The 72089-nt window shown below is 38.6% G+C and overlaps 3 protein-coding genes and 1 non-coding gene across 5 annotated transcripts; 2 read left to right on the top strand and 2 right to left on the bottom strand.

Annotated features, from left to right (window-relative positions):
* Positions 1-22360: 22360 nt before the first annotated feature.
* On the top strand, positions 22361-26560 carry LOC104216810 (uncharacterized). Of its 2 annotated transcripts, none has more exons than XR_011405478.1 (3): positions 22361-22941; positions 23848-23973; positions 26265-26560. It is a non-coding gene; the product is annotated as an uncharacterized protein (transcript). The 2 variants fall into 2 exon arrangements; XR_708591.2 differs by lacking the exon at positions 26265-26560 and adding an exon at positions 24631-25510.
* Positions 26561-28606: 2046 nt separating this feature from the next.
* Positions 28607-34648, top strand: LOC104216811 (uncharacterized). The gene is made up of 5 exons (XM_009766943.2): positions 28607-29158; positions 33008-33044; positions 33162-33398; positions 33538-33585; positions 33990-34648. The coding sequence occupies exons 1-5, from the start codon at positions 28857-28859 to the stop codon at positions 34476-34478; spliced, it is 1113 nt and encodes a 370-aa protein (XP_009765245.1). The 5' UTR covers positions 28607-28856; the 3' UTR covers positions 34479-34648.
* A 173-nt stretch (positions 34649-34821) lies between these two features.
* On the bottom strand, positions 34822-37986 carry LOC104216812 (glycerol-3-phosphate dehydrogenase [NAD(+)]). Its single transcript, XM_009766944.2, has 11 exons — positions 37526-37986; positions 37329-37405; positions 37166-37238; positions 36463-36680; positions 36276-36383; positions 36096-36159; positions 35940-35977; positions 35721-35841; positions 35577-35631; positions 35449-35497; positions 34822-35239 (listed from the first exon to the last, which is right to left on the bottom strand). The coding sequence occupies exons 1-11, from the start codon at positions 37740-37742 to the stop codon at positions 35057-35059; spliced, it is 1203 nt and encodes a 400-aa protein (XP_009765246.1). The 5' UTR covers positions 37743-37986; the 3' UTR covers positions 34822-35056.
* Positions 37987-62541: 24555 nt separating this feature from the next.
* Positions 62542-63186, bottom strand: LOC138885515 (secreted RxLR effector protein 161-like). Its single transcript, XM_070166470.1, has one exon. It carries the CDS (start codon positions 63184-63186, stop codon positions 62542-62544), a length of 645 nt encoding a protein of 214 aa, XP_070022571.1.
* Between the last annotated feature and the right edge of the window lie 8903 nt (positions 63187-72089).

The following is a 72089-nucleotide window of genomic DNA, read 5'->3' as shown; positions in this document are numbered from 1 at the left end:
TATGAGGCCCGGTATTCTCTGTTGGAACGCACCTGTTATGCTCTGACTTGGGTAGCCCAGAAGTTGAGGCACTATTTATATGCCTACACTACATACCTCATATCCAAAATAGATCCGTTGAAGTACATCTTTCAAAAGCCCATGCCCACTGGAAAGCTGGCCAAGTGGCAGATTCTGTTAAGTGAATTTGACATTGTCTATGTGACTCAGAAAGCAGTCAAGGGACAGGCATTGGTGGATCATCTTGTTGAAAATCCCATGGACAGAGAATACGAACCCCTAGAAACGTATTTCCTGACAAGGAGGTATCTTTTATAGGAGAAGACATTGTAGAATCCTATGATGGTTGGAGAATGTTTTTCGGCGGAGCAGCAAATTTTAAAGGAGTTGGAATAGGAGCAGTTCTAGTATCAGAAACCGGCCAGCATTATCCGGTGTCCACCAAACTCAGATTCCTGTGCACCAACAACATGGCCGAGTACTAAGCCTGTATCTTAGGGCTCAAGATGGCCATTGATATGAACATTCAAGAATTGCTAGTGATCGGGGATTCAGACTTGCGTATACATCAGGTCCGAGAAGAATGGGCAACCAAGAATTTCAAGATACTCCTGTATTTGCATCATGTACATGAGTTGAGGAAGAGGTTCACAAAGGCAGAGTTCCGGCATGTTCCCAGAGTTCCGGCATGTTCCCAGAGTCCAGAATGAGTTTGTCGATGCATTGGCTACCATATCATCTATGATTCAACATCTAGATAAAAACTTCATAGATCCTATTCTGGTGAAGATTCACGATCAGCTAGCTTACTATGCTCATGTCGAGGAAGAAACGGATGGAAAACCTTGGTTTCATAATATCAAGGAATACTTGGCAAAAGGAGAATACCTAGAGATCGCAAATCCCACTCAGAAGCGCACACTTCGGAGGTTATCTAACAATTTCTTTCACAGCGGAGGAATCCTGTATAGGAGGACTCCTGATTTGGGATTATTAAGGTGTGTTGGTGTAAGGGAAGCATCCAGGCTACTATAGGAAATCCCTGCTGGGACCTGCGGTCCACATATGAACGATTTTGCCTTAGACAAGAAGATACTCCGGGCTGGTTATTTTTTGGATGACTATGGAAACGGACTGTGTCCAGTATGTCCGAAAGTGCCATCGCTGTTAGATACATGCAGACATGATAAAGGTGCCCCCAAATAAGCTTAATGCAACAAGCTCGTCGTGGCCGTTCGCCGCTTGGGGAATGGATGTCATCGGACCTATCAAGCACACCACATCAAATGGGCACAAGTTCATTCTAGTGGCAATTGATTATTTTACCAAATGGGTTGAAGTAGCATCATACAAAACAGTGACTAAGAAAGTTGTGGCAGACTTTGTCCGCGACCGCATCATGTGTCGATTAAGAAATCTAGAGTCAATCATTATTGATAATGGCTCTAACCTCAATAGTGATTTGATGAAATCCACGTGTGAAACCTTCAAAATCAAACACAAGAATTCTACAACTTACAGACCTCAGATGAACGGAGTCGTAGAGGCTGCCAACAAGAATATCAAGAAGATACTAAGGAAAATAATAGAGAAGCATAAGCAGTGGAATGAGAAGCTCTCATTTGCTTTATTAAGATACCGCACCACAGTCCGCACATCAACTAGGGCAACTCTCTACATGTTGGTATATGGTACAGAAGCAGTCGTACCCGCTGAGGTAGAAATTCCTTCCTTAAGGATCATACAGGAAGCAGAGCTCGACGACACAGAATGGGTGAAGAGTCGTTACGAGCAACTAGTTCTTATAGACGAGAAGAGAATGAATGCAGTTTGCCACGGTCAGCTTTATCAGAAAAGAATATCCAGAGCCTTCAACAAAAGAGTCAAGCCGAGACAATTCACACCGGGGCAGCTGGTGTTAAAGAAAATTTTTCTGCATCAAGAGGAAGCCAAAAGGAAATTATCTCCCAACTGGCAGGGTCCGTACATGGTTCACTGGGTTCTGACAGGAGGAGCCCTTATACTTGTAGAAATGGACGGAGAAGTTTGGCCAAAGTCGATCAATTCAGACGCAGTCAAGCGATACTCTGTGTAACCTTTATGCTTTCTTTTATGATGTAATTTGAACTACACCTGACCTGATTCCCGTTTAAGAGGGGATACGTAGGCAACCCTATGGGTTCGGTCACAATTCAATAAAATTTCCATTTCCTCCTATTGGAAACTAGGGCAGAATTTTGAGGAGGACTCTCAAAATTCCGAAGTCGATTCCAGCTATTTATCATTAACAGTTGTCAGGAGCAGCAGCCCAGTAAACTGGGGTAGAATATTGAGGATGACCCTCAAAATTTCGGAGCAAGCGAAGTTGCAATGTCTTGAACCACGTCGCAGTCGTCGATTCATTTAAAAAAAATTATTCTTAATTATACACTTATATTATGCTTTTACTAAATCATTACTAAAATTGCCTTGTTTAGCAACGCTACCCCAATGATACGTATAGTATTACCAGATCAAAGCCGAGCAGGTCAAGAAAATCCAGCGGGGATACGAACTAACTTTTCCCCCTCTACAAACTCACGATTTTTCTTTGGATGCAGGCACTTGAGTTGCAAAATCATCAAATGTACTGTACGCTCACTCACAAAGTTCAGGAATACAACTTTCCGAACCGTTGCACTTGCTCGCAACTGCTATCCGCACAACAGTGTCCCCAGTAGGCACAATATCCCCAGCAATCACGATACTGCAATCCACTATCAGCTAAGAAAAATCTATTGCCATTTGCCATTTTTACTTCCTGCATAAGGCTACCATTCTGCCTTCTGAGGTTAGGCTCTACCTCCATCTGCATTCTTTACATTGCATAAGGCTACCATTCTGCCTTCCGAGACTAAGCTCTGTCACCATCTGCATTCTCTGCATTGCATAAGGCTACCATTCTGCCTTCCGAGGTTAAGCTCTACCTTCATCTGCATTTCGCTGCCTTGCATAAGGCTACCATTATGTCTTCCGTGACTAAGCTCTGTCTCCATCTGCATTCTTTGCATTGCATAAGGCTACCATTCTGCCTTCCGAGGTTAAGCTCTACCTCTATCTGCATTTCGTTGCATTGCATAAGGCTACCATTCTGCCTTCTGAGACTAAGCTCTATCTCCATCTGCATTTCTTACATTGCATAAGGCTACCATTCTGCCTTCCGAGACTAAGCTCTGTCTCCATGTGCATTTCTTGCATTGCATAAGGCTACCACTCTGCCTTTCGAGACTAAGTCATGTCTCCACCTGCATGGCTGAAATATCGATGCTTTATTTGTGCCTCGTGTGGCTGAAATATCGCCACTTTATTTATGTCTCGCATGGCTGAAAGATCGCCACCTTCATCTACATCTTGCATCGGCTGAAATATCGCCACTTTTATTTTTCTTGCATGGCTGAAATATCTCCACTTTCTATTTACATCTTGCATCAACTGAAATACCGCCACCTCATTTACATTTTTGCATTGGCTGAAAGATCGCCTCCTTCTACATCTCATTGGCTGAAAGATCGCCAAATTATCCAAAGGCATCATTGTTCTGAGGCACCATTTTCATAGCTCGAGAATGCCATGCCATGGCCTGAGGACCCCATTTTATCTTTTGCATATCATTATTCAAAGGCATCATAGCTCGGAGGAATCATCCTCAAAGCCCGAGAGCATCATTTTATGGCCTGCGAATCCTTTATTATATGCTTCATGGCTCAGGACGTCATGGTCTGAGGACGTCATCTTAACCGTCCAAAGACATCATTCATGGTCCAACGGGAATTTGCATCACGTTAAAAATTATGCACAATATATGTTCGTAATGCTCATTTGCAGGTAAACTGGCTAGTAACGGTCGTCTCAGCAGGAGCGATCCCGCTCCAATTCCCACAGCCCTACTAGACTACAACCATCCGTACTTGAAAAAATCTCCGTCAGCATATTCCGCCAATGGATCCTGAACTACATATGGCCTGATTTCTGTAAGACCGGGGAAATGTAGGCATCTCAGGAACCAGAGCATGGTCAAATTCTTCAAGTCGTTTCGTTCAATCAAAATTGGCCATCATATCTTTACCCAACAACTCTTTCATCCTTCCCGGATAAAGAGGGGCAGCTGTTGATACCCAATTTTTCCTGTATATTTTTCATATATACAAAATACTTTCAAAATAACATATGTATGCTATATAAGCATGCCCGAGTGTTTTAGTATTTCTCCCCATTTTTAATAGATTTTGAAACCAATTTATTGTCCATTTTAGCAGTACAAAATTAATAATTACTCCCAAAATCATCAATTTTGGTGAATAATTTATTTTATTTCCATATTTATACCAAAATATAGTTAAGGTAATTTTTATATATTTTTTACAAATTTATTTAGTATTTTTAAAGCTAAATTGCATATAATTGCAATGCAGCCTATTTTAAGATTTGATAGTATTTTATAATTATAAAATTAGGTCTGATATTTTTAAATTAATATTTATTTGTTATTAACTAATCCAGTGCTTTTAATTTGTTTTTGAAAATCATTTTTACTATTTTTTGTAAAATAAAAGGGAAAAACTGGCTATTTAATATATAATCCCAATTTGTTTCAATATAGCCACAATTGACCCTCCAATTGACCTAATCTTGACCCCCAATTGGACCTGTCCAATTTCAATTTTAACCCGACCCCCGACCCAACCAATTAACCCGCCCGGTCCTTCTTTCAATCCAGGTCGTTGATCATTTTGATCAACGGCCACGATCGTCCCTTGCCTTTTTAATTCCCCAACCCTAACCTAATCCCCTCATTTAAATCAGTTGGCCGCCTTTGAATACTCTCCCTCTCTCGAAGGTTCCTGGAACCCTAGCCTCTTTCATCCTCTCCGACCACAACCTCACCGGAATCCATGGCTTCTCATGCCATGGATGGCCTGTACTCACCTCCCTCCATTCTCAAAAGTTTGGGGTTCGAAGTTTTGAGGTCTGACCTCAATGGTGTCCATTGATTTTGAGACCTTTTCGGCTTTGCTCCGGCACATCCAGAGCCTGGTTCTAACCTCTTCGACTCAAGATCGGACTTTTCCAAGCCTTTCTCATTCTAGGGTTTCTCTGAAACCCCAACTACTCGAGGTTCTCTCTGATTATTTTTTAAAATCTATACTATGTCTGTGCTCTGCTTGAGTTCATAAATGTTTTCCCTAATTATCTTTCAAAAATTACTTCTCTTCGATTTAGGGTTTCTGAAAAAGTATGTTTCTTTGACTCTTCCTCTTCTTTTCTTTATGTGTATCTGTCTATGCTATGTTTGTATGTTTTCTTTTTCTACCTAGCATGTTCTTCTCCTGTATCTTTATGTTTGCCTTATTTTGCATGTTCTTCTATTGTGCTCCATTTTTCTTCTACTGGTTTGTATATTATGCTTTCACATGTTTATCTTATGTGTTCGTTTACCCCTATGTTCCTTTACTGTATTTTCTACTAAGCTTTTAGGTCTTTAGTTGCCTTCTTCTGGACTTTGTTTGAGTTCTTTGTTAAACATGTTTCCTCTACTGTTCTCTTAAGTGCTACATTATCTCGTTTCTCTTCTGAAACTTGTTTAAGTTCCAAGCTTTCTTAAAATGTGTTCTTTATGCTTCAAACAACTTTCTCACTTTGTTGTTTCAAACTTGCTATTACATCTTTTTTTCTCATAAGTCTCTAAAAAAGACCTCTGAGCATGTTTCCGTTATTTGTCTTCTTTTCTCTATATCTGACTCGAGTTGAAAACCCTAGGGTTTGGGGTTTTTGGCTAGTTTCGATCTTGTGTTTGAGACTACGGTTCTATTTTGGAACTCTAGGTTTCTCAGACTCGTTTTGAGTCTTTGTACTGAACTCGAACTTCTTTGACTCTGAACTTTTCTATGCTAGGCTTTTCTAATTAGCATGACAACTCTTTCTTGATTCACATATCTGTGCACTTTATATATGATGAATTCTTCCTTCAAAAAAGGTTTTGCCAATTTGTGATTGATTCAGAATTCATTTTAATAAGGATCGATTGATTGTTACTGATTTTTCTTTAATTAAACCTTTCTTTACCTTTTCTGGTTGGATTCATTTATACCAAAACTCAATTTCTGATTTTTTTTACTGGTTGTGGATTGATTGCCTTTCCTTATTTGCACAAACCGTGTTGCTATCAAACTCTAGCCTTAAATAACTTCTGTGTATTTACCCTTCTTGTGCTACTTTGGAAAAGATCTTGATCAAACTCTTTCCTTAATTATCCTTTACCCGTTTAAAATCAGAATTCCTTAATTGAAGGGGAACTTGTGTAATTGATTTCTGAATTATTCTCTTACCTATTTCTACTTGCTTTCTGCACTATAAAGGGCACGACCCTTCCGCACTTTTGATGACTTCCAATTCAATACTCTTTAAGACCTTGAGTTCAACACTTACACAACACTTATTGAACACTTTCAATTTCAATACTCATATATTCTCAATTCAACACTCTACTCTCTTCTGAAATCTTTTGGCTGTGTGTTTGCAATTTGGCTTTACTCCTACTTTTCTCTTCTTATTTCTCTGAAACTGGTATGTTCTAATTTAACTTTCGGCTTCATCCCTATGTGTTTGCTTTACAGTTTCAACAATCTTGTCTACTTTGTTGTTTATGTTCTGTATTGAATATGTTGTTCTCTTTGCATCTGTTGCTGTGTGAATTCCCCATACCCTTATTCCCTTCTATGTGTTTGAGTTAAGGTTCAGGCATGGCAATATCCAAATTGCTGGTCATGTCTGGACCTGATCCTTTAATGGATCCTAACTCCCAAACAATGTGGCTAACAGGATGGTTAGGGGTGTGCCAGCACTCCTAATTGCTGGGTATGACCACCAGCCTGTCTTGGCCTTCCCCAAAATCCTCTTTATGCACTTGCACTCTCTCTTAGATTCTAAGTTCTGCCCCCTTTCTATGAGCCTTGCTTTGGTACCTTGAGCTCCATCTGAACTTGGACATTTGAGGGTCGACCCTTCCACACTGCACTATAATCCAATTCTGCAATATATTTGGGTGTAAGCACTGCCCGGAGTCCACTTGAGACTCTTAGGGAACTCTGACACATCCCAAATAGGAGAAAGGCTTTGGAATTTGATCTTTGGAGTTGGTTTACTTCATGCTTCAGACAGAAGTCTGAATCAGGCTCTCCTTGGTTGGGATTTTAGCTTTTTGATGTAATTTTTACTTTCTTTTCCTCATTCTGGGCTGTAATAATTTGTAATAACTCATGAGGGCTTATAGTGAATGGGGAGGGGTACTCATGTATGCATAAGGGTAGATATCATGCTCATTAGGTCTTTATTTCTGTAAATCATGGCAAGTTCTGCATTTCGGCTTCTTTGAAATCCTATTTTAGGTTCTGCACTTCTACATTTTCATATAGAAATCCTGTTTTAGGTTCTGCACTTCTACATTTTCATATAGAAATCATGTTTTTGGTTATGCACTTCTACATTTTCATATAGAAATCCTGTCTATAAACTTCTGCACTTTTGCATCTTAGAAATCCTGCCTATAAATTCTGCATATATATCATATCAATAGCTTTTGCATTTCTACATCTCATATAGAGAACATGACTCTAGGATTCTGCATTTTACCTATCATATAGAAAGCATGTCTATAGGGTCTCTGAATACTACATACGTATCCATCACTAGGCAAACGATATATAGGCTAAAATAATAAAAATCAACATTTTAGACGCCATGCCTATAGGATTTCTGCATTTTTGTAAAGGTTAAAATCAGTCACACTTAGAAAGCATGCCTATAGGAATAAGCAACTAATGTGAATCCCTCAACTTGCTTATAAGTTTAAAATCAGTAATAGCATTGCTTAAATGTTTGCAGAACTTATGTTCCTGCTGTTAATAAATCTGCTTCTGAAATCAGTATCTTTCTCTCGTATTTAGATATCATGCCTATAGGTTTCACTTAGGCAAGCCATAAGGTAAATTACCTATTTGAATCAAACTCTGTTAATTCCAACCAACAGGCAGGTCTAATTCCGGTTTCTTATCTGAAATGTATAATAGACCAGTCTGCCTCCTTAACGTTTAAGTTTAATTCAGATCATAACCAGTATCTGTAAGACATGCTAAACAATCTATCTTTAAGTGAGGAGGCATGTCTGAGCCTTTTAAATTGTTATGTGTTTCCCATATCTGCATTATGTGTTTTTGTTTGTCGCTTTAGAATTTTATCCTTTTAAACCATACAAAGCCCAAATCTCCCTTCCCTTTAGGACTAGTAGTCCCAAATTCCTTTGGGACTGATAGGATTGGGGCGGGTACTAGCATGCAATAAGTAAACGAAACCATTCCGTGTTTAATACCTCAATGGGGTGGGAAAGGGTAGATATGGATATGATGACCCGTGCGCTAATACCACGTGTAACCCCTCTTCTAAGGAGTGATTACCGGGTATTGCATTGATGTGATCCATATTATTTATAAACCTAGGACCCCCTTTCCTTTACTTGTTTATTCTATTACTTTCAAAATTTCAAAACTCCTTTTTCTCAAATTTCAGCTTCCTTGTTTCTTCAAACTTTAACTTATTTGCAATCACAATGTGACAACCCCTCATATTTGAAACCCTTATTTGCTTATTTATTGTTTGTACTTAAGTCACAATTGTGGCATGGTCGGGAACCACACTAGTGGATTTTGAGGGGTGCCTAACACCTTCCCTTCGAGATAATTTCTAGCCCTTACCCAAACTCTAGTTTTTCTAAACAAATTCTTCCTAGTGTCCTAATGCACTTAATCATCAGATGGCGACTCATCAAATCAAAAAACTCAATTCCCAAAAGGGAACGAGTTGTCCTCCCAAATGTCTAAACCCGATTTCGCAAGACAAAGGGGGCACGACAAAGATTATTCAGGATAGGCTTCGTACAGCTCAGTCCAGGCAAAAAAGTTATGTCGACCATAAGGTTCATGATTTGGCTTTCATGGTCAGTGAGTGGGTATATCTTCGGGTGTCGTCTATGAAGGGCGTGATGAGATTTGAAAAAAAAGGCAAGCTTAGCCCTAGGTTCATTGGCCCATTTGAGATTTTTGATCGAGTGGGAGAGGTGGCTTACAGACTTGCGTTGCCGCCGAGCATACCAGTCGTGCATCCAGTGTTTCATGTGTCCATACTTCAGAAGTATCACGGCAATCTTTCTCACGTGTTAGATTTCAGCACTGTCCAGTTGGACAAGGACTTGTCCTATGAGGAGGAGCAGGTAGCTATTCTAGACCGGTAGGTTTGTTAGTTGAGATCGAGGAATTTTCCTTCTGTTCGTGTTCAGTGGAGAGGTCATCTTGCTGAGGCATCGACCTGGGAGTCCGAGTCCGATATGTGGAGCCGTTACCCCCATCTTTTCCCCGACTCAGGTACTTCCTTCTTATGTCCATTCGAGGACGAACAGTTGTTTTAAAAGTGGAGAATGTGATGACCCAAAAGATCATCTCATTTGTTTTAGAAATAAATTTTGTGTTCCGAGGTCTTAAAAACCTCTTTCTGTCTCAACGCGATTTGCATGTGCAGTTCGGGCGAGTAACCAGAAAGTCATTATGTGAAAATATGTGAAAAATGATAAAAAGTGCCTTTAAAATGAATTTAGGTTGACTTCGGTCAACATTTTGGATAAACAGACCCGGACCAGTGATTTGAGGGCCCCGAAGGGTCCGTAGAAAAATATGAGACTTGGATGCCCAAAAATGAATTCCGAAGACCCAAGCCCGAGAAATGAATTTTTAAAGAAAATTGTTTTCTGGAATATATATGAGTTTGGAAATGAAAAATGTTTGGAAGTTAATGGTTTCGGGCCGGTATTTTGTTTTTGGAGCGCGATATAGGTTTTATATATAATTTAAGTCGAGCCTGTAAAATTTGGTAAGAAACAGACTTGAAATGGCGTGATTCAGACCCGTAGTTGAAAATTTTGAAACTTTGAAAGTTCATGAGATTTCCTTTGATTTTGGTGGTAAATTCATAGTTATTGATGTTATTTTGAGGATTTGATTGCATGAGCAAGTCTGTATGATGTTTTTAGGTTGGTGGGCATGTTTGGTTTGGAGCCCTGAGGGCTCGGGTGAGTTTTGGATAGGCCACAGGGAGGAATTTTAACTTAGGATGTTACAGGTTTTTAGCTGATATGTTGCAGGTCTGTAGGCTTCGCATTTGCGAAGCCTGGTTCACAAATATGAGCTCGCAAATGCAAAAAAAAATTACCGCAAATGCAAAAAGACCTAGTTTGCCTTGGGGTCTCAAATGCGAAAGGCCAATCGCAATTGCGAAGTGGCCTGGACTCCTTCAGTATCGCAAATGAGACAATTGCATCGCAAAAGCGAGTTCGCAAATGCGAACATCAATCACAAATGCGAGAGTAGCAGTCTGAGGGGTTCGCAGTTCCAAAACCTGATCGTAATTGCGACACTTGCAACTTGTAAATTCATAACTTAGACGCATTTCAACCATTTTTCAAACCCTTTCAAAACCAAAACACTCTTGGGAGATTTTTCAAAGACAAGTACTCTTCCAATCGATTGTAAGTCATTTCTAACTTGTTTTTATCAAACTTTAACATCTTTCATCATGATTTCTACTCAAAATCAAAGGTTTTCATGGGGGAAATCGGGTGTTTTGGGGAGAACCTAGGTTTTTCAAATTTTGGGGATTTGGACCTTGATTTGAGGTTCGATTTCAAAATAAATTATATATTTGGGTTCGTGGGGAAATGGGTAATCGGGTTTTGGTTCGAACCTCTAGTTTTGACCATGTGGACCTGGGGTCGATTTTTGACTTTTTGGGGAAAACATTGAAAAACTTATTTTCATGCATTAAAATTGATTTATTTAGCATTTATTGATATAGTTAAGTAACTTGTGGCTAGATACGAGTGAATTGGTAGTGGAATCAAGAGGTAAAGCAGTAGTTGAGTCTTGAATTGTGACCATGGCATCGAGGTAAGTGTTTGGTCTAACCTTAGCTTGAGGGATTAAGAGTTGTGTCCTATATGCTATGTATTATTTATTGAGTACGACGTATAGGCATGGTGATGAGTATCTATACGTTGGTGTCAAGCATGCCCGTGAGTCTTGAATTGAAGTCATTGTGTTCTTAATAAGTACTACAAATGCCTCAGTTGTTGATTCTCTGTGTAGGGCAAGAATTATGATTATTCTCGTGGAAATTACTTATGGTTGAGTATTGGTGCTAGTTGAGGTTTCTTTTGTGAAGTTAAATATTGGAACAAGTTTGGTTATAGATGATTCCCTTGTCGGGACGTATTTACTTTCTACTGTCGATTTCCTTGCTAGGATATTATTGTTCCCTTATTGTTCCCTTGCCGGGACTCTTTTGTGATTAGTGTTGAATTGTATATTGGGATCGGGTTGCATGCCGCAAAAATATTATATTGGATCGGGTTGCACACCGCAATAATATTATATTTGGATCGGGTTGCACGCTGCAACAATATTATATTTGGATCGGGTTGCACACCGCAACAATCTTATATTATATCGGGTTGCACGCTGCGATAATGTTTTATGATTGGGATCGGGTTGCGCGCCGCAACAACAAAAGGATGAAAGTGGATATTGATTTGTTACTGTTTCCTTATTCTTTTTGCTGCGAATTTTAGATTGTTCTTTATGCTTTTCCCCTGAGTTATTATTGGTAAATGATATTTCCCCACAGTATGTCCCCTTCCCATCTTTAACTGCTAGTTTCCTTTATCATTACTTGCTATATATATATATATATATATATATATATATATATATATGCTTTAACTGCACAGGTTTGTTTAGTAGTCTGGTCCTAGCCTCGTCACTACTTTGTCGAGGTTAGGCTAGGCACTTACCAACATATGGTGTTGGTTGTGCTGATACTACAATCTGCACTGTGTGCAGATCTCGGAGCAGCAGCTTTTGAACCGTAGTTTTGGGTGGCCGCCTTTAGTCTAGTCGGAGATTCCGAGGTAGCCTTGCAGGCGCCCATAGGCCTTGGCGTCTTCTCCTATCCCTTTTGTCTGTTTCTTTCACATATTTCAGAGACAGTGTTGTAAATCTTTCAGACTTTTATTTGTAGTATTCCTAGACAGTTTGTGGAATTGTGACACCAGTCTTGGGTAGTTTGTTTTTATGGATTGGTATTGGCATCTTTCTTAACTTATTACATTTTCGTCTTCCGCTTATTAGATTTTTTGATGTTTAGCAATTGTTGGTTATTAATTGTAAAAGGACTAAAATGGGAAAAACGTAAATATTTCAAATGGTTGGCTTGCCTAGCTTTCACTAGTAGGTGCCATCATGACTCCCGAGGGTGGGAAATCCTGGTCATGACAATCTATGTGTTGCGCATGTTGCGAGACAAGGTGGGAACGTTATTATGTGCATGTGGCTAGACAAGGCAGGCATTTACTTTATTATTGTGCCATGGCGAGACAAGGCGGGCTATGTCAGGGATTGATCTATGATGACTTGTGATGGCCTGGAGGCATTCTTGTTGTTGATATGTGTGTAGCAGCATACCTACTTGTGTGAGTTCTATCTTGTGAAAATTGTGGGGAACATTCTTACGTGTTGTTTATTTTCTCTACACTTACTAGTTGGCCTGAATTGTGTTAGAACACTTGCACAAACATACACATAGTAAATCGCTCCTATCGGTTTAAGAAGATGGTTCTTTATATTATTGAGTATTTATACACACCCTAGTCTACTTGCCTTCTATGTGAAAATGGTTCTATTTGCATGTGATTCGTCTGTGTAGTTACCAATTAAAATGAGGGCACAAGATGCCAAATGTTTAGGGTTCACAAAGTGGGACCCGTGACTTGTGAATATTTTAAGGTATGGTACCTCGTGGAGATTATTGGATAAAACCTGATGTGAAAGTAGTTATTCTCATCCAGTTTCTACCTGTCCTTCTTTTAATTGTGTTCACCAGATTTAGACTGTGTTCGGCTTACTCTACTGTGTTATTACTTGTTGTGTTCCGCTACTAATTGTTGTTTCTATTTCTTATTGCAAGTACTATATTATCGGTAGTTTTATAGAGATATCGCATTCTGTTAGTTCTACACTTATACTTGCTCAAGTTATTTAATCCAATAGGTGTCTTGACTGTTCCTCGTCACTACTCCACTGAGGTTACTCTTGATACTTATTGGGTATTGTTGTGGTGTACTCATACTACGCTTCTACGCAATTTTGTGCAGATCTAGGTATTTCGAAGTCAGTCGATCGTTAGCTAGCTGTACAGATTTTTGTTGTGGATACTTAAGGTAAACCTGTTGCTGCGTTCGCAGGCTTCGGAGTCACCTTCTGATGTTGTATTTACACTGTTTATCCTTATTTTGAAACTATTATATTTAGTGGTTTATCTAGCAAACTCAGTAGAGCTTATGACTTGTACTACCGGTTTTTGGATTGTAAATTTGTATAGAGATTTCTATTTCGAATTTTCAGATGTTAGTTAAATATTGTTGTTATTTCAGTTAATGTTAGGCTTACCTAGTCCTCAAGACTAGGTGCCATCACGACATCCAATGAAGGGAAATTAGGTCGTGACAAGTTGGTATCCGAGCTGTAGGTTCATAGGTGATATGAGTCATAAGCGAGTTTAGTAGAGTCTTGCGGATCGGTACAAAGACGTCTGTACTTATCTTCGAGAGGCTACGGAACTATTAGAACAGTTTCCCTTCTTTTATTCCAATCGTGCGAGTGTATTGATCTCGAAGTTTGAGCTTTTGTCATTCTATTCTCTCATAGATGGTGAGGACACGAGCTGCAATTACTGATGACGCTGCTCTAGGAGCAGGTGTTGCTAGAGGTAGAGGCAAAGGCCGATGAGGAGTACGTGCCGCAGTTAGAGCACCTACTAGAGTAGAGGAGCCGCTAGTAGCTCCGATTAGGGGACAGGTACCGGAGGCACCTGTTATTACCCCTGGACTTCAGGAGACTTTAGCATAGTTCCTGAGCATGTTTGGTACATTGGCTCAGGCGGGGTTGATTCCGGTTGCACCAGCTACTTCACAGACCGGGGGAGGAACTCAGACTCCCGCCGCTTTCACTCTAGAGCAGCGAGTTCATGTTGGTCAGGTTCTAGGTGTCATGGCAATACATCCTGTAGTTCTAGTTTAGCCTGTGGTTAGGGTAGCTGCATTTGAGGAAGAGCAGCTTAGAGAGGTTGCTTCGAGTGTGGAGATGCCACCCACAGGGTGAGAGATATTCCCAGACTCCGGACAAATGTGTCACAGTGGGGTATTCAAGGGGAGGCCTATCCCGATAATATGTTTCATATAGTAGGCCTGAGGCCGGTGAACCATATAATGTCATACATGCATGCTTTTGATTTGTTATAGAGGAGAATCATTCATATTTTATTTCGATCCTGCTCATCGGGATGAGTTCCCCTTTTTGTTGCTCCACCTATGGGTGAGTTCATGATTTAGCATTCTACTTATGTGTTTGCCCTTGTTGGGAGATTCTATAAGTGGTAGCCTATGTCTATCACTTTGTTTTTATTCATTATTGAGAGTTACGAGACCAAAATTGAATTCTTGTTGTTCATTATGGTAGGGTTTGATGTGATTATTAAGTAATTTGGTTACGATTTGTGATTTGGATGCTCTACCGGTGTGGGAGCCAATACGTATTGTAATTTTATTGGCGGAATTGAACTAGTGGAAGGTTTCGGTTGGTTTGATGTGTATTTTACTTGTGATTCAGAGTTGAGGGTGAGACTCTCACGATTTCATGTGATTTGATATGTTTGAACTGGGTTGCGTGGCCCGGTGGAAATTATATCAGGATGAGATCCTTGTGATTTGTTCATATACTTTGATTTTTTTCCTTGCAAATTGATTCGTAGGATGGTACTGATATGGAGTTGTGCCTGTTGGGCTTGTTTGATATTTCTCTTATGTGTTTCTCCTTACGTATTTAGTCATCTTCGTGTTGTGCTTATTTGAGTTTTAGCTTGCGTGGTATGTACCCAATGGCGTTAGAGGTGACTTGTTGATTCTGGTGAATAGTTATGAGGTCTTCATGTTTCTCTTATCATTGCCAGTGTTGTGGAGGGCTGAAATAGGGTTCTAACGGATATGAGACTAATTGTCGGTGCTGGTTTTGATTATAAGCAGCTATTATGATCAGAGATGTTATTATGGGCATATGTGTGATGTGTCACAACGTATGGTGTTACCTTGTGGGTGTAGGCATAAGTTGTTACAGCTAGTTGAGGCTGATATCGGGTGTGAATGTAGGAATCGGGTCTTTTGGAGATGAGTGGATGGTGAAAATTTTGACTCATAGGCTTATTGGTATTGGTGGAAGGGATATATTACAATTGAGATGGTGTGGTCAGGCTTATGTAGATTGGGGTGGCGTGGGGTCACCCGCAGGTGTATGTGGAATGGAAGCATTGAGTGATTTGATGGCTTCTGGGCGATTCTTGGCACGTTCGAGGACGAACGTTTGTTTAAGAGGGGGAGGATGTAACGATATGGCCGGTCATTTTGAGAATTAAAGTCCCATTCAGTGGCATAATGTCTCGAGCAACTTCGTATATCGTGTTATGGCTTGCGTGCTTGGCCGAATTCAGTTATCGGATGATATAGAGTCAATTTGGAAGAAGAATTTTTGGTATAGAAGCTTGAGCGGTAAGAATTGACCGGAATTTTTGACTTTGTGTAAATGACTCCGGAATGGGGTTTTGATGTTTCCAATAGCTTTTATGGTGATTTTGGACCTAGGTGTGTGTCCCGATTTGGATTTGAGGTCCGTAGGGTAAATTGAAGCATTTTGGCGAAAGTTGGAAAAGTTAAATTTTTGAAAGGTTGAAAGGTTTGACCAAGAGTTGACTTTGGTGATATCAGGGTCGAAATGCGATTTCGAGAGTGGAACAACTCTGTTATGTCATTTGGGATTTGCCTGCAAAATTTGACGTCATTTTGTGTTGATTTGATAGGTTTCGGCACGAGTTTTAGAAGTTGGAAGATTTGAAAGTTCATAAGTCGATGCATGGTATGATTCATAGTTCCAACATTATTTGATGTGATTTAAGACCTCGAGCGAGTCCGTGTTAGGTTATGGAACTTGTTGGTGTGTCTAGACGGGGTCCCGAGGGCCTCGGGTGTGTTTCGGATGGGCTAAAGACCATTTTTACATGATTTTGGATTGTTGTTCTGTTGGTTCCTGATTTACTTAATCGCGTTCGCGTTTGCGTCAATTCCTTCGCATTCGCTTAGTGCAATTTTAGAGGAAGGAATATTTGTTCTTCGCGTTCGCACATACCTGTCCGCGATCGCGTAAGTGTGCAATCCCCTTCTTCGTTTTTGCATACTGCTTCATGCGTTCGTATATTGCTTTATGCGTTCGCGTAGCTTAGCTGGTGATTCCCTTTTCTCTTTTGCGATCGTATGTGGCTTCACGCGATCGCGTAGCTCAGTCTTGGGCCATCAGAATTTCCCTCTTCGCGATCATACATCTCTGTTCGCAATCGCGTAACACATTTTGGGCAGTAGCCATTTTTCTTCTTTGCAATCGCATTAGCTCTTCTGCGATTGATATGTACAAACACCTGGACAGGATATAAAAGTACTCTATTCCGAAGGTTAGCCATTTTTAACATTTTTGAGTTCTAGAGTTCGATTTTGAGCGATTCTTTGTGGGGTTTTTTAAGCAAATCAATTGCGTAAGTATTCTTCACCTAGAATTTATTATATTCCGTGATTCTATCTTTATTTTTATCATTTAATTAGTGTTTGAAGAAAACTTTTAAAATGTAAAATGGTGATTTGAGGGACAAATTGGTATCGAAATTTGATAATTTTAGTATGGTTGAACTCGTATCGGAATGGATGTTTTATAAAATTTATTGGGTTCCGAGGTGCGGGCCCGGAGGTCGACTTTTGGGTTGATTTTTAGTTTGTGATAAAAATTGAAGCTTTATTATTTGGAATAGTGTCTTATGAGTTTTATCTATGCTTTGAAGTTATTTTGGCTAGATTTGAGCCGTCCTGAGGTTATTTTACTCGAGAGGTTCATTTTTGAGTATCAGTCTATCTTCTTTGAGGTAAGTATCTTGCCTAACTTCGTATGGGGGAACTACCCTTAGGATTTGAGTCATCTATGCTAATTGTATCATGTAAAGTCCGTGTATGTAAGGTGGCAAGTACGTGCTCGGGCTTATTTGTGGAAAGTTGACCTTTTAGGGTTCTTAGATTCTTATGTTCATTAAATATGAAGTTGTTTTGCTATGTTAAGTCCCCCATTTAATAATTTCACCCCTATGTGTCTTAATTGGAATTAATTACTTCATGTTCCACTCTTATTGCCTATTTGATTCTTTTGTGTTTTAATTGAAGTTGTTACCTCTTCTATTGCCATGCTAATTTTCCCAAATTATTTATCATTAATTGAAATTATTGACTCTCGTTATCTACCTTGATGTCGAATTGTATGTGTGAAATAATTTGTTATGTATTGTGTCTCCTTTGTTGAGCTATTCTTATTATGACAAGTAATCTCTATTATGTTTATCCCTTGTGAGCTCGTTCTGCCGTTTCTCTGTGTTGTAAAACTCTTGGGTTGATTTACTTGTCGTATTCTCATGTATTGTTGTGGCTGTTACTGTGCTACTCAGTTTGTTGAGTCGAGGGCTATGCACGGTTGTGGTATTGAGAAATTTTATGGAAATATTGTGAAATATGGGCACTTGTTGTGAAGGCCATTCTATTGTGTTGTTGTGTTGTTGGCATGTGATGTTGTTGGGATATTTCTTTCGGGTGTTTGCACGAGGTTTCTGCCGTGCTATTGTTACTGTTGATTATGCACATGCGACGTAACAAGGTGGGCTATATCTGTGTGTTGCGCATGTGATGAGATATGGTGGGAACGTTATTATGCGCGTGCAGAGAGACAAGGGGGCATTTACTTTATTATTGCGCACGTGGCGAGACAAGGTGGGCTATGTCAGGGATTGATCTGTGATGACTTGTGATGGACTGGGGGCATTCTTGTTGTTGATATTTGTGTAGCGGTGTACCTACTTGTGTGAGCTCTATTTTATGAAAAATTATGGGCAACGTTCTTATGTGTTGTTCATTTTCTCTACACTTACTAGTTGGCCTGAACTGTGTTAGAACACTTGCACAAACATACACGTAATTAATCACTCCTATCGATTTAAGAAGATGGTTCCTAGTATTATTGAGTACTTATACACACCCTCGTCTACTTGACTTCTATGTGAAAATGGTTCTATTAGCACGTGAGTCGTCCGTGCAGTTACCAGTTGAAATGAGGGCACAAGATGTCAAGTATTTAGGGTTCACAAAGTGGGGCCCATGACTTGTGAATATTTTGAGGTATGGTACCTCGTGGAGATTATTGGATAAAACCTGATGTGAAAGTGGTTATTCTCATCTAGTTGCTACTTGTCCTTCTTTTAATTGTGCTCACCATATTTAGACTGCGTTAAGCTTACTCTACTGTATTATTACTTGTTGTGTTCCGCTACTAATTGTTGTTTCTATTTGTTATTACAAGTATCATATTATCGTTATCATTATGCATAGTTTTATAGAGATATCGCATTCTGTTAGTGCTACACTTATACTTGCCCATGTTATTTAGTCACGTAGGTGTCTTGACTGTTCCTCGTCACTACTTCACTGAGGTTAGTCTTGATACTTGCTAGGTATCGCTGTGGTGTATTCATACTACTCTTCAGCAAAATTTTTATGCAGATCCAGGTATTTCGAAGTTAATCGATCGTTAGCTAGTTGTACAGATTTTTACTGTGGAGACTCAAGGTAAACCTATTGCTGCGTTTGCAGGCTTCGGAGTCACCTTCTGATGTTGTATTTATGTTGTTTATCCTTATTTAGAAGTTTATCTAGCAAACTCAGTAGAGCTTATGACTTGTACTACCAATTTTGGGAATATAAATTTGTATAGAGATTTATATTTCTAAATTGTTAGATGTTAGTTAAATATTATTCTTATTTCAGTTAATGTGAGGCTTACCTAGCCCCTAGGTAATTGTGTCGTGATAGTTTTGTTGAGAGAACTAACCTTTGATCAATATTGTAAAATCTATTTCAAATTGTTAGAAAAATAGATGATAACATTGACCAAGAACAAGAAGGAAACAAAGAACAACTTATCAAAAATATTGTGTCGTGGCAAGTCACTACCTTGAAAGCGATTTCGGCCCAACTAGGTGTAAATCGTTAAGGTTGGTCGCTCCCCCAGGTTCCACATCACCTCCAAACACGTGCACTAGTGGCTGAAAATTTGGAGTTTGCACAAAATAATTACCCAGAAAACGACTAAAGAAGAAGAGAAGATGAAGGTATTTTGCGGGTTAGATAATTGACAAAGAGGACTGTCTTTTGTAGGCAAAATTTGTTGGACAATTACAGATGAAAAAAATAATCTGTAGCTATTTCAAAATCTAAAATATATCGGTTAAACATATTAAACATATCTGTTACAAAGAAATAAATTAGACGTTACATAATTCAATTCAAAAAGAACAATTTGGACATATTCTTGTAAGCATGTATTTGGACACTTTGCTGGTAAGATTAAAAATTAATTATTTTTTTTTTTGCAAAATTAAATTTAGATTAGACCTCACGTATATCTCGTACGTAGGGGGAGGGCAAATCGATCCGTTTTGCCTTCAGGACCAATTTTTCATGTGCGCGAGGCTACTCCCTTTTACTAACTATTTACAAGCCAATCAAATAGCAATTCAATATAAAGAGAAGAAAGAAATTTTCCACTTTATCTTTCAGAAAAGACAAAAAAATAAGAAAGAAAAGGGGCCATAAATAAATCTTTACTTTGCATTATTATTTAATAATACCAACAATATGAATCAGGTGGAGTTTGAATAATAACTTTCAATACATTATAGCATAAAGTAATTTTAAATTGCGTGTTGATTAGGTTAATGGAAAAGGTAATAGTCCATAGAGAATCCTAGATAGGTGCAAGACCTCAAAAAGTGCTAAAGAGCAGTCATGATTCTCTCTAAAGTAGGAAGTGATTAAGTTGCTGACATACTTGCTACAATTAATCACAACTACAACCAATCTTAGAGTTTCAGTTCTTTTGCAAATACCTAACCAAGTGAAAGATTTCTAGACAGTAGAGATATATGGAATCGACCAGCTATTCATATATTCAACTCGAAGAAGTCTAAGATCTCATTTGATCCACCTTAAAGTGGGAGGATGTTCAGTAGCCGTATAGGTTTTTTTTTTTTGGAGGTAGCCCACCTTTAGTATAGGATAGAACCTCATACACCTTGGCTTAACTGGTTGTTTATTTTAACTAGTGCATTTATCTCATCTTTTTTTTGTCTTAAGGATAATTTTAGCTATCCTTCATAGTATTCATAGAGATGGTGATAACTAAGTACTCCATCAATTTAATGTAACCTTATTTCTTTTTTGGAAAATAAATAAAATGCACCAAAAATTTAAGCTAAAAGAACAAGAGAAGTCATAATTTTGGGCGAGAAGTTTAAGCTGGGGAAAAATATCTTGAAGTGGGTCTTTCCGAAAGAGAAAGATTTGAGGCAGGAGTAGATGCATGCTCAACGAAGCGATGTCAAGCGATACTGTTTTGTCGGAAAATTTTACTAAATATACGTGCTAATACTGTAAAAAACCAAATAAGTAGGAAGAAATGACATCACTTGACATGGATTGTCTCCTAGCACATGCTCCTCCTTTTTTGAGAGAACCTCCATGATTAAAAATTATGATTAAGTAGAATTAAACTCACGACCTTTTCTAACTCAAGACTCAACAAAATCAACGGACTAATGCTATTTCTTGTCTAGAAATATGATAATAAAATTTATCTATTCCTGTTCTTCTATAAATTTTGACATCGCTTACAAAAATTCTTACTCATGCACATGTTTTGAAGGGAATGAGAAAAAAAGAAAGAGAAAGAAAAAACCGAAGAAAAAAATAAATAAAAAGTAAACAGAGCACACAAATAATTAAGATAGTAGGTTGTAAGACTTTCGATTAAAAAATGAGAAACAAATTAGTTTTTTCCTCTCTCACGTTCAAGGAGAGTGGAAACACTTCATCCACCAATATTATTTTTTAAGAAAGTAATAGATACACGTCGTACAAGGCATAATGGGATAAAGAGTTATTCACAAATTTTAAATTTTAAATACTGTTAATAACTTTTCGGAATAAGTTTTAGGGTGGAAAAATATTTTCACTATACTTCAACTTCTAAAGACCACAAAAAGGTTTAAAAAACCAAAAAGGGGTATCGATGGATATTTAAAAACTGACTACACCGACCGCACCGCACTAAATCGATTATTAGGTTTCTTTTAATAAAATCGTAGGTTTTTATATAATCTACAACCGTAGGGTAAGTTTTTTGTTTTATGAAAATAAACCGAAAAAACACCGAACCGTACCGAAGAAATTTACATGTGAAACATATTTATATACTAAGTTTAAAAATAATAAAGCATTAAATTTTTCCTTAACCTTTGAAATTATAAAAATGATTACAAGGCAACAAATAATTAAAAGCAAAATCCTAATTTTCAAACCTATTATGTTACTCCTACTAAAACTAAATTATTTCTAGCATATTCACTAGCAAGACACAAGGTGTTCTAGCGATTATGAGTAACAAACTACATTGTATTGAATATGTTTCCTTTTGTATGATTTAGATTTATCTTTTTGAATATTTAATGTTCTATAGACTTTATTCTTGAGTCCCATATTGGTTAATATCTTTCTACTCGTGTGATTTTTTTGGTCTTTGCTTAGTTTCTTTTACGCTGTTGTAGAGTAGTTGATGGATCTATACTATGACCATCTTTCATGTTTTCTTAATTTATCACCATTTAAACAGTAAAACTATCTAGAGAAGTTTGCTAAGTCCAATAAAAGCACGTATGTTATTGCATTTTACTCTTACTAGCGACTTTTATATGATCATGACATTTAAAAAAATACCGAAAATTAATCGAACCATACCGATACCGAAGAGAAACCAAATGATAGGGACGGTTTCAAAAAGTTCAATTTTGGTTATACATAGTGGAATAACTGAAAAATTAATATGGTACAAATTTTATAAAATAACCGTACGAACCGAAACATTGACACCCCTAGCTAAAGTCACATAATAATGGGTTTTGGTTTTCTGAAATTCACATTTATTTTCTAATAAAACTAGTTCAGTTCAATCCCTATAAATGGGCAAATATGTATTTTACATGACACTAAAATGTTCTAATCCTCCACTAAACTGGATCTTGATTTGCTCGCGTACTGGGATCACCAAAACCCAGCAAAACCCTAGCTGGTAAAATTATTTCACCTTCTTCCATAGCAAATCCTTTGTTTCTCTTGCGTGGTTCTAGCAATTGTTAGCCTCTAATGGCTTCCATTCTTCGAAAATCTCTGAGAAACCAACTTCTCTCAGCGGCAAAAACCACCACTAACCTTAATAGATCAACAATTCTCAGCTCTAAACCTATACTGTCATCACCTTTGCCCCATCATCCTTCTTCCAGCAGGCTTGGTAAAATCCCCTTTTTTCCTCAACTGGGAACAGTGGATCCAAATCTGAATGTTGGGTTTTATCCAAGCTTTTCTTTTGGGCATTTCCTAAATCCAGTTTCTCCAAATGGGTTGACTACACCTGAGGAAGTGGATGATGTTATTGCGGATGAGTCACATAAGATTTGGGCTGATAGTGTGAAGAAGAAGAGGAAGAGGAAGATGAACAAACACAAGTTGAAGAAGTTACGGAAGCGCCTCAGGAGGAAGACATAGTGTATTTTACCATTGTGTCATTGGTGAGGAATTTCTCATTGAGGCTGCATTTGTCGTGTTTAGCTGTGGTTAAAGATGTAATTTTTCTTTTGGTCTATCGACAATTTTGGTCGAAGAAATTGCTGAACCTAGTTTTAGGAATAATTAAAAAGAAAATTCATGTTAAATGATGTGTGTTTGGGATGCTCATTAGCCTGTACTTGATGAGATTCTTACAGTCTAACATAGATAGTACATCATCTTTTTTTATGGGGCTCATAATTTATTTTCACATCTTAGCTGCTGCTTTAACGTCTAAAAGCTATGAACTTTTCTGTTTAGGCAATCCAACTTAGGTTAAATTTTTTACGAGGAGTACATTTACTGTTGTAAAGGATATATCCCAGCAATAAGAGCATGTTGGGATGATAAAAGGAGCAAAAACAACACTCAGATTATCGATTACATTTTAAGTGAGTTGAGGAAGTCTAGAAAATTTGCACCAAAAGCAAGGATGAAGAGGTATTTTCTTGAAGCATCCCGTTCTAGCAATTAGTTTTTAAGGCTAAATACTATGTGTAAAGGTTCCTGTTTGGTCAACAGTGTAGCGAGCATGTCAAAAACGAGAGCTTCTAGCTGTTGGGTACTCGATAAACTGATCATGTAATAGATCAGAATCTTAGAAGAAAATGAGACTCAATGCCTCCCTTACAATTTTAAGACCATAACATTTGCTAAATGTAGCAAGCTACTGGAAGAGATGATCAGACATTTTTTTTTTGATAATGGGAAAAGCTCCATATACATGTTGGGACATATAAACGAGGATAGAAATAATGAAGCCTTTGCTTGAAGAGCCCAATTAGCATTCATATTGAATCACTCTATGAAATTACGTAGATGCTTCCACATACTATGGGTAACGTAGGAGACATTTCTATTTTCCCCAGGAAATCTTCAGAATTCCCATTGCTTAGCCTTCAAAGTTTCGCAAGAATATGCAGCTAAAGATTGTGGCAAAGGTTGCCAAACGAATTCACAAACAAGGGGCATTAATCCTCTGTTCTCAATGTAACGTGAGTGTGTCAATTCTTATCACATTATGCATTTGATCCATTTACAGTTGTGTTAGCTCTTGGACTACACGTAATAATCTTCAGGTTTAGTTTTAATACCTATAAAGCAGATCTCTGTTTGTTTCCTTCGGTCCGTCCAATATCTGTTTTGATTATTAAGTGAAATGAGTGCTCGCTGATTTTGTTTGTTTCCTGTTTTCTCCCTTTGTATTGTGAGTTGTCAAGCAAGTTATCACTTTCTGAAGCAATTATTGTTTTTGACTGATATCAGCTTTTGCATCATCGCCTTTCCTTATTCTTCACTTCTCTGTGATAAAATGTTGAGACTTTGTCAATAGACTATCTGGTATTACATTTTGTGAATGATGTGGATAGCCTGGTAAAGTTTATAGGCTCATTACATGAAAGCAGTGTAAATGGCAAGCTCTTTTGTAATATCCAGCAGTTAGTCCTTGGCTTTTGGATTTTAATGAAACTTTTGCTTACTGATTTAGATAAAAGAAATTGTTGAGTGTTTGTCTTGTGAAACTTCTTATGGATTTTACTTCTTTGTATGTGAAGTTTTATTGCACGAACCTATGTCGGAAATTCTAATAGCATTCGGTAGTTGAATCTATATGTGTATGTTTGTAGTTGATTTTTGAGTGCCCTGTACAGGATACTTTGAAGGTACAAGCTGCTCGTGGATTTGCTGTGTTCTTATTGTCTTTTCCTGAAAAAGAAATATTTTTGTAAGATGCCTCATATCTCGAAGAAAACAAAGAGGAACAACATGTTGTTTTCATTTCAAATATGCAAAACATGCGGGCATTATCCGTGATTTTACTGTCTTTCGACCCCAAAGAAACAATTCCCTGGAAGTGGCATCACCCTCTCCCAGAGACACACATGGACATGTGTTTGGGTCTTCTCTTTTGGTCACAAATGTGTGTATATCTATATATCTACATATGTAGAGGATATACCCTTGGCCAATTTTGTAAAAGGGGTTTATGATCGTGGCCACTTAAGTTTCGCTTATATTGACATGGATGATGAACACATACAATATGGGACTTTTTCAGTTGGGGAAGTGGACAAAGGTTGACCACAAAAATAAGAGTGGCGAAGATCCCAACCATTCCAACTTAGTCATGGTAAATAAATGAGTGGATCAAAAACTAGGCGAGGACTGCTGGGAAAGCATAAGGAACTTAAGGCACTGAATTCTTCTATGATCTTCAGCTCTCTTTGTTCCCTCTATATATAGCTGCTCCCATATCTTTGGAAATCTCTCTCGGGGATCCAAACAGATCTCTTGTCTGCAACTTCAATTTTTCATAGCACAAGTATTCTGATATTCTTGCCAATCTTGTGGTCTACACTTATGTGACGTACCTTTAATCGCCTAAACATTTGCTTAAGCTAGCTAGTGCCTTATAGGTAAACTTAAAGTAAGTTGTTTGACTGCTGAAGTGGTTCATTGCTATCTGGGCTTGCTTCTGCGTAGCGTCCAGTTTCCTTAATCTGATTTCTAGGATGCTATCTCCTTGTTTCAGTTGGCTCAGTGCCTTATTGCTTTCAGTTTGGCGATTGTTTTGTTCCACCTAGGCAGGCTAGGGGAGATTTCTTTCACTTTTCAAATGTTAGTTTTGTCCAAGAAACCTTTCTTGTGGGACAGTTTTCTTGCCCCCACATCATGAAGAAGAACACGTCGCTGCTAGATGGTTCCCCACATGGTAAAACACGATCTACTATTTCCAATTATGCAGGTAGTATTGTATGTAGATGTAGTGCGCGTAGGTCTCTCAAGTCTCAACTACCTCAATAACCAAGTATTGATGGCCCTAGGTGATAGAATTTGATTAGGAAAAGACTGAGAAGCTGTTAACTTCTCTTTTCTGCTGTCTGCACTGTTTGGACCCGTTTTCTCCCTGCTGTTTTTAAGTGTCTGTTTTTATTTTGTCATTCAAGTGAATTCATCACCTCACATTTCCTAGGGCATCAAGTTATTCTGACCTCAAATGAAAACTAACCAATTTTTGGTGCCTGCTAGTGCCAGAGTAGAAATTCGGTTTTACTTGTGGTATTTATGCATTTATTTCAATTGATTTGGAAACCATATGTACTTTCAGTGTTAGCTTCCTTATACATATGATTGAGAAGCCTCAACTGCCCTTGTCTTGTAGTAATAGATATTGTTAATGGAGTCGCATCTTCTTGCAGTATTAGAGTAGGGGCTATGGTGCCTTCACGGCACCAATCTGTTGGTCTGACTTTGTACTTCTTGTTCTCATGTTGTGGACTAGTAGTACTTGGGATTGTGATTCTGTGCTGTGGACCAAACAGAGGATGACCTACCAACAATGTGGTGATGTGAGGAAACAATCATATACTCGGGGCCTGGTGTAAGCTCTTGATCACGTATGAACTAAAATGAAATAACCTGGAATTGCAATCTGAGGTGTATGCAGAATCTTGTACAAACAGTTGTCGACTTATTATCACAAATCAACTTGTATGTAGTTTTGTTGGGACCGTAGAGGTTCTATAGTTTTGTTTGTTCTAATTGATGTTTACTTTGTATTAGTTTCAAGTATGTCAGATGACACTCCTCGTCGAAGGGGTATCTTAGCCACTGGCTGCAAACCAGTTCTCAAGCTTCTGAGAAATGTAACAAACAACAAAAAAACAACAACAAATCCAGTGTAATTCTACGAGGTCTGGGGAGAGTAGTGTGTATGCAGACCTTACCTCCACCTAAAAGGTAGAGAGGCTGTTTCCAATAGACTTACGAAAAATAGTTAAAAAATAAAGATAAAATAATAAATAAATAAAATAAAATAAACCATAGCACCAAGCAGTAACAACAAGATAATAAGAAATCAAAACAGAACAACAGGTAAAAAGGACTAACACCAATACTCTCGACTACCTACTAGTCATCTACCTTGATTCTCGACCTCCGCACCTTCCTATCATGGGTCATGTCCTCAGTAAGCAGAAGTAACGTTATATTCTGCCTAATCACTTTACCCAATACTTGTTTTGTCTACCTCTGTCTCTTCTCAGCCCCTCTAGCGCCAACCTCTCACACCTCCTCACTGGGGCATTTGTGTTTCTCCTCTTCACATGCTCAAACCATCTAAGCCGAATTTCCCGCATGTTGTCCTCCATCGGAGACGCTCCCAGTCTGGCCCGAATACCTTCATTCCTAATCTTATCCATCTTGGAAAGCCCACACATCCATCTCAACATCATTATCTCTGCCACTCGCATCTTCTAGACATGCGAGTTCTTGACTGGCTAACACTCAATCCCATACAACATAGTCGATCTAACCATCCCTCTGTAAAATTTACATTTAAGCTTAGGAGGCACATTCTTATCACATAAAACACCAAGTGCTAGCCTCTACTTCACCCAACCCTGTTCCAATATGATGTGCAGCATCCTCGTCAAGTTTGTGAGAAATGTGCTAGTTAATTAATCAAGGCTTGCATTATTAAGAAGTTAACCGATTGAGGGATGAGGAGTGAAATAGAAAAGGCAAGAAACGTGAAGACAAAGAGAGAAAGCAGCCTTTGGATTTGTGAGAAACATTTAATCTTTCCGCCTCGATTACTACAAAGCAGGTGGAAAGGTGCAATGGATGAGTTTTTTTCTTTCTTCTTTTGATGACTAGAAAAAGAAAAAGAGATGAATCAACCTTCTCTTTTAAGTAGAGGAATCATGACAATGATTAGCAGCAGTTTTTTAGGCAAGGGAAGTGGCATCTTACCATCCCCTCCTGTAATTCCGGACATTCTGCATAAACAATACGCATTTTACTTTTAAAATGAGTTTAGTTCGAAACATTCTTTTTGGTCATTTTCCCAATCTTTTTGGAAGGAGCTAAAGCAAAGGGAAACCTTAGCTCCCTGATTAGTTAAAACATATAAAGATCTTGAAGTTGCATTCTCTTCTTTAAGATTGTTTTTTTTCTTCAAATTCTTAGAATCAAATGACCAAACATGACAAGGGGACTGGTTCATGCAAAACTTCAACTTGGACAAAAAAATACTATGATCTTTTTTGCCCTTTTCTAAGTTTTCTTTTACGGGAAAGGTCCATCTATACTCACTTCGGTCCACTTTAAGTGATTTTTTGGCTCTTTCACACATATTAAAGAATTTACCTTTTAGCATTAATTAATAATAAAATTGACCATATTAACCTTAATTTACTTATTGAAAATATAACAAACTATCCCTAAACTCTTTACTCCAAAGGCAACTTTGAAAGAAGAAGTTAATTTCTTGTTGATATCTGAAAAAATTAAATATTATGAATCACAAAAAAAGCCAAAAAATCACTTAAAATGGACCGGGAAGGAGTAGGATAAGAAAGAAGTAGGAGGCAACTTGAATACAGAATGAGGTTATAGTAAGTTATAATCACTAGAGTGCAATTTCAATATCTCATCCTTAATTTTGTTCTCCTCTATCTTTTGCGTTATTCTAAGTTAATGCTTACTTTCATTAAAAAAAATTGACACAACTAAAATTAAAATGAAAGTGAAACGAGACACAAAATACAGAGAGAGAGAGGAAAGGTGGGTCCATGAACGACCAATAACCACATTATATTCCACGTTTATTGTCAGCTTTAATCGTGTAGTCAACCAGAGTAAACATTCCAGAGTGTAAAGTCCCTTCTTCTAGAATTTCTCAATACCCCAAAAAAGCAAAACGAAGTATAAAGAGAAAGGAATGTCGATCCAGTTCTAAACTTCTCCTTCTGCTCCCACCACCAAATCTTACGTACAATAATTCCATTTCAGCACTTAATCACAATTCTTCTGCTAAATCCCCCAAATCAACAACCAGTAGTAACCACAGTTTCATAAAAAAGAATAAGAGAATATGGGAGGGGTAACCTCATCAATGGCGGCGAAGTTCGCTTTTTTCCCTCCAAACCCACCTTCTTACAAGCTTGTTAAAGATGATCTCACGGGTCTTTTGCTTCTTAGCCCTTTTCCTCACCGTGAAAATGTTGAAGTTCTTAAGTTGCCCACTCGTAAAGGTACTGAAGTTGTCGCTCTTTACGTTAGGCACCCTATGGCTACCATCACTCTACTGTATTCCCATGGAAATGCTGCTGACTTGGGTCAGATGTACGAGCTTTTCGTTGAATTGAGCATTCACTTGCGCGTCAATCTCTTGGGGTAAACTTTACTCTCTTTTTCTCTTTCTCTTTCTCGTTCTCCTTACCTGAGTGAAAAAGTCTTGATTTTTTACAAAAAGCATATACCAATTAGGGATTGTCTGTTGTTATATTTAAATTAGGTTCCGTGATTGCAAGTGTGTTTTTTAGCAAGTTAAATACTTGTATGTTAGTTTAGGGATAAATGTGAGATTTTAAAAACCTCTAGTTTTAGATTCTCAATTTGCTTTAAAACATTTGTTTTAACATTGGAATGGAATTGCCGAATTGGATAGAAAAAGATCAAATATAGGCGATACATATTAGTTGCCAAATTGTGCAGAGTGGAATACAAGATTTATATAGCAGATCCTACCTGGTTTAGGATTGAGGTGTAGTAGTAATAGTTTTTAGTTTTCGTGTTTGCTACTAACTGAAGTTTCTAGTAGTTTCGGAATTTCAGCTTTTGGGTCATCCTGGCAGCTAATACTTTTTTCTTTGAGGAGAGGGAAACAAGAATTACCACTTTAGATTCTGACACTGGATTGCTTTAATTTCTTAACTATCCAATCTTGGTATTGCTTTGAGAGGATATTCAAGTTTAGAGGATATACAGAATTGCTGGATTTGTTATCTGTCAGTGGCCAGTTTCTGTTTGATCCCTTGTGCCGACAGGATTTAGCTGATAATAGTCAGTAGTCAAAATTGTTAGCCCACTGTCTTAGTTTCATTATGGTTTCCTGAGAATTCTTTCGACTTGGAAGTAGAATACGAGATATAACCCTGATGATGAGCACGGGACACACATTTTAAGTTTACCTCTTTCCATCCCTTACCTAGAAGTACCACTGGCTTTTAAGTAGCTCTGACGTTAGACATTACTGGGTTTGTGTCATCCCAAATCCTCAATCTTCATTAACACTTGGCTTTTCGACTTGTACTATCTGTTACACTTGTGGTTGATGGTAAAAGGCACTTTATTTTTGCGAGTCTAGTGACCAGAAAATTCAAGTTTATCACTGGTAAATTTGAGCTTCTAAGCATTTTTCTGTTTGATTTTCTGGACATATTAAGCTTGAAAAAGACTACTAGTTGAACCTTGATAGATTTTTTACTTTGGGTTAGAGCTGTGCTTTGTAGGTTAGTCACTGATCTTTTTGTTTCTTTCAATGTTCCCAAGTGCCTTTGTCATATTGAAGCCCTAACAAAATCCAATCTCAAGACTAGGAGTAGGATAAAAGTATTTGATAGCCATGTCAGATTGTCAGTTTGCTATTTCTCATACTTCCAATTTCAAGAGTCCGGAACCAAAATGTGGTTCTTTTGGACTCAAACTACACAAATAGGTGGTAAAAAAAATGACCTTTTTATATATAGCGCCATAATACCTGGCGCTATATACTAACAGTAACGGAACTGTTAATGTATAGCGCCAGGTATTGTGGCGCTATACTCTAAAAGCTGACATGGCCAGGTATAGCGCCACAATACCTGGCGCTATATATACAACATTAATGTATAGCGCCAGGTATAGTGGTGCTATACATAGATTTCCTGGCCCCTCCGTCTTCTTCTCCGATTCCATCCATCATTATTTTAAAACTCTTCCCCTCTTCTTGGTCCCCCACCGTTTCTGCCATTTTCTTTACAAAAAAAAAAAATTTTTTGGGTCTCCCCGACACATAAAACTCGAAGAAAAAGGGTCCCACATTCGAGTAGAGTTTCGTGCTATTGTTGATTCACAATTCCGGAGTCAACATATATATATTATATATATATATAATAATGTGTTTTTATTATAATTTAAATTCATATTTTATAATAACTTAATTGTACTATATATATATATATATAATGTGTTTTTATTATAATTTAAATTCATATTTTATAATAACTTAATTGTACAAATTACTAATTATGTGTGTTGATACAATTATTAACTTAATTGTACAAAGTTTGCATTTTCAACTACCAGTATAAGATACTTAAACAAAAGGAATTCTAAGCTAAAATACTACACATTACTACGCTACAAGGCTCTAAATTTTACTACGCTATAAGGGTCTACGTTTTACTACGCTAAAAAGGTCTGGATTTTACTACGCTAAAAAATAATCTAAACTAAGCATAAACAACAAATAAATTTAATTGCAAATAAAATACAAAACGGAATGAAAAAACATATATATAAATCAGGATATTAACAGACAAATTTATTTTACTAATTTATATTTTTTTAGAAAACACTAATATTAAATCCGGATAAATTTAACATGCTAGTTTCGAAAAAAAAACACAAACCGAAATAGAACACATACAAATCAAATAATATACATTATTATAAATGTTTCAACTTAAAATAAATCGAAATACATCGATTTAGAATTTTGGCAAAGCAAAAAGATTGAAATTTTGACTCCGGAATTGTGAATCAACAATAGCACGAAACTCTACTCGAACGTGGGACCCTTTTTCTTCAACTTTTATGTGTCGGGGGACCCAAACTTTTTTATTTTTTTTTAAAGAAAATGGCAGAAACAGTGGGGGACCAAGAAGAGGGGAAGGGTTTTAAAATAATGGTGGATGGAATCGGAGAAGAAGACGAAGGGGCCAAGAAATCTATGTATAGCGTCACTATACCTGGCGCTATACATTAATGTTGTATATATAGCGCCAGGTATTGTGGCGCTATACCTGGTCATGTCAGCTTTTAGAGTATAGCGCCATAATACCTGGCGCTATACATTAACAGTTCTGTTACTGTTAATATATAGCGCCAGGTATTATGGCGCTATATATAAAAAGGTCATTTTTTTTTACCATCTATCTGTGTAGTTTGAGTCCAAAAAAACAACATTTTGGTTCCGGACTCCAATTTCAATTGGATATAGACGTCCAGTAGCAGAGGGTAATCTGCTGCTCCTGAGATGATGTTGTCGCCAGAAGTCAAGCTTGTGAGAGATTCAAATATTTTGAAGACTGTTTCGGTATAGGGTACAAAGTAGGTCAATGTGTGCATGAAGGCATTTTTCTTGCATAAACAGACTATGTGTGCATTAGGCAAAAAAATATGATTCTGTTACTGCAGCCTGTCTACCCTCTATGTGATGTAATCTGCAGGTATATATGAGTTTATTAATATGCATTAGCATAAATATGTGCAATAATTATTACTGTCCACTTTGTGATGACATTTACTTGGCTAGTAGTCCTGGTCTAGGTCTAAAATCACGCCTCCTCCTAATCTGAGGATCTGTTAAAGAAATTCAGACACAAGATTAGATTGTTTTAATCTAAGTAATATGTAGTTAACTTCGAGTAGTTCTCTATTAATTTTTGGCTGAAGTCACAAGTTAACGTAGATGGAACAAGTCTTAGTTTGAAAAGTCTGCTAGTAAACCATTAGGGCCAACGGTAAATAAGGATATACATCATTTACTAACTCGAAGTCTTTAACTCTTTTATCTTGGAATCGAAGGTAATTTAAATCAGTCTGATTTCAACTCCCAATAAAGGTATTATTGGATTGACCTAAAACTGCGTCATGTTTGATACCAGAAAGTCTAGATGTTCTCATGCCTATCCTAAGATGGATCAAAGAAGTGTGGAACCTCTCGCTCATTTTGGGATTTGACATGAGGAAGTGTATTCACGCCGTCAACTGACTTTAAAGGTCTCAATTATAAAACTGGAAAAGATTTGCTCCTATTTTCCTCTATCACCCAATTTGTGTTAAAACTAACGTAAAGTCAAACATGCTAATTAGTGTATTAGCCATTTAAAACTCCCTACCTGCTCCCCACCCAAAAAAGCTAAAGAAAAAAGAAAAAGGCAGCAGATGATACTCCTAAAGCCACTTAATTTTATGTAGGTATGACTATTCTGGATATGGCCAGTCAACTGGTAAGGTATGTAGCTTTGAACATCATTTCATAACTTCGCTTAAATCGTATAATATGCTTTGCTTTTTTGCATATAATAGAATTTGACGATATTTTATGATGTCTTGTATTTGCTATTTGCAGCCAAGCGAGCAGAATACCTATGCAGATATTGAAGCCGCATATAAGTGCCTTGAAGAAAACTATGGTACAAAGCAGGAAGATGTTATCCTTTATGGCCAATCAGTTGGTAGTGGGCCCACTTTGGATCTTGCAGCTCGTCTGCCACGATTAAGGGCTGTCATTCTGCACAGTCCCCTTCTTTCAGGTTTACGAGTCATGTATCCTGTCAAGCGCACATACTGGTTTGATATTTACAAGGTAGCATTCATCTTTATGGTGTTGTTTCCGCTTCTAGTATTTACCAATGTAACATGGGATTATATTTATATTTATGGATGTGAAAGGTTGGGGGCCTTTCTACCTTACAATATGAAGTGCTTTCTTGATTGTGTTGCAGAATATTGACAAGATCCCTTCGGTTAATTGTCCAGTGCTCATCATTCATGTAAGTGTAGCATTTACCTTTGACTAAGCAAAAAAGTTGTTGAATTGTCCATTTACCTGTCATTCGATAGTCAATTATGGTGCATGGAATAATTTATATATGTTGTTGTTGCAGCCACCTAGTTCATGAATTATGATATGTTTTGCGATTTAATTTAGGGTGTGTTTTATAATTTGAAACGAAAGAAAAGATTTTGAGGCATCAAAATTTTCATGATTAAATTTCTCCTCCTGAAATCTCAGCATGATTGTTGTTTGGATATGCATGTTTGGTTCTAGACAAAAATCAGAGACGGAAGGCTAACAGAAGATGAATTTTATACTGCATATTTTATGTTTCCTTTCGGGAGACACTCATCGCAAAGATTCTACCGTGTTTAGCCTGCGTGTTAAATTGATATGCAGGGAACTGCAGATGAAGTAGTTGATTTTTCACATGGCAAGCAGCTCTGGGAGCTATGCAAGGAGAAGTATGAGCCTTTATGGATCAAAGGAGGGAACCATTGTGACTTGGAGCTCTATCCTGAGTATATCAGACACCTAAAGAAGTTTGTAGCAACTATTGAAAGGTCCCCATCACAGAGGATCAGTTCTAGGAAAAGCACAGACCAGTTTGAGCCACCTAGGAAGAGTACAGATGTTTTTGAAGCTTCAAGAAAAAGCACGGACCGTAGAGAAAAACCAATACAAAGTACAAACAGGCCTGAGAAGTTAAAGAATCATTCAAGTAATGTCATTACAGACAAACTAGAGAAGCTAAGGGTCTCAGTTACACAAATGGAGAGATCTCGAAGAAGTGTGGATTGCACTGAAAAATCAAGGAAAAGCATTGATCACCAATTAGAAAGATCTCGGAAGAGTGTTGATAGAATGGAGAGAATACGAACGGGGTGATACTTGAACCAAATCATAAAATTTCTTTAAAGTTTGATGGTGTGGGAAAGAATGGAATGAGTTGGTTATTATTTATATGGTTTTCAAGATATGCATTGGTCTGTAAAGATCCTCTAAAATAAATAGTGTGCTTGAATCAAAGAGTGATGTTATAGATTTACTCTTTCCTATTTTTCTTCTTACTGCATAATTTCATTGGTGTGGAATTATTATACTAGATAATAAGAAGGGATCTAGGGAGGGTAGTGTGGAGGCAGACCTTACCTCTACCTGATGGGTTTCCGATAGACCCTCGGCTTACCTGATGGGTTTCCGATAGACCCTCGGCTCACGAAGAGGGAAAGAGACAACATACAATAGTCAATTACCATAACTAAGAGAAAACTTGAAGAAGCAATTGGAGAACATATTACAATTCAAACCCCATGATTTCTTGGCATCATATTGCTGATGGCTTATGAGGACACCAATCCCACCTTCAAATTCTACTATTAATTTTAAAGGGGGAAAACAAAGGAAGAAGCAAGAACTGATAAAACCAAAATCTGGAGTATCTTAGATATATTGACTTCATGTTATCAGTTCAAGTGAGCTGAACCTTCCAGCAAGGGTAATCTGGCTGAGTGCTCAGTATATTCAACTATGGCGGAGGGAGCAAGACGACCACTGCAGATCTCATGAACTGTAGAGAAAAGGGGGAATAATTGTAACAATCCTCGATGACTTAGAACCTCGTAAACCTCCTTCGCTGTAGAGACACCCTTCAAAAAATTTTAAAAACAACATAGCAAAGTTATCAACTTGCAGGTGTAAAAAATGTTGCAGCAGTGGATAAACATCAATAATTTGTTTAAGTAGCTAGAATGAAGAATCTTTAGCCCAGACAATATACCCTGCTTTCTACTTTTGTGTTTGAACATGTATATGCATTTTCAGCAACTGATAGATAATCAATGTCAAACTTAAATACCTGCAGTTTTTGGCCTTGCAGCATCTCCGCTTCAAGTTCATCAAAAGACCTAGAAAGTCGAGTGGAAACAAGAATTAGTACATTGCCTTTGTTTCTATATTAAGGAGGAAGCTAACAAGAGCGAAAACCTTTTTCCTCCATTCCTTGCAAAAGCATCAGCACATTTCCTGTTTCTTCCTCCCACTGCATATAAAATCATGTACGATTATTTATTAATGATACCGTGTGAAAATGATATTCATGAGTAGAACGAAAACTGCATGGATACTTACAACAAGTAGTTATTAGATCTGCTACCCCACAACTCTCAAAGAATGTATTATCTTTAACCGAAGGGAACAATAGCTTGGAGAAAGCCTTCATCTCTCTCAAGCCAATTCTCATTATTGCAGCCTGTTATGTCGTTTATAAACAAACAATACTTGTTAATAAGGGGAATAATTACTCTATTTACTTTAAATATAGAGATCTAATATCTTTCTAGCGGCTACCTTAGTGTTATTTCCCATGTCTAGGCCATCTACAAAGCCTGGCATATCATGAAGTTAAATTCTTCATTAGTCGAAAGGTATCAACTAATGACAAGATACATGCCAAAAGGTATCAACTAATGATATACATGACAATAAAAGTACACGTATATAAACCTGCTGCCAAAGCCACAACATTTTTTAGAGTTCCACAAAGTTCGACTCCTTCCACATCTTGGACCTATTTCCATTAGTTTAAATGGAAGTTATTAGAGAATGGTTGACCAATTTAGATGTCAAAAGAGCTAATAAAAACTAGCAAGTAGCAACATTTTCAAATGCAGTATCTGTACTCACAGATGACACCATAAAGTAAGGTGTATTGAATAGGCGAACCCATTTCTCTGCGATCTCTTTATTCTCCCTATATCCAACTGTTGCTTCACTGAACTTCTCAACTGCAATCTGTAGGTGAAAATCTTAGCTATATTCATGCTAAGTTGACAAAATACTAACATGTACAATAATTTCCAACAATATTAACCTCGTTAGCAATGTTTGCTCCACATAGAACACAACAATTGATCCCAAGAATTTCAGAGATGAGAGTAGAGATCATGCATGGCCCTTCCCTCTTGACCTCCATTCCTTTAATTAGGGAAATTGCTTGAGCATCTTTCCTAATTTTTCCAACTAGTCTCTTGCATATGCCCTCCATGAATTGATGAGGGGTGACAAACACTAACATGTTAGCATCCCTCACTGCAAAATTTCCCCCACTGTAAACTGTTAAAAAAGAACTAAAACTCCACACACTACCTTTCATGATATTCTAAGCTCATCTATTACTTTCAAAGCAGCAACCATTCCAAAAGCATTAATGACCATAATCATAATACTCCCTGCTTCTTTTATATGGCAGTGCTTGACAGTATTTGATTGGACATGGAGTTTAAACAAAGGAAAAGAACTAGACTTTTGCTACATAACAAAGGTATCTTTAGAACTTGTTATCTTAAAGATGGCATGGCATTTTGTGGCTATAAGAGTGCTGTATAAAATGGCACCATTAAAAAAAATTAACATATATAAAAAGGTGTTGTACTTTTTGGAACTCACAACAAAAGAAAACATTTCCATATAAAATGAAACAAATGGAGTTATAATTAGCAAGAAAAATTAAATAAAAATAAAAACACCTGCAACAACTACTACAACAACAATAAGTGAGAATGTGTAATAAATACCTGCATGTTCGAGGTCAGGGTCTGCAACAACATTTTTACCTAGTTTTATACCAGGAAGATATTTAACATTCTCCTGTGAAACAAAAAAAAACGGTTAAAATATTGATCTCTAGAATACAAACATTAGAAAACATAAAATTCGTGATTAAAACAGGGGAATTACATTGGTTCGGTTGATGACCTCGGAGAGTTTTTCACCAGATGGCAGTGTTTCCTCAAACACCCACATCCTTACCTCATCTAAATTATGTCATAAATTCAGGAGTTACATAAAACAAAGAAATAACAAAAAGTTTGCATTACGAAATGGTAAAATGTGGGATATTTTTAGACGTCGGAAAAAGGGTATAATAAACAGACCGTGAAAAGAATTGAAATTGAGGGTGTTAGAAGCAATGAGCTTGGCTGCAACACTACCCCAGTTTCCACTGCCAACCACGGTGACTCTTGATTTTTGAGGAACCTCATCATCTGAAAGTGCAACAGGAATAATATTATTGACAGATGCATTTCCATTAATTGTACCCTCAAGTGGAATTTGCTGGTCCTGTTGCTGAGATTCCATGGAAGGAGCCATGAAAAAAGATTCAAGAATGAAATGGGAATGTATTCCAGAGAGAGAGATGAATTAATGAAAGGGAGGAATATGAGGAAGAAGGGAGAAGGGGGAATAAAAAAGGGGAAGGAGGAGGTTAATTTTGGGCGGAGAAGGCTGACACGTCGCGTGAGTAACAATGCGTGTCATGTTAAATCTGGCGATCTACTCTATGAAAAAGCTCCATCTGAGCCAAGGGAGAAATTTCAAAGAGAGACTTCAGACTAGCTTCGTAGCTAGGTGGCTAAGGACATTTATCCATCCGTTCAACTTCTCTGTCTTTCACCTGACCGTCCAAACCTATGCCCTTCCACCTAAGCACCCTACTCCAACCAATCCACCTTATGGATGTCTAATTCAAGACTTTAAGGGGTGTTTGGCAGGGTGCATAGTGCATAGGAATAATACTAAGTAGAGTGTATTAGTAATGTTGGTATTCCCTCCGTTTTAATTTATGTGAACCTGTTTGATTGAACACGAAGTTTAAGAAAAAATGAAGACTTTGGAATTTGTGGTTCTAAACAAGTCAAAAAGAGATCCAGAGTATTTGTATGGTTATAAAAGTTTCTCATTAATGGTAGAATTGAAAGTTTAAGCTAAATTGTTTTCAAGTTTAGAAAGGGGTTATTCTTTTTGGAACGTACCAAAAAGTAAATAGGTTCACATAAACTGGAACGGAGGGAGTATTAGTTATGCTTACATATTTTTTATTCATTGTTTGGTTTGATATATTAAAGCACTTCACAATTTCTAAAAGAATTACTTGTTTACAAAAATACCCTCAAAACCAATCCATATATAATATGGTTGTTGTGCTATCTCTCTTGCACCTCTAATATTAAGAGTGATGCTGCTATGTTCTTAATCATGATTCCTATAACTTCTGGGTCCAATAATCGGATTCCTGATTTACTTCGTTGATATAATTCTTTAGTTTCCTCCTTTGATGAGTTTTCAATGTTTTTGCCTTATGCTTCTTATGTTTTGATGATCTAACAAACTTGTTGTGAAGAACCAGATACAGAACCTCGCCCACATGTTATACATTTCAATTGACCTGGTCCAAGTCTGAAAATCAGCAAATGAATGAACGACCACAGTGAGGAACATAACAGGGACCTGGTGACCTGGTCCCTTAGGGTTCTCCGACACAAGTACAAGTCAGTGACTGTCCGCAATCATTATAAAGAGGAACACAACAGGGACCTGGTCCCTAAGGATTCTCTAACAGAAGTACAAGTCAATTGTATAGCTGGAATGTAGTAGCAGAAAGTGACCATCTCACAACTGTTACAGAAGAGGAACACAACTAGGACCTGGTCCGATAATGTTCTCTGACAGAAGTACAAGTCGACCATCCAGCTGGAACGCAACTGCACAGAAGTGGCTCTGCAGACAGTACATCAATCACTTCTCATTGGGAAGAAGCGTGTACCAAGAATTGACATCACTATTTATTGTGATGTCTTTTGTGATATAACAACCTGGTGCAAGGCACAATATTTTTGTGCATTCAGTGATATTCTCTCAAGCATAACAATGTTCATCCGGCATTGAAGTCACTGGTGTGTCAAGAACAAGAAGACAATTCCACTAAGGATCAGTTTCTTAACGAGTTTATGTACATCCGTAGTTGAGTTGTAATCTTGTTATTTGCTCTTCATTGTATTTCATAGTTTGCTTTATTAAAAGCTTTGTCTTAGGAAAAAACCAAAAATCCGTAAACTTCTGAATTTATGTTGTGACTAGGAATAGTCATAAGTTTAAAACCTTTGTAACTAGGATAGTTATAAAGTGGCTTGTGGTGAGAGCATCACAAGTTAGTTGAAGTATTTGTAATAGGGTTATTGCAAAGTGGCTTGTAATAGAGAGATTACAAGTTAGTAAAGTTAAAAGTCTAAAAGAGTAGGTCGTGGTTTTTTGATCCCTTGTGTGAGATTTTTCCATGTAAAAATCCCTTGTCTTCTTTACTTTCACTTTCTATAGCATCATCTTATATAGGACCAGGTACTCTATAGTTTGGTGGACTCATACAAACTAATATCCTTCTTCTGATCGGCCTTCATATCGGCTTAAGTTATCTCCCGATCTGTGATTCATGGTATTAGTTATTCTGTTTAGCCTTTCATGGGCGCTGAGGAATATGCATGATACAATCCTTTAATAATTTAATCCTTCATCTATGACCTGGGCTCAATTCCTTCTTTTAACGTATACCAGAATCTTCTACGGATGTATATGTTGCGTGTATAAAACTCCGAACCCTTAAGTGTGTTCATAACGTAATCCACTTTGGATCATTGATCGAATAATTTCTTTCGTTACACCTTAGCTTTTTTTTTAAACATAAGCTATTACTTTTCCTAGTCTTTCTGCCCCTTGTTGCGTCCATACTTAGCTTATCTTAGTGCCCACGCATGCCAGAGTTTTTGTGCAACTCATATGATCTCGAATATTACTTTTAATTTTGCTTCCCGTTTATTAGCCACGGTGGGCGCCACTTTCCTTTGGAGTGCTTACAATGTTGTTGTGAGACTGTTGTTACACGACCATTTCCTCTTTAGGTCGTTGTGCTTAGGTTGACGCCTTCTTCCTTGTTTCCTCAGCAAGTCTTTCGTTGTAGTACTTAGGAAGAACACTTAACTCTCGTAAAGTTGTGAGCTTATTACGGACCTTTTGATGTCCTTCCTTGCCTATAATTATCCGTAGTTGCTTACCTCCGCGCCCTTGCGCTTGTAGGGTTGCTTCTGAACTGATATTTTGACTGCCTTCCCAGTAGCACTTTTTTTTTCCGCAACACTCATATGGTATCTTTAACTACCCCAACTCCTATTTGAATATATCTCAAGTATTATAATGACATTACTGCGAGACTGAATTCTCTATGTTGGGGTTTACTACATTTGTCTTGCATGATTTGCTGATTTGTTCGTAACTTCTTGTCTAGTCATGACTAGTTTCTTCCTGAATCAACTACTAACTACTCGTCTGCCCATTCTCATATCCATATTCCATTTAATCTTTCTTGGGTTATTTCCTTGTCTTAACTTGCCTCACGTACTGACTCCTTATCTATCAATAACATCTCGGACAGGAACCCTTACTTCCCCTTTTTTTGACGTTGTGCTTACATAACGTTCTGGAATCATGGCATATCTGTAAAATTTGGATAAGTACAATCGTCTCCTTTTCTTATTTTTATCGCATCTTTCTTTATTATTTCATATTCCCCTTTTAGGGGAGTACTAAGACTTGGAGCTATGATGGCCTACCTATAGATGTTTTTCCTCTTCATCTTTGGCGTTCTTTCACATCATCAGTTCTATGATTTCTGTTACTCTGGGGTCTAAATTTTACTTCTGTTAATCCCGTTAGAGTCGTGAACTTATTTCTCGAAATAAGGATCTTATTTCTCGAAATAAGGATGTGACTGTATGGCCTATACTCTTTTGTTGTCTCCAGGCCTGACACCTCTCATTTTTTCCTTCTCTCTATTATCGACTATGTAATACTGTCATTTCATTTTATTTTTCCATCGTTGTCATCCATGTATCACATCTTACTCATAATTCTTCCTTATCCCTCTTCTCATTGCTCTGCTAATATTTCTGCCTATCCCTTTCTTGTGAAAACTTCAACAAGATATTCTTTTGCTTTTAGCTCCCCTTGCTTCATTTATTGGCTCTTTGGGTTTCTCAACGTCCTCGCTCTACTAGGGATGAGAGTCACACTAAGGTAATATTTATCTCTTCCAGGCTTTTAGCGCCTATCTTTGTAGTACTCATATCTATATGTACTATTTTAGAGTACACCATCTGGGTGTCTCACAGGGAGATCTATTAGCACATTTGCAATATCTTTCGGTAATATCAACTAACGCAAATAATTCATTCACCATTTTGGGTCACTCTAACACAAGCCGGATTGTGATATTATGTCCTTCTCTTAAATCATATTTGTTAGCTCTCATAGAGCATAACTTAGATCGGTGTGGCCGATTGTACATACCTCTGTTACTATTGAAGGTAACTCAAAATGCTTATATCTCTCTTCCTGAATGGTAAGCAAGGATAATCTTCATTAGTTGGGTACCTCGTACCCTCTTTCACCTTGATTCCTTTACTTGTTGAAACTTGTATTTATCTTCTGAATCTCCCGTTGTCTTTCACTATAAAGGTGGATAGATATTCTTGCCTTAAGGCTTCTTTTCCAGAAGCTCACCGATTTCTTCTGACTCAACTCTTTCGCAATTACATTCAATCCCTTACCAAACATATTTCTAAATTTAGGCATCATCGTATTACAAATAAGATAGAGCTTAGAAAATTTAGTTCTTACAACTGAGCTCTACCACACGATCTAGAGTAAGAAGAAAGAGTGACAATCCTAAACGCCCTGTAGCCTCATGCTTATAAGTGTGGTGCACGACACACCCATAAATAAAATTCTACTAGACACGGCTTGTAGACTCCCTAGGATAGAACTGTTTCGATACCACTTTTGTCATACCCCGAACCTGGGGAAAAAACCGGCATCTGGTGCTTCACCTATCCTTGCGTACCAACTTGAAACTAAGGGATTCTGAACATATGATGTCATACTTTGGCCATGGGACATATTGCAAGACAACTGTGGATGCTGACTAAATGTCAATATAAAACTGGGCTGACAAGGTCGTCAAAATTATTACGGCTAATAAACCAACCAAATATATACAAGGCCTGCAAGCCCAACATACTGCACTAACTGACATGATATGTTTACACGCCTCTACTGATGGATATACTGTGATCGGAATAGCTCACTGACCTTCTCATAACATATATATATATATAAAACTGCTCTGCTATAGTAGACTTACTCATAGGCACTCGACCATACTAGGCTCTGTATCTCGACCAACTAGGCTCGCTCATAGGCGCTCGACCACAATAGGCTCGGTATATAACTTGCCATCTGATCAGAGCTTGCCCAATAGGGGCCTGCCCATCGATTATAGCTCGATGGTAATGAAAATATTTTAATACTGTATATATAAAACTATCTACTCTCTTTACTAGAAGAAAGAAATACTCAAATGAATATGAAGTCCCAGTAAGAAAAATATTATAACTTGCGAGACTAGCAAAATATACGTAAATTCCGGGATATGAATTTTTCTTTATGCCTCGTTATCAAACTTGTGTAATGACGAGATCATGCAAAATGGAGAAAGAGCTTAGCCTTAACATACTTGGAGTAGGGAAAAATCCGTATGATATTCTTGGAAAAAGTTACACCGTACTTTTTTAGAACCGCAAAATTTCTCCGTTGCTAAAACTCTAAAAATTCTCATTGAAATTGTAGAAATCACATTGCATTAAGGTATAACATCTGATCTTAAGTGTTTTTGAGAATGAACTATCAGAATGCTCACGTTATTCCTAGGTATTGAAACATTGAAATGAAATTTGCAAGGTTTGTTTTGAAAGATTTAAAGTTGGAGGTGTCTTGTAAGTAAGGCATTAAGATGCCACTTAATATAAAATGAATAAGAGTCATTTTCTTAATAAGGGTTTGCTGCCATGTTTGGGGGGGGGGGTGAGAATTATTGATCTTTATAGTTAATTAGGTAATGTCCCGTTACCCGATAATTAACCAATTACCCGCATAATTAAAAATTATCGTAAATTACTTAAAATTCTACTTATTTTTAATATACTTTATACATCATACAATAGTGGTCATATGGTACCTTGCATGGTACTAGTCCATAAGTGTTGAGTATTATAACTCGGACCGTATTTTTATCTAAATTCAGAAACCTTTAACGAAATTCATTTTCTTTAATTCATGTACCCTTTATTTCATGGCACTTTCTTAATGCTTGGTATAAATAGCATAAATATGCTAACCTCAATATAATCTCATCCCCGTGTCTACCTCAATTAATTGAGAACGAAACTTTAAAGTGCGAAAATGCGGGATGTAACATGCATGCATTAATAGCCTTTATACGCTAATGTCATGGTTTTTTATGCGTTAACTATACATAGGATAATACCATATAGGGTGTATAACTAATGCTTGTATTAGTTATATATATGTTGGAAAAGTGTACCTAACAATGTATTACTATACATAAAGCTAATGCATGCATTAGTTTCTCTAATACATTCTACCAACGGCCTCTAACCGTGTAGATTTTTCTTATATTAACGAACCTGTAATACTATGTACTAATTGTTTCTTTTTTTTGTTAAAGGAATTGATTATATTAAATAGCTAAACGAATAAAATAGGTACATCAGAGGAGGAATTTGCATCCCATGTAGAATCCAAAAATTATGGCATTATATTTAGTCTATCAATATTACATTTCAAAATGGTTCTAGGAAAAGTAGTTCGTAGGATATCTACCCAAAAATCTACCAGCATAGTCGTCTTCCCAAATTACTTTTTCCCGCCTCCTTCCTTACCTAGCAGATCAACAACTATGTTCTATTCCCTGTAGCTGTGCGCCCATCGTTTGAATTAGCAACCTACATTTCGAGATAATAGAATCATAAGTATCATTTTCCATTTTAAGCATCCTTATAATCTCTGTAAAATCAGTGATTATTTCCAGAGGTGTGAGGCCCTTTTGTTCGGCAATTTTCAGTCCATGTAAAAAAGCAGTTAGTTTAGCAGGAGTGTTGGTGGTGTGTGGCAGACTTCCTATGTATTATATGACCCAGTCACTGCAAGAATTCCTGAAAAACCCCCCAGTTCCTTATATTAATTCCTAGATTATCTAGTGTTGTCCCATCAATATTAAGTTTATAGTCCCTCCTAGTGGGGGGCTCCCATGTATCCCAAATAGTTGTCTCTTTTCATACTGATTCCCTATCTGTTAGGATATGATATTTAGTGACTTTTGATATAATATTGGGGACATATGTAGGATCCTTCCTTTTCTTGAATAGATTGTTAATTCTGATCAACCAGATGTGCTAGAAGCAGAAAGGGAAAATAGCCTCCCAAGACAAGTTGTTATTGAAAGAATTTTTCCTAAGGTTGGTCCATGTGTTTGACCACGACTGTCTTGTGAAGATGAGGCATTGTTATGGATAAATAAATATGATTTAAATGGTAAGATTATGCTAGAAAAGTTTTGCATTTGGGCAGTCAAAGAAGAGGTGGATAGTTGTTTCACAAATTGTTAAATAAAAGCATGGGTTACAATTGATACCAATTTTCTGGAGGAAAGCTCCAGTAGGGAGTCTGTCATGGTGCAGGAGCCACAGGAAAGTCTTGAGCTTATTGGGCACTTTGAGTTTCCAAACCCATTTGAAGTTTTTGTTTTGTCTAGATATGAGAGTGGTTGTTTGTGTGTGTACAGGTAGGCAGGCTTAGTGCTGAAAATGCCATTACTCGTTAGGCCCCAAATCATCTTATCTTCCTTGATTGTATTTTTTGGGATGAAAATGGAATTTATTAGGTTCATGATACTGTCTGGTACAATGATTGAGAGGGAAGAGATGTTCCAAGTACCATTGTTGTAAATAGTAGCCACCTTAATTGCCTGATCATTTATAGTAAGGGGTCCCTCCATCATGCTCGTAATAGATTTATTATTTGAAATCCAAGCATCATTAAGGAAATTGACTTTATCCCCTTAGTTGACAAACCATCTAGCAGTCTCCCCACATGTATCTTAACCTTTGAGAATGCATTGCCAAATGGGGGATTTAGCTTTCTTGGGTATGTGAGTCCATTTACAGTGTTTAGAAATTAGGATTCTAGCCCATATGGAAGATGGATTATAGTATATCCTTGAATATTGGCTTGCATGAATTGCTCTATTCTTGCACTCAACTTTTTGCAAGCCCAAACCTCCCAAATTTTTAGGCTCGGTTACGATCTCACATCATACAAAGTGCATTTTTTTCTTATTTAAGGTGGTGCCCTAGATGAAGTTCATTTAATTTATATTGATCAATTTAGTGATTTGGGAGGGTAGTTGAATGAACAACATGGCATGATTTGGGATACTGTTCATGGATATTTTTGCTAGGGTAATTCTACTTATCATGTTGAGGTAAGTGGTTTTCTAACTATCCAACTCAGATTGTATGTTATCAATGATGAATTGAAAATCACTGTTGGATGGTCTTGATAGTTTATATGAGTCCACTAAACTATAGAGTACCAGGTCCTCTATGAGTTTACACTGAGAATACTAATAAAACAGTAAGTAAATAAGACACAGAGTTTTACGTGAAAAAATCTCTACTTAAGGGGATAAAAAATCACGACCTACAATGGTAGGATTTTAACTTCACTATGAGCAACTTTTAGATTACAACCTATGCAATCTAGGAATTAAACTTTTAATTCTTCACTAACTCGTAGTACACCTATTACAAGCCACTTTGCAGTACACCTATTACAAAGACTTCAACTCATGACTAACTCTAGTTATGACACAAGTACAAAGGGTTTATGGTTTTACAAAAGGGTTTCTAAGTAACGCTTATAGCTAAGCAATTTAGGAACTACAATGAAGAACAATTACAAAGTTACAACTCAACTAAGGACAACAAAATACTAAATTTAGGAACTGGTTCGTAGTAGCATTTTACTTTGTTCTTGAGGATCTTGAGAATTAGATTCACTATCTCTGAAGGCTTGAATACTTGAAGTGAATTCTCAAGTGTTCAAATGATATTTTGTTGTAATACTCTTGTTAATACACCTTTGATGACATCATTTGAATGATGGAAGCACTTGGTTGGTCAAAAGTACAAGTAACTGCAAAACTGCTACACTGCGTGCAATGTTTCTGTGGCAGTCACTTTCCAGCTGTGCACAGTTGATTTTCGTACTGATGTCAGGGAAACACAAGGGATCGGGTCCCTATCTTGTTTCTCTATTTTCTACACTTGCAGCAGTTCACATTACCTGGAGTCCTAGCTGGAATCCGTTAATTAGCAATGTGTACCAAGTGTGTTAGGTACCTTATCTGATTCTTGACAGTAAGTTTGTTAGATCATCAAAACATAAGGCAAAGATATTGAAAACACATCAGGTCTCTTGTGAAAAAATGGGAAGCCTAAGTATTTTCCAAAGGATGTGGTAGCTTCAATTAAAAGCTTGGTAGAGTAAGCCTCTGTCTAGCCAAGTTTGTAGTTAGAGGAGAAGAACGCTCTAGATTTAGTTAAGTTGTTCTTCTGAACAAAGTCTTCATTGAAAGAGTTTATGGTATTGATGATGGTGTTGCAGTTTCTAGTATTGGCTCTTGTAAAGAGAGTTAGGTCATCATCAAAGAAGAGGTGAGATATTTTAGGGCCAGATTTGCTGATACTAATTGGGAACCACTCTCTGGTAGCAAAAACATTCTTAATGAGTCTTGAGAGTCTCTCCATACATATGATGAAGAGGCAGGGGAAATGAGGTCTCATTGCCTAATACTCTTAGTAGGCTCGAATGACTCTGTCTGGCCCCCATTAACCAGGATGGATATGGAGGAGGAACTAACACAAGAGAGGATGATATTTGTGAGAGCAGTGGGAAAGTTGAAAGCTTGAAGTGTATCACTAATGAAATACCATTCAATTATGTCAAATGCCTTTTCCAAGTCAGTCTTTAGGATCATGTTGGTATTTCTACCTTCCATTTTTCTGATATGATTAATGTATTCTTGGACAATTACTGCATTATCAGAGGCTCTAATATTGGACATGAATCTTGCTTGGCTAGGGCCTATGATTTCCAGGAGGTGCGGTTTGATCCTATTGGCAACAATCTTGGTTACTATTTTGTAGATTGTATTGCATAACCCTCTAGGTCTAAAGTTCTTAAGCATGGTGGCATGAGGGAATTTTGGTCAGGGAAACAATGTGATCAGGTCCATGTCTTGTTTCTCTATTTTCTACACTTGCAACAGTTCACATTAGCTGGAGTCCTGGCTAGAATCCGTTCATTAGCAATGTGTACCAAGTGTGTCAGGTTCCCTATCTGGTTCTTGACAGTAAGTTTGTTAGATCATCAAAGCATAAGGCAAATACATTGAAAAACCATCAATTTTTCTCCTTTTGATGAAGACAAACTTAGACATTGATAACATATATTTAGAGCAGAAATAACCAGATTAAGCAACAGGAACTTCACAAGTTCCCCTGACTTTATGTGTCCCCCTTAATTAGATCCCCATTTCAATTATACTTCCCCATTTTGGCATTATTAAAAATAAACAAGCAGGCAATCAATATAAAAAAATCTAGCCCAGCTAACTCATGTCACATATGTGCACACAACATGATAGAAAAGAGAAACAGAGAACACAAGCAATTAGATAGCAAAAAGGGATAGTTTTTATATATAAAACATATGCCTTTGTTTACAAAGCAAAGGCAAAGATTGGACTGTTGAAATCGGGAGCAGTACTGATACATCCCATCCACATCAAAACAAAAGAAACAAAAACATCTGTCAAGTCATAAAAACAAAAATAGACAATCCAGAAACTGGTCACTAAAAGGGTTGTTTAGGGGGAACTAGGAGTAGAGGGCTTGGAAGCTGCAGTAAGAGTTTGGAGAACTATGTCTATTTGGGAATTTGCCGACTTTTGCTCATTGAGCAGTTTTGCTTTCAGGTTCTCCACTTGTGCCCTGAGATCAGCATTTTCCTTTATCAAATGAACCACTTCCTCATTTGATGTTTGGGCCCTTTGGGCCTGCTAACCTTCCAGGATAACATTCCTAGCCTTCAACCTTTGAATCTCCTCATTTGTATTTTGAGCATTGATGAGATGAGAGATTGTTGATGTACTGCCTAACCCCCTCATTCTTCTCGATGCACTCACATTCTTCTAAAGTTGTTTAAGAGAAGGTCTGCTTCTTGGTTCCTACCTTGTCTTGCCCCAGTGGCACCTTGAAAAACTTGAACACTTGCGTAAGTAGAAACCCATATGGAAGATCATGATTTCCATCCTTGAAGGTTGCTACTTTCTGCATATGTTTGATCATGATGGCAGGCAAGTTCACAGGTGTTGCTCCATTAGAAACAATTCAGACCTGGAAGTCATGGACCTTCTCTCAACACGAGGTAAAAGAACTTTATACACCAACTCGAAGAGCAACTGATAAATAGGGATTAATGACTTGTTTCATAGTAGACACACCAACATTAGGGACTTTAAGAATATCACTAAGTAGACTTACACCAAACACAATGTCCACCTCATTCGCGAAGGCACAAATGTGGTCGGTATCAATAGGAAAGAGGCTGGCATAAAAGGTTTGAACTCATCCTCATACACCTTGGGTGCATCTATTTGGAACAAATTTCCCCATCGTTGAAACTCAACCATTGCAAGTACTTGTCTCATACCAGCCATATCAGAAATTTCTGGGTCAAAAGTGCGACCCAACATGACCTTTTGGTGCCTTAATCGTTCTGAAGCAGAACTAGTTTCACTTCTCATCCTTTCACAGAAACTGGTTCCTTAACAGGTTTGAAATTTCTCTTTCCAAACTTCACACCACTTGATTTTTCTTTTCCCTTAGACTTGACCAACACATCCTCATCAGAAACTGAGGGTTCACTCACAACTTCTTTCAATTTTGAACTGGGGGTTGTAACATTCTTCACCGAAGCGGATTGCTTCTTCTTTTGAGACCTTCTCACTAAGGAACTAGGTTCCTCTGTTGTTTCCTCCTCAACTTCCACCACATGGACATCCTTATCACACACTATTTCATTATTTTTTACCAATCTCCTCTTTTTCGTCTTACTGCTATTTCTGCTCTTTTGAAGGGCAAAGTCATAAGCTACTTTTGCTTGCAACCTAGTAGTAGGTCGCTTAGTAGAAGACTCAGGAGTGATCACTACCATTCACTTGACTATGAACGCATCAAGAGGAATGTTGTCTTGATCTTCCTCATCGCTAGACCTCATCTCACGAACTAGAATGTCCAAGGTCTCAATAGCAAAGAGAGGAGAAGGTGCAGGAGCAGAACTGGCCTAGGAGTTAGAACCCTGACTTGTTTCCTCCGGAGAGGGGTCAGGTTCTTCACAAAAAAGACCAGTAGTTTCTGCTGGTGCATAGCCTTCAACAACTACCATGGCTCCTTCTCCCACCAATCCCTGTGTCTCGTTCCTTTGAGACATGGGTGCACCAGAATTTACCTTGTGTAATACTCCATCGGCAAATACTACAAAGATGGTCGCAATATTTTCATCCTCGATAGGCTCCATAGCCACCACAGAATCTGAAGCAACAATGGCGGAAACCTCTGCGACCTTAGGACTTTTACCCTATTCTCCATTTTTCCCTTGATCAATGGGAATCTTAGAAGATAGAGAAGAAGGATCAACGACTTTAGGGGTTTCTGAGATAGTCGCCTTAGAACTGGAGGGTGATGAAAAATCTGGGTTAGGGGTGATTTAAGTGATGAGGACATGGATGGTTATAGAGGACTCATCTAGGATGGAGGACTTAATGGTTTTTTCAGGGTTAGTGACGACTGATGCAGGAATTTCAGAGTTTTTGTTAGCCATTGAAAAGGTAGAGTAGAAAATTCTTTGGAGAAGTTCTAATGAGGGACTACGGTCTGTGAAGAAAGGAGAGAATTTTTAATAAGAGAGGATAATTATGAAAAGAGAGATAGGAACTTGTTGTGAAATGACGGTTGTGCTTGGAGAGTTGCAACGTTTCAGCGAGAGATGGAACGATAAAGTGAAAAGATGTGACAGTAGAGTCTGAAAAGGTGGATGACATGGCAGTTGATATTTGTACATTTTCAAGATGTGTATTAAAGAATGCATAGAACTACTAACCTTTGGTACAAGAACTTGTTTTTGACCTATCTTTGAAAATTTCAATCCTCTTTTATTACCCATGCAATGCATCTACAACTTCTATAATCATCATGCGTGTTTACCTGCAACGGTATTGAAGTGAGTTAGACTTGACCAGAAAACACTTTACCTAATTTTACCTGAAGGTGATTTTCATAGCCAACTAATGGGAATTAGGTTCTCAATTAGGCTTCAATAGACCCAGCTTCACCCCATTTCTTTCAAAATGTTCCTTACTCAATGCTTTGGTGAATATATCTACAATTTGGTCTTCTGTACTATAGAACTTCATACATATCAGCCCTTTCTCCATATTGTCCCTTAGAAAATGATATCTCACATCAATATGCTTGGTTCTTTTGTGTTGAAATGAATTCTTGGCCATGATGAGTGCACTGGTGTTATCACATAGAAGAGGCACACAATCAGTAAATACCCCAAAATCCTCATGTTGCTATGTAATCCATAGGAGCTGAGCACAACAGGAGGCTGAAACTACATATTCTGCTTCCGCTGTTGAAAGAGCTACTGAGTTTTGCTTCCTTGTGCCCTAAGAGATGAGACATGATCCTAGAAAGTGAGCCATTTCAGAGGTAATTTTTCTATACACAAGATAACCTGCATAGTCAGCATCATCATACCTAATAAGATTAAAACTGTCACCTGAGGGGTAATACAAGACCAGGTGGTGTGTTCCCTTAAGGTATCTCAAAATTCTTCTGGCAGCCTTTAGATGAGATTCCTTGGGATTTGATTGAAACCTTGCACATAGCCCCACACTGAAGACAATATAGGGTCTGCTGGCAGTGAGATAAAGAAGAGACCCAATAATGCCTCTATATATAGTTTGATTTATAGGAGATCCAGTTTTATCCATGTCCAGTCGAGTAGCTATAGCAATGAGAGTTTTTATCACTTTTGATGCTTCCATATCAAACCTATTCAAGAGCTCCTTGATGTATTTTTGCTGACAAATGAATGTAACCTTCGTGGACTACTTCACTTGAATACCCAAGAAAAAATTCAGCTCCCCCATCATGCTCATTTCAAACTCACTTCCCATGAGTTTTGCAAATTCTTCACACAGAGAATCAGCCGTTGCCCCAAAATGACATCATCAACATAGATCTAAACAATGAGCAAGTTCCTTCCCCATTTCTTCAGGAACAAGGTGTTGTCAATTTTCCCTCTTGTAAAATCATTTTCTAAGAGGAACTTTGACAGCCTTTCATACCAAGCTCGAGGAGCCTGCTTCAACCCATACAATGCTTTATCCAGTTTAAATACATATTCAGGGTGTTCATGACATTCAAACCCTGGAGGTTGCTTTACATAGACTTCTTCCTTAAGAACTCCATTCAGAAATGCACTTTTGACATTCATTTGTAATAGAGTGAATTCCATATGAGATGCAAGAGCGATTAAGATTCTAATAGCTTCTATGCGAGCAACCGGAGAAAATATCTCATCATAATCAATCCCTTCCTCCTGATTGTAATCTTGAACCACTAGCCTAGCCTTGTTCCTTGTAGTGTTTCCAAGTTTATCAAGCTTATTCCTAAAGACCCACCTAGTTACTATAATGGTTCGATCTGAGGGTTTAGGTACCAGGTGCCATACATTTTTCCTTTTGAGCTGATGCAGCTCATCTTGTATGGCTGTAGTCTAATCTGTATCTTTCAAGGCTTCCTTGATATTTTTGGGTTCTATTGGGAAAGAAAGGCTGAGAAGGCAAGTGAATTTCTGGCTTTTGATCTGGTTTGCACTCCATAATCTAGAGGGGTAATTATTTTGTCATGAGGATGAGAGATTTTATGTTTCCAGTTGGGCATTTGAGGTTCATTTATAGAGGAGCTGGGCATATCTAACTGGTTCCCTTGTGGTCTTCTCTCAGGTACTTGTGGAGTACCCTGCACTGCATCAACCACTCTTTCTTTAACTTTAGTGGGTGTAATTAAGGTACCTGGTTCCCTTGAGGAAGAGGCAACATTGTCTCCACTTGGCTCCTTCACTTGGCTCATCATGTCTGCCTTTCCATTTGTCATGTTGATGACTTCACCTGGAACTAGTAAGAGCTCTCTATCTTGATCATCCTTGGTACTTTTCTCATAGGAGGGATAAGACTCGTCAAAGATTACATGGACACTATCCTCAACACATTGAGTTCACTTGTTGTATATCTTGTAAGCTTTGCTTTGAGAAGAATACCTCAGAAAGATTCCTTCATCACTCTTGGCATCAAATGTACCAAGATGATCCTTTCCATTATTGAGAACATAACATTTGCATCCAAATGTTCTTAGGTGAGTCAGCATGGGTTTCCTTCTATTCAACAACTCATAGGGGGTTTTGTTCAGGAGAGATCTGATCATGCACCTGTTCACCAAATAATAGGCAGTGTTGATAGTTTTAGCCCAGAAGTTCTTTACAATCCCACTGTCGAACAACATTATTCTTTCCATTTCTTCAAGAGTTCTATTCTTTCTTTCCACAACTCCATTTTGCTAGGGAGTTTTTGGAGCTGAGAAGTTATGGGTAATGCCATTTTCATTACAGAACTCATCAAATTTGGCATTGTCAAATTCTGTTCCATGATCTGATCTAATACATGCTACTCTAGACTCCATCTTCACCTGAAATTTCTTTACAAAAGACACAAATACCTCAAAGGTTTCATCTTTTTTTCTAAGAAACAGAGTCCATGTGAATCTGGAGTAGTCATCCACTATCAAAAAAATGTATCTTTTTTCTCCCTTGCTTTGCACTCTCATAGGGCCACATAAATCCATATGAAGAAAATCGAGTGGCTTTGAGGTGATGACATCATTTTTAGACTTAAATGAGGACTTCACATGCTTCCCTCTAGCACATGAATCATAGACTTTTTTTACGTTGAACTTTGACATGGGCAAACCACGGACCATGTCCTTCTGAATTAGTTTATTTAGAAGAGAAAAGCTAGCATGTCCCAGTCTTTTATACCAGAGTTCAGCATCATCATCAACAACTTTCAGACAACTCAGATCACCCCTTTGTATAGACTCAAAATCAGCAACATAGATGTTCTTGCATCTTTTGGCCACAAGAACCACTTCACTAGTTACCAAATTAGTAACTGTGCATATATTGGACAAGAACTCCACCTTATTTCCCTTATCACAAATTTGAGAAACACTCAAGAGTCTGTACTTAAGACTATTGACATAGTACACATTCTCAATTGAGTGGGTGAGTGATTTCCTGACTTTTCCAACTCTAAGAATGTACCCCTTTTTCTCATTGCCAAAGGATACACTCCCTCCTTGCAGGGCTTTTAGTGAAAGGAAGTCCATGGTGTTCCTAGTCATGTACTTTGAACATCCACTATCCATGAACCATTGTTGATTGCTTCCTTTCACTACTCCCTGCATAAAGAAATCAAGAGTTAGTTTTAGGAACCCAAACAAGTTTGGGTCCCTTGTAGTAGAAAAGAGGATGAATAAGTGCTCTCTTAGTCCATGCAAGTAATATGCATTTTTTGTGGGTGGCACTTGGTCCCCTTTTAGTAGTTACATATTCAGCAAACACTTTATTTTCTGAATAGACTGGACCCTGGCTTGGCAGTTTTTCTTGAAATGCCCATTGTTCCTATAGTGGGTACAGAGCTAGTTATCCGGTACAGTAACATATTTGCTATGGCGATTGTAAAGGGTTTTCTCCCTTTGTAACCCTATTCCCTGCATGTTTCCACCATTATTAACATACATGGCAGTGATAGCTTCTGAGGACCAAGTCCACTTTGGGGACTTTTCAAGATCATTTTTTACTCTTTCCATTTCAGTTTGGAGATGCTTGTTTTTCTTTGTTTCAACACACGAGCTAGTTCTTACAGCCTTCAACTCGTTTTCAAGCCTAATGTGTGCCTCACTAGCTACCTCTTTTCCTTTTCTAGAATTTTCATGTTTAGACTCAGTTATTAGTCCCTCTATTGTTTCCCTCAGGTCTACAATCACGATCAAGAGATCATCTCTTTCTTCCTCAATCTCAGTCACTCTCTTCACTAAGGCCTCTTTTTCTTTACTGAAGTTCTCAGTGGTTTCCTCATAGTCAATAGCAACAACCACTAAGTCATCTCTTTCACGTTCTATGTTAGCAATTTTTTAGTTAAAACAAATTTTTCTTTCTCCAGCTCACAAATGGTTTCCTTCAGATCGACTACACACACTTTCAGATCATCTCTAGTTTGTTCAGGTTCTCCTAGCTCTAAGGTCAAGGCATCCTTATCATCCACAAGACTATGATAGGCATCAATTAGTACACTAGTTAAAGACATGAGTTTCTTAGGAGAGTAGGATTTCAAATTTCTCTGAACATCCTTGAAATTTACCTCACTGTTGTCATCGTCTTCATCATCATCTGATTGGGCCATCAAAGCAAATATTGAATCATATTCATTTTCCTCACTTTTAACTGCCATCATGGAGTTGTCACCTATATTAGTTTCATCTTCGGACTCACTAGAGGAGTCTCCCCATGCTGCAAGAGCTTGTTTCACCACATTGTCAGCAGATCTCTTCCTTTTGAAGAGCTTGTCAAGAACCGGGTTCCTCTTTGCTGCTTTCTTAGGGTTGTATTTGGAGTGTTCTTGCTTCAGGAGAGGACAATCTTTGATGAAGTGCCCTGGCTTTCCACACTTGTGGCAGAGATCATAGTTCTTTGGTTTGCTTGAGTTGCCTCTTTTCAATAATCCTCCATTTCTTCTGACCATATTCTGAAACCTTTTGGTTAAGTAAGCCATGTCACTGTCCTCCTCTCTTGAGTCATTTCTTTCAGCTTTGAGTACTAGGTTCTTTTCTTTCTTTGGTTCTCTTCTTTCACTGTCTATCTTACTCTTCATCTCATAGGTCTTCAGATTTCCAACCAGCTCGTCTATAGTCAGCTCCTGCAGGTCCTTTGCTTTAGTAATAGCATTCACCTTGCTTTCCCAAGAACTGGACATAATACTAAGAATATTCCTCACTAGCTTGTTCCTGGGAATGATTTCACCAAGTGAGTGTAACTCATTTATGATGGAAGTGAATCTTGTGTGCATATCTTGAATAGATTCATTGTCCTTCATCCTGAAGAGTTCATACTCGGTAGTGAGCATATCAATCTTAGATTGCTTTACTTGAGTGGTTCCCTCATGTGTTGTTTGTAAAGCTTCCCATATCTCCTCGGCAGTTTCACAAGTAGAGATTCTATTCTATTCATCAGGTCCTATTCCATACACCAAAATTTTCTTGGTATGAAAATTCTTCTCCACAGCTTTCTTGTCTGCGTCAGTGTATTCTTTTCTGGTTTTTGACATCGTCAATGGAAGATCTCTGACGTTCTTTGTTGGGATGTAAGGACCATCACATATGACATCCCACAACTCAAAATCTTTAGCCATAATAAAATCATGCATTCTTGTCTTCCACCACCCATAGTATTGCATGTTAAACCTGGGTGGTCTATACGTAGATTGACCTTCTTCAAAATTCGGTGGAGCAGCCATAAGGATCCTTCCTAGGTGTTAGCCTGATTGGAGGAACCCGCTCTGATACCAATTGATAGTTTATATGAGTCCATCAAACTATAGAGTACTAGGTCCTCTATGAATTTACACTGAGAATACTAATAAAACAGTAAGTAATAAGACATGGAGTTTTATGTGGAAATATCCCTGCTCAGGGGATAAAAACCACGACCTACACATGTAGGATTTCAACTTCACTATGAGCAACTTTTAGATTATAACCTATGTAATCTAGGAATTAAACTCTTAATCCCTCACTAAATCGTAATGCACCTATTACAAGTCACTTTGCAATACACCTATTACAAAGACTTCAACTCATGACTAACTTTAGTCACGACACAAATACAAAGGGTTTATGGTTTTACAAAGGGGTTCCTAAGTAAAGCTTGTAGCTAAGCAAATTAGGAATTGCAATGAAAAACAATTACAAAGTTACAACTCAACTAAGGACAATAAAATACTAGATTTAGGAACTGGTCCATAGTAGCGTTTTACTTTGTTCTTAAGGCTCTTGAGAATTAGATTCACTATCTCTGAAGGCTTGAATACTTGAAGTGAATTCTCAAGTGTTCAAGTGATGTTTTGTTGTAATACTCTTATTAATACACCTTTGATGACATTACTTGAATGATGTAAGCACTTGGTTGGTCAAAAGGACAAGTGACTGCAAAACCGCTGCACTGTGTGCAATGTTTCTGTGGCAGTCACTTTCTAGCTGTGCACAATTGACTTTCGTACTGCTATCAGGGAAACACAAGGGATTAGGTCCCTGTCTTATTTCTCTATTTTCTACACTTACAGCAGTTGACATTAGCTGGAGTCCTGGCTGGAATCCGTTCATTAGCAATATGTACCAAGTGTGTCAGGTTCCCTATCTGGTTCTTAACAATAAGTTTGTTAGATCATCAAAACATAAGGCAAAGATAATGAAAACACATCAGGTCTCTTATGAAAAATGGGAAGCCTAAGTATTTGCCAAAGGATGTGGTAGCTTCAATTAAAAGCTTGGAAGAGTAAGCCTCCATCTGGACAAGTTTGTAGTTAGAGGAGAAGGACGCTCTAGATTTAGTTAAGTTGTTTTTCTGAACAAAGTCTTCATTGAAAGAGTTTATGGTATTGATGATGGTGTTGCAGTTTCTAGTATTGGCTCTTGTAAAGAGAGTTAGGTCATCATCAAATAAGAGGTGGGATATCTTGGGGCCAGATCTGCTGATACTGATTGGGAACCACTCTATGGTAGCAAAAACATTCTTAATGAGTCTTGAGACTCTCTTCATACACATGATGAAGAGGTAGGGGAAATGAAGTCTCATTACCTAATACTCCTAGTAGGCTTGAATGACTCGGTCTGACCCCATTAACTAGGATGAATATGGAGGAAGAACTAACACAAGAGATGACATTTATGAGAGCAGTGAGAAAGTTGAAAGCTTGGAGTGTATCACTAATGAAGGACCATTCAATTATGTCAAATGCCTTTTACAAGTCAGTCTTTAGTATTATGTTGGCATTTCTACCTTCCATTTTTCTGATTTGATTAATGTATTCTTGGACAATTACTGCATTATCAGAGGCTAGGGTCTTGTTTGGCTAGGGTCTATGATTTCCGGGAGGTACAGTTTGATCCTATTGGCAACAATCTTGGTTACTATTTTGTAGATTGTATTTCATAGCCCTCTAGGTCTAAAGTTATTAAGCATGGTGGCATGAGGGAATTTTGGAATAAGGCACATTAGTATTGCATTCATAGTGGGGTGCATGGTTTGAAATTCAAACTACTTCTACAAAACTCAGTGGCAGAATTGCTTACTATGTTCAAGTATTTCTGATAAAAGAAAGGATTCATCCCATCAAGACTAGGAGCTTTGAAGGTCTTGAGGAGAAGATGGCCTTCTTGACCTTAATATCTCGGGGAGGGGGGGGGGAGATCAGGCTGTCCCTTTGAAGGTTAGATAGTGTGTGGTTTTGGCCAATTGGGCTAGTTTTGAGGATAGGGGATTGTGTGTGTGAAGAGGTATAAAGGAAGTTGAAATAGTTAAGGATAGAGTTCTGATATCCTATTGGTCATTTTGCCAATTACCAATTTTATCCTTAAGAGAGAGGATTCTATTTTTTTCCTTCTCCTATTGAGAATAAAGGTGTAGAAGAATCTGGTGTTGACATCCCATCAGAGAGCCAATTGATTATGAATTTCAATTTCCAATAGTCCTTTCTATTTTTGAGAATGAAATCGAATTCCTCAATCAATTTGTTTTCCAGGTTTAGGAGGAAATGATTATATTAGTATTGAGGGGACTTCTAGATGCTAGCTAGTATGTCCATAAGTCTACTCTTTTTGTGAAAGAAATTACCAAAGGTACCCCTATTTCACTGGATAGCACTTTTCTTAAACTGTTGGGTTGATTGGATGAGTATGGAACTAGGGAATGAAGGAATCCTGGATAAGGTTGGGGAAGGATGGATGGTTGTACCACATAGTTTCAAATCTGAATGGTTTATTTCTTCTAGGGTTGGATTCAGTTTTTAGCCTAATGAACAATGGGCACTAATCAGAGTGGGCCATAGAAAGGTAGGTAATAGTAGCCTCTAGGTATTTTGAGATCTAGGAGTCATTAGCAAAACACCCATCGATTCTCTCTAGAGTCAAGCTATTTCTATACTTCTATTGGTCCAGGTATATTTACTCCCCTTATCATAGTTCTATTAATTTGCACCGGTTTAGCGATTCTAGAAGTGGTTACTTCTATTAGGGTTTATGTAGTTTCCACCAAACTTATCCCTAGCTTTCAGGACTTTATTGAAGTCCCCTCTTAAACAACTACTACTATAATTCCTAGAAACGTCAGCTAAACTATACCAAAGCCATCTTCCATCAGATAAGTGATTATTACCATATATTGCAGAGAAAATTTAGGGGGTATGCGAGGGTAATACCTTGACCATGACATGGATACCTTGGGGGATGGTAGATATCTCATCTATCAGGATGGCATTCTCTTCCACATTATGATAATACCTCCAGATAGTCCAACCACTGGAAACTGAATGTGCAAGTCAAATCGGAGTTCCTCTGTCAACTTCTTATGCAAACATTCTTGTTTTCAGTAGCACTAGTATAATAGGTTTGTGGAGTTGGATCGTTAATGAGCAATGCGAACTCGGCATTATTTCTACCTCTAGCATTCCATATGATATAATTCATTAGAAGGTTAGGGTTGGTTGGGGTTTCTGTCCTTTGTGCGTTCTTTATCCCCTGAGGAGACACCACCATCTTCTTCTTCTTTCCTAGAGTCCGCATGCGCATAACCGAGGTAAGTGTTATTAATGGTTTGAGCACTCCCTGGTTCTGATGAGATCCTAGTCTCATTACGCATTTGATTAGTGCTCTGGGACTTATTAGAACTTAGATCTCCCTGTAGTCTATACTGAACTCGATCGCCCTCACTGAGTCTAGTAATAGGGAGTCTGTGTGGGTTGTAGCTGCTCCTCGCTATGTTCACCTCTCTGGTTGCTTTGCCCTTAAGAAGATCCATGACATTGGTTATTTCCTCTGTTATGTTTCCCAGTGGTGGGTTATGTCCTCTCCCTATAGGAGCTGAAGATGAAGCCTCTTGTTGGATCAATTTGTCGATCACTGTGAAGTGAGGCATTACTGTCGGGTCTTTTATCAATGGATCCGGGAAGGAAGGGATCGACAAAAATATCTGTTGCATGAGGTTGGTGATCATTGAAGGATTGATGCTACGATGACTGACACTATTGCTATTTTGGAGTATCGTGGACCGTCATAGTTGGGAGCCAAAGGTGTCCAAGGGCCCGTTCAAGCCTTCATGGTGACCTTTTCTAGGTCAGCTGAGTTTTGGATGATGAGTGTTACCGGTTGATTTCCCAATAGAAATTGTAGGTTAGCCCATATCCTTGTAAGGCTAGTTCCAGCTATGGCGCCGGTGTATGGTCCGGTGGCAGAGGAACAGAGGTTATGATGATAGGTGATGGATGGGATTGTTCCATTTTTGGGGTTTTTGTCTTCCTTATTTAAGTATTGGTGGTGATTGAATTTTCCAGGGAATACATGATAACATGTTAAAAAATTGGGGTAAAATTATTTTAATTTGCGGAGCTTTTATAATTGCGTATAGTGCCGGGGATATTAAATTAATTGTGAATCTGCTTGAATTGACAGATATTGTCATGTCACCTGAATTTGAATGATGATTACACAGGTGATACACTTGAGTAGCCATAGATTGTGGTAGGATTGCTTCACTAGAGGGTTCTGTTAGAGGGTGAGTAGAGTGTGGGTAGCTATTATTGTAGGGCGTATCAGTGGAGAGGGTATTTTCCAATGGGGATTGGGTCTCGTTTGTGGACTTCTTGGAACCCGCATGGGCGAATACAACCTCCCTTGTTAGTCTTGCGGCTTCAGTAACTGGGTCTGCATTTTGATTTGGCATGGGAACCGTTTGTTGTGAGTTTGGATAATCGGTAGGGCATGTTCCCAATGTAGTACTTGTTTCGTTTGGACCGGGCCCCACCTTTATCTTTACATTGGATTTGGTTTATTCCTGCATTGAGTGGGCTTTGGGGGAAGAAAATTTTGGGGTTATTCCGATTATCTAAATTAGCGTACTTATTTATTTTTCATGGTTGAGGGTTATTTAATTTATTGAAAGAATTTTTATTATTATACTTGAAAGTTTTTGTTTCAAGGAACTTACAAAAATTTGAATCGAACATTTTTAGTTGAATTCCTTGAGTCGATTCGCCATTCTGATTTGTATTTTTTGCCATTCGCCATTAAGATTTTCTAATCAATAATGGAGTTTTTATTGCAAAACCACCCATACACATACAAGAATCAAAATTAATGCTTTTTTTAGAATTAAAAAGTGTAGAGAGGACTCTCAATGCCAAAAATACAAACTTTCAGAGATACATGATTAGAGTGGGGATGCTTAATTAAGGTAGCTTCAACATATATATATATATATATATATATATATATATATATATATATATATATATATATATGAAGGAACACACGATAATCTAAACACATTAGATAGCGCATAAATCGTAAAACGAAAATTTACTTGTTCTTCGTGAAGCGAAAATGAAAATGGATGAACCGTGGCTAGAATTACTGGTCGGCGGTGGTTGTCACGGTGTATTGGAGTAACCCCCAATTCCATAGTCTAAACCCTAATTTGATTGTGAGATAGAGAGAGCGTAGGAAAAATACTGCTCAGAGTCATGTTTTAGTGTATACACTAAGTGTACTTATTTAGGGAATATTAGGGTTAACTAATAACCCTATTGGGCCTTAGAGCACCCCTTATGGGTGGACCCAATATTTCCTACATCTCCCAGTCACATATAATGGGAGTGCTCATCTAACCAGAGAAACATATTCTCAACTTATCTCCTCAATCATTCATACAGGAAGTAGATCGTGCGACCAACATACTGTGAGAGCTAAGTGCTATACATCTGTTAGGAGTATAGCCTCTCGTCGAGCACAAACCTGCAAGTAGATCATAAAGTATGAAGTACCCTAGATCATATAAATCACATTTGATATATTCTCAAAATCTCATATATCATTATTTCTTGTATTCACAATCATAACTCATAAGTTATAATTGGTGAGACTAGTGAATACAAATAAATGAGATTCCATCAATGATCTTCCTCTTCTCACGATTCCCATAACATTAGTATGACTGCTTTTCTAGATATGCTCCGCTAGACCGAATCTGTGTACATGGTCTTTTGGAAACACACTAAGATAGCTAACATCACACTAAGTCTCAAGCATCTGATCGGAGTCTCTAAGGGTACAAAATCTTGAGCTATCATAAAAGCTCTGGGTCTCACACAACAATAAGTTGAGAATGAACTTATGTTAACCCAATTGATCGACATTAGCACACATGGTACGAACATGTGCTACAACATTTTCTCCCTTTTCCCAAGGAGCGTATGTCTTTATCTCATAAAGAATGTTGTACAGATGATATTTAGACACCATAGTATCTAAATTTGAGTTCTTTGATCTACAATATCATTTTTAACTCGCATCTGGCTCACAAAGTAGACTAGGTGAACGTTTTTCACCCTAATGACCTTATGTCATTGTTTAAGTGACGTTCTGATTTTAAGCGAATAGCTCTCAAATTATCCTTATGATAATTTTACTTAAAATCATGTCTCATCTCCTCATATCACTAAGATAAGGAGGCGGTTTCCTGTGTGAGAAGGCCAACCTCATATCTACTTGACATACTTATAAAAAATGAACAAAAAATTTACATAACATTCAACAATAAAAATATGTATGTATGTAAATCAACTTTATTGATAATCAAAGAACATCAATTTGAGAACACGGGAAAATAAATAACAAAATAAATTACCTCAGAGTCTATGCAAGCCTTGAGACCTAGTGTATCTCACAAATGCATCTCTAGACAAAGGCTTGGTCAATGGATCTGCTAACATATCTTTTGTAGACACATACTTCACATTCACTACCTTGCATTTAATCATGTCTCTCACATAGTTATACTTGATATCTATATATTTGGTTTTACAATAAAACTTTGGGTCCTTGGTGGAGGATATTGCAGCCTCACTATCACAGTAGACTAATACTGCTTCAGTATTTTCAGCAATATCCAACAAGTGCTCCAAGCACTTTTTCAACCAAATATCTTCTTGTGCTGCTGATGCGAGAGCCATGTATTCGGCTTCCATCGTAGATAGTGATACACATGATTGTTTCTTACTACTCCATGATATGGCCCCATCACTGAGTAAGAAAACATATTTTGAGGTAGACTTCCTCTCGTCTAGATCTCCTCCATGGTCAACATCACTGTATCCAACTAATCGCAGATCCTTGCAGCCTTGATAACAAATGGCATAATCAGCAGTTCCCTTCAGAGATATCATGATCCTCTTTACTGCTTGCCAATGTGCTAAACTTGAGTCGGTCTGATATCTACTTACCAAGCCAACTGCTTGACAGATATCAGGTCTAGTGCACACCATAGCATACATTAGACTTCCGACTACGCTCCTATAAAGAACTCGGCTCATTCTTTCTATCTCTTCAGGAGTCTTAAGACATATATGATATCCCAAGGTATGGACTTTATTGATATGAGTTTCAACGGGCTACTATTTTGCATATTAAATCGTTCAAGAACTTTTCTAATATAATTCTCTTGTGAGAGATACAATAGTTTCTTTGGATGATCTCTTGAAATCTTAACTCCAAGAATATATGCAGCTTCACCCATATCTTTCATCTCAAATTGGGATGATAACCATGAATTTATCTCGGTTATAAACTCCTTATCATTTCCAGCTATAAGTATGTCATCTACATACAATGTTAAAATCACAAGCTTGTTTCTTGATCTCTTGGTATAAACACAATGGTCTTCATCCATCATGGTAAAACCATTGGATACAAGAACATTTTGAAAGCATATGTACCACTGCCTTGAATATTTTTTGAGGCCATAAATAGACTTCAAAAGTCTACAAACCTTTTGTTCGTGGCACTTTTCAATGAAACACTCAGGTTGTTCTATATAGATTTCTTCATCTAGTTCTCCATTGAGAAAGGCAGTCTTTACATCCATCTGAGGTAATTCAAGATCCAGGCTTGCAACAATAGCTAGAACCAGGCGAACTGAGGTAAATCGTACAGCAAGCGAGAAAGTCTCTTCGTAGTCTATTCCTTTCTACTGTGTATACCCTTACGTCAACAGTCGAGCCTTATATCTCTCAACTATGCCATCAGCCTTGAGCTTAATTTTGAGAATCCATTTGCTCCCAATTGCTTTGCGTCCTTCAGGGAGGTCAACTAGTCCTCAAACTTTGTTGACTCTTATAGACTCCAATTCATCTTCCTTTGCTTTCGTCCATTTATCCTTAGAAGGGCATGAGAGAGCCTCTTTTACATTTTTAGGCTCGTTTTCTTCTTGTAGGAGCATCATAAATAGTTCTCCGCCTTCAACATCAAATCGTCGGTGGGGAATCTTTTTATATGAACCACGTCTTACTTGTGATTCATCATTGTTCCCATTTGGATCAATGTTGCTCCCACTCGGATCAAGATCATTCATCTTGCTCCCACTTGGAACAAGATTTGTGACCATCTCGCTCCCACTTGGAACAGGATCCATTTGGTCACTTCCACTAAAATTAGAAGGATTACTTTCATTCGCATCTGATGATGAGGGAGGTCTTTGATGAGAAACTAATTCATCATTTGCTAAAATTCTCCCACTCGAATGAAGTGATCCTTGTACTTCTTGATCCATTATCTCAAATAAGGTTAGGTGTCACGCCCCCGGTTCGCCCTCCATGAAACATCGTGACGGCACCTAGTCTCTTCGACTAGGTAAGCCTAAACTTGCGGTAGATAACCAAAACTTACGGAAGATAACCAAAACTTGCGAAAGTAAAACAATTTAAAAACAGAAATAAGGCAATAACAATGTTAAATGTGCTGCTCGGCATACACCATATTTATATAGATCTCAAAACCATTATCTAAATCCAAGACCCGGAAACCCACGAATCACAAGCTAAGAAAAAGAAATACTACATAGCTCTAACTCCGGAATTTGTCTAATAAGAACAGAAAGTACAGAAGGGCTAAATACCAAAAGCAGGAATAGAAAGGGACTTCTCGGTCTGCAGACGCGACAAATATACCTTAAAGTCTCTAGAGCAGTCACCTCCCTCAAGGATAGTAGGCCTGATCAACGGTACTTGGATATGCACATGTAAAACATGAGTAATTGGGGCATGAGTACACCACAACGGTACTCAGTAAGTGCCAAACCTAACCTCGGTTGGGTAGTGACGGGGAAGGTCAGGGCCCTACTATGGTTAAACAAATATAAAGATCAACAGTATAGGACAAAACAATATAAATAAGTACAACAGTAAAATAACACAGGATATACAGAACAACAACAATTATACAGAACACGGTAAACTTGAAAAGGAAATACAGCTCAGCACCAATAGTAACAATCGAGGATCTCCCAGGATACCTTCATGTAGTCCCATCTTTACATATCCAGTGAATCTCCTGGGATACCGTCTCGTAGTCCATCATTTATATGTCTGAAGGATCTCCAGAGATCCTGTCCCGTAGTCCATCTGATAGTGCGCGGGGATCTACCGGAATCCCGTTCCGTAGTCCCAAATATAAATACCCAGTACTAGAGGAATCTATCGGGTGCGTTCCCGTAATTCCATATAACTGTGCAAGGGGGATCTACCGAGAATCTAACCCGTAGTCCCAAAGTAAATAGACAAGGGGAGCTACCGGAATCCCACATCCATAGTCCCAAAATAAATACACAGCAGCAGCAGGAAGATAAACAAAAATAGCAAAATTCATATTAAGGCAATAAGTGATTCTAGCCTAGCATGCTGCACTGAATTCAAGTAAGATGGTTAAATCAAATGAAGCAATTAAGTTACTTAGACATGCTTTACTAAGCTAACAATAGGCTTAATAGTGCAAGTAATAGAAACAGGAAAGGAAACATACTAGTAAGTACTTAAAGAAAATCGGATTTCCAACAATTAGCACAAGTACGCACTCGTCACCTCACGTACAAGGCATTTCAATTACCAGATATACCAATCCTAAAGGAAATGTCCCCCACACAAGGTTAGACAAGCCACTTACCTCGAATCTGCTCAAAATCAACCCAATACCACGTCTTTGCCACGAGTACTCGACTCCAAATGGCCCAAATCTATTCAATTCAATCGCATAATGTAAATAACACTTCAAGTAACTGATTCTACAATTAAATTCTAAGCTAATACGCAAAATTATGTAAAATGACCAAAACGCCCCTCGGGCCTACGTCTCGGAATCGAGTGAAATTTACATTTTCAGAAACCTCATACTCTTACGAGTCTATACATAATAAGAACACTGAAATCGGAGTCCAAATAACGCCTAAAATCTTCAATTAAAGGCCTCTTAAACTAAAACCCTAATTACCCATTTTCCCCAGATTTCTCACCAAACATTAGGTTTTTAATCACATAAAAACGAGTTATAAAGTTAAGGATGTTATCTCCAAGTGATTCCCCTTTGTTTTCCTCAAAAATCTCTCTCAAAAGCTTCAAACCCGGATGAAAATGGTGAAAGAATCCCTCAAATTCGCGAAGGCAACTATTTATATGTTCTGCCCAGCGATTTCCGCATTTGCGGCCCTGGGACCGCATCTACAGTCCCGCTTCTGCGGACACAATGTTACATCTGCGACTTTCATTAAAATGCCAGCTTCCGCATCTGCGGACATCTAACCGCAAGAGCGGTTCCGCTTCTGCGAGCCCTTCACCGCATCTGTGGTTCCTGAGGAATTAACACAAAGTCGCTTCTGCGGCCCTTTAGCCGCTTCTGCGGCCCTTTATCTGCGGTCCCCAAACCGCAGATGCGAAATACCAAAAGACCAGCTGCTGCAGCAACTTTAACTCCATAATTTCCTCCGTTAACCATCCGAATTCATCCCGAGGTCCCTGGGACCTCAACCAAAGGCATCGACATATCCTAAAACCTTATTCAAACTTGTACAAATCTTCAAAACACTTCAAACAACATCAAAACAACCAAAACACATCGGATTCAAGCCTAAGTTTCTAAAGTCTTTCGAATTCTTCTTTCGATCAAAAACCCAACCAAAACACGTCCGAATGACCTAAAATTTTGCACACACATCCCAAATGACACAACGGAACTACTACAACTCCAGAAATTCCATTCCGGCCCTCGGATCAAAATCTCACTATCGAACCGGAAACTTCCAAAATTCAACTTTCGGCATTTCAAGTCTAAATTAGCTACGGACCTCCAAAAATACAATCCAAACATGCTCCTAACCCTGAAATCACCCAACAGAGCTAACAGAACCATCGGATTTTCGTTCCGATGCTGTATCCACACTGTTCCGACTATGGTCACTTTTCCAACACTTAATCTCTCATTTAGGGACTAAATGTCCCAAAACATTCCGAAACTCAGAACCGAACATCCCGACAATTCAAAATAGCAGAATAAACTTGGGGAAATCAATTAATAGGGGATCGGAGGGTTAATTCTTAATACGACCGACCGGGTCGTCACATCCTCCTACACTTAAACATTCGTTTGTCCTCGAATGAGCATAGAGACATACCTAAAGTAGTGAAAAGATGAGGGTAACGGCTGCGCATATCCTGCTCGGTCTCCCAGGTTGCCTCCTCGACCGGCTGACCCCGCCATTGAACCTTCACTGATACAATGTTCTTTGACCTCGGCTTTCTAACCTGCCTGTCCAATATTGCCACTGACTCCTCAATATATCCTTGTCCAACTGGACTGAACTGAAATCCAACACGTGTGATGGGTCACCGTGATACCTCTAGAGCATCGAAACATGAAATACCGGGTGAACTCCTGCCAAGCTGGGAGGTAAGGCAAGTTCATAAGCAACCTCCCCAACACGCCTCAATATCTCAAAAGGGCCAATAAACCTCGGACTCAACTTCCCTTTCTTCCCGAATCTCATAACGCCCTTTATAGTTGAAACCTGAAGCAGAACCCGCTCTCCAACCATATAGGAAACATCACGAACCTACCGGTCCGCGTAACTCTTCTGTCTGGACTGGGTTGTACGGAGCCTATCCTGAATCACCTTAACCTTCTCCAAAGCATCCTGAACTAAGTCTGTGCCCAATAGTCTACGCTCACCCGGCTCAAACCAACCCACAGGGGATCTAACTGCCTCTCATATAAAGCCTCATATAGTGCCATCTAAATGCTGGACTGATAGCTGTTCTTATAAGCAAACTCTACCAATGGCAAGAACTGATCCCAAGACCCTCCAAACTCAATCACACACGCACGAATCATATCCTCAAGAATATGAATAATGCACTAGGACTGTCCGTCCGTCTGAGGGTGAAATGTTGTACTCAATTCCACCCGAGTACCTAACTCATGCTGAACGACCCTCCAGAACTGTGATGTGAATTGAGTACCTCTATCTGGAATGATGGAAACTGGAATACCATGCAAACGAACAATCTCCCGGATATAGATCTTCGCCAACCGCTCCGAGGAATAAGTAGTACACACAGGAATAAAGTGAGCGGACTTGGTCAGCCGATCCACAATTACCCAAATAGCATCGAACTTTCTCAAAGTCCGTAGGATCCCAACTACAAAGTCCATGGTGATCCGATCCCACTTCCACTCTAGGATCTCCATCTGCTGAAGCAACCCACCCGGTCTCTGGTGCTCATACTTCATCTGCTGACAGTTGAGACACCGAGCAACAAATCCAACTATATCTTTCTTCATCCACCTCCACCAGTAGTGTTGTCTCAAATCCTGATACATCTTGGCGACACCTAGATGAATGGAATACCGTGAGCTATGGGCCTCCTCCAGAATCAACTCCCGAAGCCCCTCAACATTGGGCACACAAATCCGACCATGCATCCTCAATACCCCATCATCACCAATAGTCACATATCTTGCATCCCCGTGCCAGACCTTGTCCTTGAGGACAAGCAAATGAGTATCATCATACTACCGTTCCCTGAGTACGATCAAATAAGGAAGACCAAGAAACCACACAAGCTAGAACCCGACTGGCCTCCGAAAGATCCAATCTCACAAACTGGCTGGCTAAGGCCTGAACATCCATCGCCATAGGCCTCTCCAATGCTGGTAAATAAGACAAACTCCCCAAACACTCTGTCCGGCAACTCAAAGCATCGGCCACCACATTGGCGTTGCCCGAGTGATACAAAATAGTGATGTCATAGTCCTTCAACAACTCTAACCACCTTCTCTGGCACAAATTTAGATCCTTTTACTTGAACAAGTGCTGCAAGCTCCGATGGTTAGTATAAATCTTACAAGGAACCCCGTATAAATTATGGCGCCAAATCTTCAGGGCGTGAACAATGGCAGCTAACTCAAGGTCGTGAACAGGGTAGTTCTTCTCATGTATCTTCAACTGTCTGGACGCATAGGAAATTACCCTACCGTCCTGCATCAACACCGCTCTAAGACTAAGCGTCGAGGCATCACAATAGACCATATAAGACCCCGAACCTGTAGGCAGTATCAAAATTGGGGTTGTGGTCAAAGCTGTCTCAAGCTTCAGAAAGCTTGCCTCACACTCTTCCGTCCACTGAAACGGAGCACCCTTCTAGGTCAACCTGGTCATAGGGGCTGCAATCGATGAAAACCCCTCCACAAAATGACGGTAGTAGCCAGCCAAACCAAGGAAACTATGGATCTCGGTAGCTGAGGATGGTCTGGGCCAACTCTGCACAACCTCTATCTTCTTTGGATCCACCTAAATACCCTCACTTGATACCACGTGGCCTAAGAATGCCATTGAATCCAACCAAAACTCACATTTCGAGAATTTAGCATATAACTTCTTCTCTCTCAAAGTCCGAAGCACAATCCTCAGGTGCTACTCAAGATCTTCCCGACTCTGAGAATACACCAGAATATCATCAATAATGACAATGACGAACGAGTCAAGATATGGCCAGAATACACTGTGCATCAAATGCATAAAGGCTGTTGGGGCATTGGTCAGCCCAAATGACATAATAAGGAACTCGTAATGACCATACCGAGTCCTGAAAGTAGTCTTTGGGATGTCGTGCTCCTGAATCTTCAACTGATGGTAACCTGAGCGCAAATCAATCTTAGAAAACACTCGTGTGCCCTGAAGCTAGTTAAACAGATCATCAATACGAGGCAAAGGATAACGGTTCTTCACTGTAACCTTGTTCAACTGGCGATAATCAATACACATCCGCATATACCCATCCTTTTTCTTCACAAACAAGATAAGAGCACGCCAAGGTGATACGCTGGGCCGAATAAAACCCTTATCAAGAAATTCCTGTAACTGATCCTTCAACTCCTTCAACTCAGGAGGAGCCATACGATATAGAGGAATAGAAATAGGCTAAGTGCCAGGTAACAAATCAATGCCAAAATCAATATCTCTATCAGGCGGCATGCCTGGAAGGTCAGCTGGAAACACATCAGGAAAATCCCGTACTACTGGAACTGAATCAACTGAAGGGGTATCAATACTGACATCTCTCACATAAGCTAAATACGCATCACACCCCTTCTAAACCATACACTGAGCTTTAAGAAAATAAATAACTCTACTGGGAGTGTGATCTAAAGTACCCCTCCACTCAACATGCGGTACACCTAGCATAACTAGCGTCACGGTTTTAGCGTGATAATCAAGAATAGCATAATGGGGCGACAACCAGTCCATGCCCAAGATAATATCAAAATCAACCATGTTGAGTAATAATAGATCGACCCTGGTCTCAAAACCACTAAGAGCAACCAAACACGACCGATAAACGCGGTCCACAACAAGAGAATCTCCCATAATAGTAGAAACATAAACAAGAGAACTCAAAGAATCCCGAGTTACACCCAAATGCGGAGAAAAATAAGAAGACACATAAGAGTAAGTAGAGCCTGGATCGAACAGAACCGATGCATCTCTATGGCAAACCAATATAATACCTGTGATGACAGAATCGAAGGCAACAACCTCGGTACGGGTATGAAGGGCATAGTATCTGGCTTGGCCTCCCCCTTTAGGGCGACCTCTACCTCCCCGACCTTCACCTCTAGCTGGCTGAGTAGGTGGGGTAGCAACTGGAGCTGTAACCATAGCTTGAGAACTCTACCGGGCACACTGTGGCTGAGAAGTCTATGGAGGTGCAACCCTCCCAAGTCTAGGGAAATCCCTCACCATATGTCGTGTGTCACCACACTCAAAAAAAGCTCTGGGAGGAGGTGGTGGTTGTGACTGGCTAGGGCCAGGTCTGTTGGACTGATCTCTAAAAGCACCCCGCGCAGGAGGCGCGCTAGAAACTGGTGGTGCATAATAAGGCTCCTGAGGTCTAGGAGGAGCTGGAGCACTACTGGCTGCTAGAAGAGCTGAATGAATAGGGCGATTCATATAACCCCTACCATGACAACCTGCAGTTGGGGTACGGGCACCAGGATAATGGCCTGACTCTCGAGACCTCTTAGCCTCCCTCTCCTCTCTTTCCCAAGCATGCATACTCTCGATCCTCCTAGCAATGCTCACCACCTGTTGATAAGAAATATCCATCTCCAACTCACGATCCATGCTAGATCTGATGCTGGGAATAAGGCTCTCAATAAACCAGCGAACCCTCTCACGGACAATAGAAACCAAGGCTGGCACATGCCTAGCCAAACTGGTGTAACATACAACATACTCTGAGACAGTCATGGCGCCCTGGCGCAAATGCTCAAACTCTGTGCGCCATGAGTCCCTGAGGCTCTGAGGAACATACTCTCTCAGGAACAAATCTGAAAACTGAGTCCAAGTTAGTGAAACAGGCTCATTTGGACTGTCTAACTCATATGTGTGCCACCACTCATAGGCGGCTCCTCGAAGTTGAAAGATAGTGAAAGAAACCTTGCTCGATCATGAGATACCCATGGTACGGAGAATGTGGTAACACTCATCAAGAAATCCCAGAGCATCCTCCGACGCTAGATGACTAAATACAGGGGGCTTGTACTTCTTCAACCTTTCAAGCCTCAACTGCTCATCCTCAGAAGCCGCTGCCCTATCCTCGGGCTGAACTGGCACTGCAGGTGGCACAAGAATAATCTCAGGGACCTACTCAACATGCACTCGCTACTCAAGAGTGCGGGCGGCAGGAGTCTGTGCTCCTCCCCTGGCCTGAGACGTAGCTACAACAAGGGGAAGCAACCCTGCCTGAGCCAAGGTGGTGTACATGCTCATGAACTGTGCCAAAGTCTCCTGAAGAGCTGGAGTGGTAGTAGCGGTATGCGTGTTGTGTGCCTGGACTCCGGTTGGATCCGCTGG

The sequence above is a fragment of the Nicotiana sylvestris genome, chromosome 2, assembly GCF_000393655.2.
Source record: "Nicotiana sylvestris chromosome 2, ASM39365v2, whole genome shotgun sequence".
In the NCBI taxonomy this organism is placed as follows: domain Eukaryota; kingdom Viridiplantae; phylum Streptophyta; class Magnoliopsida; order Solanales; family Solanaceae; genus Nicotiana; species Nicotiana sylvestris.
The sequence above is the reverse complement of the archived record's forward strand: the minus strand, read 5'-3'. Positions and strand labels throughout refer to the sequence as shown.

What these genes read in the sequence shown, in the direction of transcription:
- LOC138885515 (XM_070166470.1), bottom strand. Translation starts at nt 63,186, where the DNA reads ATGTATGCTATGGTGTGCACTAGACCTGATATCTGTCAAGCAGTTGGC.
- LOC104216812 (XM_009766944.2), bottom strand. Translation starts at nt 37,742, where the DNA reads ATGGCTCCTTCCATGGAATCTCAGCAACAGGACCAGCAAATTCCACTT. An exon ending in GCAAGGAATGGAGGAAAAAG is followed by an intron (nt 35,498 to 35,576) that starts GTTTTCGCTCTT and finishes TCGACTTTCTAG; the next exon opens with GTCTTTTGATGAACTTGAAG. An exon ending in TGCAAGGCCAAAAACTGCAG is followed by an intron (nt 35,240 to 35,448) that starts GTATTTAAGTTT and finishes AATTTTTTGAAG; the next exon opens with GGTGTCTCTACAGCGAAGGA.
- LOC104216811 (XM_009766943.2), top strand. Translation starts at nt 28,857, where the DNA reads ATGGGAGGGGTAACCTCATCAATGGCGGCGAAGTTCGCTTTTTTCCCT. An exon ending in ATGGCCAGTCAACTGGTAAG is followed by an intron (nt 33,045 to 33,161) that starts GTATGTAGCTTT and finishes TGCTATTTGCAG; the next exon opens with CCAAGCGAGCAGAATACCTA. An exon ending in ACTGGTTTGATATTTACAAG is followed by an intron (nt 33,399 to 33,537) that starts GTAGCATTCATC and finishes ATTGTGTTGCAG; the next exon opens with AATATTGACAAGATCCCTTC.